General features: G+C 42.9%; 7 protein-coding genes across 19 annotated transcripts; 4 read left to right on the top strand and 3 right to left on the bottom strand.

Annotated features, from left to right (window-relative positions):
- Window positions 1-15,052: 15,052 nt before the first annotated feature.
- On the bottom strand, window positions 15,053-20,478 carry LOC144576506 (uncharacterized). Of its 3 annotated transcripts, XM_078362527.1 has the most exons (9): window positions 20,240-20,478; window positions 19,851-19,991; window positions 19,467-19,607; window positions 18,300-18,440; window positions 17,147-17,287; window positions 16,761-16,901; window positions 16,142-16,276; window positions 15,694-15,787; window positions 15,053-15,309 (listed from the first exon to the last, which is right to left on the bottom strand). In XM_078362527.1, the coding sequence occupies exons 1-9, from the start codon at window positions 20,343-20,345 to the stop codon at window positions 15,258-15,260; spliced, it is 1,092 nt and encodes a 363-aa protein (XP_078218653.1). In that variant the 5' UTR covers window positions 20,346-20,478; the 3' UTR covers window positions 15,053-15,257. The 3 variants fall into 3 exon arrangements, with proteins under 3 accessions (XP_078218653.1, XP_078218656.1, XP_078218655.1); XM_078362530.1 differs by lacking the exon at window positions 17,147-17,287; XM_078362529.1 differs by lacking the exon at window positions 18,300-18,440.
- Window positions 20,479-20,550: 72 nt separating this feature from the next.
- LOC128930690 (uncharacterized) lies at window positions 20,551-26,243 on the bottom strand. Of its 2 annotated transcripts, XM_078362525.1 has the most exons (10): window positions 26,018-26,243; window positions 25,628-25,768; window positions 24,862-24,996; window positions 24,467-24,607; window positions 24,076-24,216; window positions 23,695-23,829; window positions 21,757-21,891; window positions 21,361-21,501; window positions 20,972-21,112; window positions 20,551-20,728 (listed from the first exon to the last, which is right to left on the bottom strand). In XM_078362525.1, the coding sequence occupies exons 2-10, from the start codon at window positions 25,731-25,733 to the stop codon at window positions 20,571-20,573; spliced, it is 1,233 nt and encodes a 410-aa protein (XP_078218651.1). In that variant the 5' UTR covers window positions 25,734-25,768; window positions 26,018-26,243; the 3' UTR covers window positions 20,551-20,570. The 2 variants fall into 2 exon arrangements, with proteins under 2 accessions (XP_078218651.1, XP_078218652.1); XM_078362526.1 differs by lacking the exon at window positions 21,757-21,891.
- A 123-nt stretch (window positions 26,244-26,366) lies between these two features.
- LOC128930622 (uncharacterized) lies at window positions 26,367-43,374 on the bottom strand. Its single transcript, XM_078363042.1, has 20 exons — window positions 43,231-43,374; window positions 40,936-41,022; window positions 36,584-36,686; window positions 34,141-34,281; window positions 33,754-33,894; window positions 32,984-33,124; window positions 31,914-31,973; window positions 31,439-31,579; window positions 31,064-31,204; window positions 30,681-30,821; window positions 30,376-30,435; window positions 29,936-30,046; window positions 29,522-29,662; window positions 29,132-29,272; window positions 28,744-28,881; window positions 28,357-28,497; window positions 27,969-28,109; window positions 27,188-27,322; window positions 26,793-26,933; window positions 26,367-26,542 (listed from the first exon to the last, which is right to left on the bottom strand). Exons 2-20 carry the CDS (start codon window positions 41,020-41,022, stop codon window positions 26,367-26,369), a joined length of 2,421 nt encoding a protein of 806 aa, XP_078219168.1. The 5' UTR covers window positions 43,231-43,374.
- Window positions 43,375-43,490: 116 nt separating this feature from the next.
- On the top strand, window positions 43,491-58,156 carry LOC108587753 (uncharacterized). Of its 9 annotated transcripts, XM_078362514.1 has the most exons (19): window positions 43,491-43,746; window positions 44,782-44,876; window positions 48,964-49,066; window positions 51,369-51,509; window positions 51,756-51,896; window positions 52,534-52,674; window positions 53,295-53,435; window positions 53,677-53,736; window positions 54,071-54,211; window positions 54,446-54,586; window positions 54,829-54,969; window positions 55,202-55,261; window positions 55,591-55,701; window positions 55,975-56,112; window positions 56,364-56,504; window positions 56,755-56,895; window positions 57,142-57,282; window positions 57,534-57,674; window positions 57,924-58,156. In XM_078362514.1, the coding sequence occupies exons 3-19, from the start codon at window positions 48,967-48,969 to the stop codon at window positions 58,139-58,141; spliced, it is 2,238 nt and encodes a 745-aa protein (XP_078218640.1). In that variant the 5' UTR covers window positions 43,491-43,746; window positions 44,782-44,876; window positions 48,964-48,966; the 3' UTR covers window positions 58,142-58,156. The 9 variants fall into 9 exon arrangements, with proteins under 9 accessions (XP_078218640.1, XP_078218641.1, XP_078218639.1 ...); XM_078362515.1 differs by lacking the exon at window positions 44,782-44,876 and having other exon boundaries at window positions 51,756-51,848; XM_078362513.1 differs by lacking the exon at window positions 44,782-44,876.
- A 21-nt stretch (window positions 58,157-58,177) lies between these two features.
- Window positions 58,178-63,178, top strand: LOC144580996 (uncharacterized). Of its 2 annotated transcripts, none has more exons than XM_078362524.1 (11): window positions 58,178-58,839; window positions 59,088-59,228; window positions 59,477-59,617; window positions 59,864-60,004; window positions 60,254-60,394; window positions 60,645-60,785; window positions 61,033-61,167; window positions 61,842-61,976; window positions 62,232-62,372; window positions 62,623-62,763; window positions 63,006-63,178. In XM_078362524.1, the coding sequence occupies exons 2-11, from the start codon at window positions 59,123-59,125 to the stop codon at window positions 63,161-63,163; spliced, it is 1,380 nt and encodes a 459-aa protein (XP_078218650.1). In that variant the 5' UTR covers window positions 58,178-58,839; window positions 59,088-59,122; the 3' UTR covers window positions 63,164-63,178. The 2 variants fall into 2 exon arrangements, with proteins under 2 accessions (XP_078218650.1, XP_078218649.1); XM_078362523.1 differs by having other exon boundaries at window positions 58,180-58,833.
- Window positions 63,179-63,305: 127 nt separating this feature from the next.
- LOC144580998 (uncharacterized) lies at window positions 63,306-64,381 on the top strand. Its single transcript, XM_078362533.1, has 3 exons — window positions 63,306-63,536; window positions 63,785-63,925; window positions 64,169-64,381. The coding sequence occupies exons 1-3, from the start codon at window positions 63,518-63,520 to the stop codon at window positions 64,324-64,326; spliced, it is 318 nt and encodes a 105-aa protein (XP_078218659.1). The 5' UTR covers window positions 63,306-63,517; the 3' UTR covers window positions 64,327-64,381.
- Window positions 64,382-64,475: 94 nt separating this feature from the next.
- On the top strand, window positions 64,476-66,964 carry LOC144580997 (uncharacterized). The gene is made up of 4 exons (XM_078362531.1): window positions 64,476-64,699; window positions 64,948-65,088; window positions 65,332-65,472; window positions 65,722-66,964. Exons 1-4 carry the CDS (start codon window positions 64,681-64,683, stop codon window positions 65,784-65,786), a joined length of 366 nt encoding a protein of 121 aa, XP_078218657.1. The 5' UTR covers window positions 64,476-64,680; the 3' UTR covers window positions 65,787-66,964.
- Window positions 66,965-69,283: the final 2,319 nt, after the last annotated feature.

The raw sequence follows: 69,283 nt of genomic DNA, 5'->3' as shown, positions 1-69,283 counted from the left end.
GGAGAAAAGTTGTTAAATCGCTTTGATTCTTTATGTGAATATAAGTAGCGCTCTCCTTTTGGCTGCTACTTCTGTACTATTCGTAATTATACGAACCATGTGGGTTGCTCTCAATATTCAGGCCACTCTGCTGCTTAGCGTCACATATTTCTGGCCGCATTTCAGACTCAGGACGTTTGTTGTTGCTCTGCAAATACCTGACTGCCACTTAGTGGCTACCGTGATTTATTTTCTAATCTGGTTTTCTGTTTATAAAACGTTCTGTTTCTAGGGCCACGTTAAGAGTCCCTATCCCTCCAGGGTTTATGCATTTTCATACTCCTTCAGATTGTCCTTCAACAAACTTTCTATGCTGAAAAAGAGAGGTGCAGTCATGTAGATGCCTGGTTGCAGGGACTGTATCCAGGTATTCTATGTATTATATTCGGGCATCACAAATGGTAAACCAGTAAGGTAGGGAAATTCTTGTCCGTGAGACATCTGGTCCCCCAGCTGGCAGTGGGGGCCACCTCAGTTGAGCCTGGAGATGTCCAGTTCTGGGGAGACCTAGCATGATGCATGGCAAACACCTGTGACCTCCTAGGGCCTCAGTCACATGGGAATTCAAGCAACTGCCCTGTACCACTTTGTGGTCTAGATTGGCTCATGGGGACACCCACAACCTCCTGGACATTGGTACATGTGTCTGTCATTGAATGATTCTCTTGGTTCCCTGGGACCCATCTCCCCTACTTACACTAAAAATATCCCTGGGCTGTATGTTTTAAAAACCTGAATGCCATTTGGTTAGGTGAGCTAAGAAACAAAAAACAAACAAACAAAAAACTTACCTTGTTTTCTAACACTGTTTGGCCTGGATACAATTCAGCTAACAATGAAAAAGGGCCAGAGAATTGAAATGTGAACTTCAACACTATCCTACAGCTTGATCTTTTCTGTGCAAATCAGGAAAGTGGTCTGATGTTCCCTACGTGCAAGTCTTCATGGCCTCAGAACAGAACCCAGCTCTATGCAGCACCCGTGGACTTAAACCCAGTAAGACAGAAAACCACGCAGATGCACTAGGAGATCATCTTTTATTAAGGGAAAGGGACCCCAGGGCCCACGGTCCAACACCAGCTCCACATAGGGGCCCTCAGGGGCCCACACCTCCTTCTGAGTCCCCAGCACACCCATCCTATCCGAGTCTTGTGTAGAATGTAATACCATTTCAACCCCCGTCTTATGCTCCTCTTTATTCTCCGTTGCCTTGTACGGTAAGAACTAGCCCAGTTGGAATAACCTGCAGTGGGACTTCATACCATCCAGGGCCAGAGAAACTGCTCCCTTTACAGGAAGTCTAAATGAAGAAGGGACCATTAGAGTGCATGTTCCATTCTCAGTGAATGTTCTAATCCAGTGCAAGCAAAACCTCAGCCGGTTCTCGGAGGAACCCAGTGCATTGACCATCACATTCAAGGCTCTCATTTTGGCCTCTGACTTAACGTGGAAGGGTATACAAGTTGTCCTTTCCCTTGCCGCACTCCACAGAAACAGCAGAGAGTCTGATTAGCCAGTCGGAGATACATGAATAGCAGGGCAGGTGACCAGCCGGCTACCCATGAAGGGGCAGCTATTGCTGATCTCTCCCAGGACCCAGACTGGAATTACAACAGTTCTGGAGGAATAAAGAATAGGGACGGACTCCACGGTCCAGTGCCTCCTGGCAGGGTCAGACGATGTCTTACAAAACCTGTTAACAATGAGAAAGTCGAAGCACAGGGAAAATGTGAAAACCCTGCCCTCTTTGAGGGGTGCGTAGAGGAGGCCTCCCGAAAGTATGCTAACCTAGACCCTGACTCTGCTCAAGGCCAAGTGTTACCAAGATCCAACTTGATTAGCCAGTCTACCCCAGATCTCAGGAGAAAACCACAGAAATTATAATTAGGGCCACAAACGCCTATGTCTCAATTGATAGAAGTGGCTTTTTGAGTATTTCATAATAGGAATCTGGCTGAGGAGGAAGGCAGAGTCCGGTGCAAGAACAGGTGAGATGAGGCCCAGGCTAAAATGATAGCTCTTTCTGTCAGTAGTGACCTGCAACCTCCAAGTCATCCCCAGGAACCTCAAAGCTTGGAAACCGATCACCAACAGGGTAACAGCCATCAAGGAGCCTGCCTTCAATCCAAGCAATCAGAGCACCAGGACAGAAAGTGCACACAGCTGCCCCTGGGCCGTGCCCAGTCTGTAAACAAGACAGCCACTGGGGAACGGATTTCCCTTCGTCCCGAAGGGGAAAGTGGGCATCCTCCCTCGAGATGGCACTAAGTCAAGACTGAGGGGGCCCAGGGATCCAGACAGCCCCCACTGAAGGGAGCATTCCAGTCCCCAATCTGGAACCCTGGCTGACCCTTGATGTGGCAGGTAAGAACACAGATTTTTTAAATGATAATCCGGCCTCCTACTGTGTATTAACTTCTCATGCTGGGCCACTTACCTCCAAAGGTTGTACTATAACTGGGGTCAATAATCTACCCCGTTCTTACTATTTTAATGCCTTACTCACATGTCAGTATAGACATCAGTTGATGGCACACTCTTTCTTACTTACGCCTGAGTGTCCTGCCCTGCTCTTAGGCAGAGAATTATTAAATAACATAGAGGCCATCATACCACTCAAAGGCACCAGTTCCTCCCAAACGGTCCTCACTGTAGGGCCAACAGATCACCTCTCTATGTCTGTCAATCTCAGAGCGAGTAAACCCTGCATCTGGAACGAGAGGGTGCTCACAAGAGTCCTTTGGGCTCAACCTGTGGTCATTAAACTATAGGACCCCAATAGGTACCCCAACAAAAAGAAATATTCCCTAATGTTAGAAGCAAAGAAAGGATTGGAGCCCTAAATTTCTAGATTCTTACAGCATGGCTACAAGCGTCCTGACAATCTCCTTGTAATACTCCCATTCTACCAGTCACAAAACCAAATGGGGAATATTAACCGGCACAAAACTTGAGAATCATAAACGAGGCAGGAACCCTCTTCATCCCTTAGCAGAGAACTCTTATACCTTGTGAACCAAATTCCGGGACATTGCCAATGGTTTAGTGTACTAGACATTAAAGATGTCGTATTCTTTTTATCCCAGTGCACCTGTCCTTTCAGTTTCTATTTGCCTTTGAGTGGACAGATCCAAATACACGGAACACGCACAGTACACCCGGGCGTTATAGCTCCTGGGCTTTCAAGATAGCCCTCATCTGTTTGCACTAGCCCGAGGCAAAGATCTTTGAAAGTTACCGCTTAGGGAAGGCACTGTCCTACACTATGCAGATACCATCTTAATGTGTAGCCCTGCTGAGGAAACATCTGACAAGAATACCATCACAGTCTTAAATTTTCTTGGAACAAGCAGATATAAAGTTTCAAATAACAGGGCACAATTAACCAAACAAAGAGTAACTTACTGAGGGTATATTATAATCCCTGGGATAAGGCGGCTCTCAGGAAAAAGCAAACAGGCAACACTAGAGTTGCCCAGCTCCCAAACCAAGAGACAACGCAGAACTTTGCTTGCAATGTATGGTCCTGTAGAATCCTGATTCCTGGATTTGGACTAACGGCTCATCCTCGCTCTGAGATCACTAAAGGGCCCGACACCGATCTTACAACGGGAAGAAGAACGAACGAGGGCATTTCAAGACATGACCAAAGGCCCTTATTGAGGTTCCTGCCCTGGAAATTCCCGACTTGGAACATCCAGGCACCTTATATGGGGCAGAGAAACAGGACCTCCTCACCAAGAACTGGGAGAACCACCTGGTCCAGTTGGCTACGTTTCAAAGCACATGAACTTCATGGCCTGTGGATAGCCTGGTTGCCCTAGGACAATCGCAGCCACTGCCATTCTAGTGGAGGAAGCCCTAAAGCTGACTTTTAGACACACCTTAGAGGTCCTCATCCCCCATCAAGTGCAGCTAGTTTTAGAAACTCCTCGGTCACACTGGGCAATGGAAGGGCTGGCAGGGAAGTTAGGAGGTCAGCCACGGAAGCTGTAGCCCAGCTGGCCTTCTTCCTCTCTGCCCATTCCCTTTATTTCTTATTTTTTTATTTTTATTTTTTTTGAGATGGAGTCTTGCTCTGTGGCTTAGGCTGGAGTACAGTGGCGCACTCTTAGCTCACTGCAATCTGTACCTCTCTCGCTCAAGCAATTCTCCTGCCTCAGCCTCCGGAGTAGCTGGTATTACAGGCTCATGCCACCACACCTGTCTAATTTTTGTATTTTCAGTAAAGACGGGGTTTCGCCACATCGGCCAGGCTGGTCTTGGGCTCCTGACCACAAGTGATCGGCTGACCTTAGCCTCCCAAAGTGGTGAAATGTACAAATGCGAGTTACCAGGCTTGGCTCCATTCTTCTGATATAAATAGATCCTATACTACAGAAAACAAGCATGGGTTCAAGAAAATCAGAAGACCCTGAATCCTGAGGGTTGGAGGCTCATAGATTTGCAGCTCTTGCTAATGCCACCCATGAAAAATTGTTAGAAATGTACATAATTCCCTCCATGTGGGGCAGGACGCTATGACCACCTGGATGGACCATGTGCTTACACAATAAGAAGGTGACTCCGGCCTGTGAACTTTGCTCTCAAAATTGCCATGTGGGCAGACAAAACAGGTCCCCTCCTCTATTAACCTCAAAACAGGTCCCCTCCTCTATTAACCTCAGTCCAGTGGTGAGGAACCTATCCTGGTGAGGACTGGCAAATTCACTGCACCCAAAGGCCCTCCTTCCAGGTTTTAAAATACCTTTTAGTTTCTGTAGACGCCTTTACTGAATGGGTAGAAGCTTTCCCCACCAGAACAGAGAAAGCTACAGGAGTGGCCAAGGCACTGCCGAGAGTTCATAACAGGATTTGGCCTCCCCTGCTCCTTCCAGAGCGACGGAGGGCCCTGTTTTCTTGTAACTGTGACCCAAGAGACAGCACAAGCTTTGGAAATTAAACTTCATCTCCACTCCTCATGGAGGCCACACTCCTCACGCAAGGTTAATAGGACTAATCAAACTTTAAGGCAGACCCTGGCGAAACCGTGCCAGGGAACTTCTGGACCTCGGTACACTCTGTTGCCTATAGCCCTCATGAGAATACGAGTGGCACCCAAGGAAAAGAGAAAACTTGGTCCATTTGAAAAGACTTCTGGGAGACCCTTCCTGACCTTAGACCTGTTAACCAAACCAGAAACCCAGTCTAATACACAATATATTCAAAATCTAAGCCAGGGCTCAGGCGCGGTGATTCACAGCTGCACTCTCGTCACTTTGGGAGACCGAGGTGGGCAGATCACTGGAGGTCAGTGGTTCCGGACCAGCCTCGCCAACATGGCGAAACCCCCAAAATACAAAAATGACCCAGGCATGGAGGCGTGGGCCTTTAATCCCAGCTACTTGGGTGGCTGAGCCAGGAGAGTTGCTTGAACCCGAGAGGCGAAGGTTGCAGTGAGCCGAGACTGGACCACTGCACTCCCGCCTGGGCGACAGAATGACACTCTGCTGCCTAAAAACAAACAAACAAACAAACAAACAAACAAACAAACAAACAAACAAAACTGCTGTCTTAGGAAAAAAATCTAAGCCCTATACAGCAGGCTATCCAGGAATATAGCGATGCGGTGCTGCCCTCATGTGGACAAGTGGAAGGCATCCCCACGATCATACCTGGAGACGGGGTTCTATTGAAAACTTGGAAGGAAGGCTCCCAGGCAGATCAACTTTTCTTTGTTCGTTTGTTTGATTTTTACTTCTTTTAAAATGACAGGGGCCCTAGTAAGTACTACTAACCACCCCGATGGCGGTCAAGCTGCAAGGAATAGCCAATAGGGTTCACATGGCCAGAATTAAAGGTTGCAGTACACATTTACGGGAACCAGAGGAAGCTACTAATGACACCTGCCAGCCCATAGAGGCTCTAAAGCTTCTGTTCAAGAACACAATTCCAGATAAAGCCAATCTGGAAGACAAGCAACATCTCATCTTTGTTTTCTTAGCACTGCCTGCCATACTCTAATGGCTTTTAGAGATAGTGGCCTGTCTGCTGGGGAAGTAATTAACCACAGTGTTTGTCTATTAAACAACTCACCCCTGGGCGCAGCGGCTCGGCCCATAATCCCAGCACTTGGGGAGACTGAGGCAGGTGGATCACCGGAGGTCAGGAGTTTTGACACCAGCCTGACCAACATGGTGAAACGCCGTCTCGATTAAAAACACAAAATCAGCCAGGCGTGGTGGTGCATGCCTGTAATCCCAGCCACGTCAGAGGCTGAGGTACGAGAATCACTTGAACCCAGGAGGCAGAGGTTGCAGTGAGGCGAGATTATACCACTGCACTCCAGCCTTGGCAACAAGAGCAGAATTGCATGTCAAAAATAAAATTTTGAAAAAATACACTTAACCTTGTTGACTTTGGTTCACTACCAAAAGTTGGGGATATGCCAGACCTGGGCCCTTAGAAGACTGGCCTGGCATCCCAGCACATCTCCAGGGACAAACTCACTGGGCCAAAGAATGGGGATGTCACGCCCGACGGTCAATGCAAAGGGATTTTATTCGGTCAGGTCCTGAGTTCCTTATCAACAGCAGTTGAAATGTCCCAAACAGAAAAAAAAAAAAATGCTTTCTTACATAACTTTTATTCACAGCAATTCCCTTTCTGCCTTTACAATAATTATGCCAGTGCTGTCACTTTCATGGAATTCCAAGAGAGACAGTGTAGCTGATACTTTGTCGCTGGGTCACCTATCTGCGTCAATACCTCTGCAGGAACTAAACTAATAAGTGGACACCTCACCCAGGAAACCAGTTCTTTGCTCTATTTCCTATCAATAAAGCTACAACCTCTAGATTTCGCTGAGGCCATCCTCTCACAGAAACCCCTTATTCACCTGATCTCAATATATGTCCCAGGGACTGTCAACATATCCTATCGAAAGATAACTATGCCTTGTGGTCAAACCCTAAAGGAGGAGCTTTAATTAAAGAACTTATTAATGCCACTGCCCAACTCCAGCATTCATTTTTGGACCCAGTAACCACTACCAACTTGGCTGCACATAACCTTTCACTTACAGGCCACAAAACAGGAGACCCCTTTTATAGACCCTCCACTGCTTTCACCAGAGTAATGCAAAATATTTTGCAGCAGAAATTTCACCACCACAAGGAATGTTTGTGGTTTGTGGTACATCTGGGGTATATGAGATATTGTGATACAGACAACAATGTGTAAGAAACACATCAAGGTAAATGGGGCATCTATCACCTCAAGCATTTATCTTTTGTGTTACAGATAAACCAATTATACTCTTGCTATTTTTAATGTACAATTATATTATTACTGACTGTAGTCACCCTGTCATGCTATCAAATCGTTTTGTACGTATTAATCATCTGCACTTCCCCCCACCCCCACTAACCTTCCCAGCCTCTGGCAGTCATCCATTCCACTCTCTATCTCCAGTAGTTCAGTTGTTTAAAATTTCTGCTCCCACCAATAAGTGAGAACATGCGAAGTTTGTCTTTTTGTGCCTGGCTTATTCCACTTAACGTAAGGACCTTCAGTTCCATCCATGTTGTTGCACAAGACTGAATCTCATTCTTTTCTATGGCCGAACAGCACTCCTTTGTGTATATGTACCGCGTTTTCCTTACCCATTCAGCTGTTGGTGGACACTTAGGTTGCTTCCAAAGCATGGCTACTGTGGACGGGGCTGCAACCAACACGGGAGTGCAGATATCTCTGCGGTGTACTGACTTCCTTTCTCCTGGGAGTATACCCAGCAGTGGGATTACTGGATCATATGATTGCTCCATGTTCAGGTTTTCGAGGAACCTCCAAACTGTTCTTCATAGTTGTCATAGTAAATTATATTCTCAACAAGAGTGTATGAAGCTTCCCTTTTCTTCACACCCTCGCCAGCATTTGTTATTGCCTGGCTAGACTACCCCTTACCATGCAGGTGCATTTCTGTCTCCATGCTGACTGTTACTTCATCCTTCTATCTCCCACAGTGCTTCCTACAGCATAGGTTCTTTGGCTCTCTTTTGGTTAATGACACGTCTCTTTCTTTTCAGGTATATGAGAGGAGACTTAATTCCGCACCTTGAAAAGAGACTGGAAGAAATGACATCTGGCTACTTGTCCAAGAAGGAACATCAGACCCTAAATGCATAATCTCTTTAATGATTGAGGAGGAAAGAGGATCAAATTGCTCTTTCCTACAATCGAGCAGGATATGGCTGAGGCCTCCTAGTATGTGTTAGTGAATAAAATGGCCTCGCAGAGGCTAAGAAATTTCTGTCAGTAAACGTTGGTCTTTTTCCCTAAGCATTTCATTTGAAAGGATAACTTATTTGTTGGTTGGTTGATTTTCCCACCTGTGCTGGCAGACATGATTAACCCATCAGGTAAATACTATTACAGTCGTGGTTTCTGCAGCAGCCCACATTGTTGTAGCTGGTATTTATAACTGCCTTCTTTCACTCCCCATTTCTGATTCCCTTTGCCTTGAGATGCCATGTCAGCTGCTCATGGTGCTCAGTCTGGCAGGATGACTCAAACCTTCATTACGGAACAGTCTGAACCATTAGATGTCCTGCCTAGATGGCGTTGCTGTAATTTTTCATTGACTCTGATCATAAAACACAGGAGTACTAAGAAGCTCTCTAGATATGTCAGGCATAGTGTTCTTTAGCCCCTGGTCTAGTAGGAACCCAATATCCGTTTTTGTTTGTTTTGTTTTTGTTTTTTACTTTCCATCAGCCGAGCCAGTAGTGGATCCCCTCAAGCCAGTCTCTTAGTTCAGATGAATGAAGAGTTCAAAGTGGTCAGCTTGTAGACACAACTTCCATTTCAATGGAATCATTTTGGTTCCCCTGTTGAAAAAATTTCTCAATTCGTAACTAATACCTCTAGTCCAGCAGAGCCAAAAGTTTGCTTCTTGATATCAAAGTTTGGTTTTGGAGCACAAGAAGCAAAATTTTGCTACTAGATACCCAGGAGTAACAGTGAGAGAGGCCTGCATATTGCCTCCTTCATTCTTGAGGACATAGATGTAGCTATAGGAAAAATAGTTCCATATACTTGATGCTGCGATACAGCATTGCCACCTCCTAGACTGTCAGCCAAGCCCCCAAGGCACTGCCGGGAAGGCATTCCTACATCTCAGGTTTTAAAAGATCATTGCACTGTACTATTGAGCCAACCATTTCAGCATGGGGAAGAACATCAGGAGACTCGGGTAATGCATTAGTATGATCTCATTGCCATATTCATTTCCTGTAAAGTGAGTTGCATGTTTAAAACTGGTGCAGTATGGGATACCACGATAGTTGATACAGCCTTTCGTTACAGCCTTTCCTAATACCACAGTGTTGGTTTTCTTGAAGCGCCGTGGGTAGGAATGAAAATCCTCATGCAGAAGAAGAGTCTATTTGAGGAAGATCAAAGTGATGCCCCTTTACCTGTGGAAGCAGACCAAAGTAATCAGCGTGCCACCTGGAAGCTGACTGACCAGTCTGGGACATGGTGCAATACTGGGGAATCAGCATTGGTCTCTGCAGCTAGCAGGTGGAATAGTCAGCAGTTACTGTAGTGACGTGGACCTGGTAAATGAAAGTTAGTGTTGCCAAGCCCATGAACAACCTCTGTCTCAGCCACCATAGTCATGATGCACCATGACTGCTTAAAAGATAGCGGGGTGCACCTAAGGAGGTATGGATGTGGGTCAAGTAGCTTACTGTGGCCTCGGCGAAGACCACAAGTATATGGGTACCTCAGTTCTACAACTTTAAGAAGTTAGACCTGCCAGTAACCCAAATGAGCTTGAAAAGAGTTTCTCTCTGAGTCTTCAATTAGTCACCAGCCTAGTTGATACCTTAACTTTGATTTTGTGAGACCCTAATCAGAGAATCATATCCAGAGAGCCTGGATTTCTGATCTACAGAACTGCTTATATATTTGCATTGTTCTAAGCTGCTAAATGGGGGATGATTTCTTTTGCCGCAGTAACAAACTAATACATGTGGTGCCTGCATATTCGGAAGTAACAAATGAAAATCAGTTATGGAGCTACACATGAGACCACCGGTGTAGGATGAGAGAATTTCCTCTTTTTTCTGGGCCCAATCCATGCTAACAGGGTTTCAGTCACTTGTCAATGGGTCACGGTACTGAACAACATTGAGGAATGTGCTAAAACAAGCAACCATTACAAAAAAAAAACAAACCCAAAACTTAACCTTGTTGACTTTGCGTAACTACCAACACTGGGGATATGCCAGACCTGGATCCTTAGAAGACTGGCCTGGCATCCCAGCACATCTCCAGGGGCAAACTCACTGGACCAAAGAATGGGGATGTCAGGCCCAACAGTCAATACCAAGGAATTTTGTTGCATCAAGTCATGGGTTCCTTAAGTTCCTCCTCTTAATTATCGACAGTAGTTCAAATGTCCCAAAAGGAAAAAGTGCTTTCCTACATACCTTTTATCCAGAGCAGTTCCCCTTCTGCCTTTACAGTAATCATGCCAGTGCTGCCACTTTCGTAGAACTCCAGGACAGACAGTGTAGCTGAAACTTTGTCACCGGGTCACCTATCTGAGTCAATGCATCTGCAGGAACTAAACTAATAAGTGGACACCTCAGCCAGGAAACCAATTTTTTGCTCTATGATGTCCCTGGACTGGCACCACCTCTATTTCCTGTCAACAAAGCTACAACCTCTAGGTTTTGCTGAGGCCATCCTTGCATGAAAAGCCCTTGTTCGCCCCATCTCAACGTATCCCCCAGGGACTGTCAACATAGCCTGTCTAAAGATAACTCTGCCTGTGGTCCAACCCTAAAAGGGGAAGTCCATTGAAAGATCTTACTAATGCTGCCACCGAACTCTACCATTCATTAACGGGTCCAGTAACCACTGCCGACTTAGCGGCACAGAAACTTTCAATTATACGCCAGAAAACGGGAGACCCCTTTTATCGGCCCTCCACTGCTTTCACCACTTTAATGCAAAATACTTTTGCAGCAGAAATTTCAGCATCAAACAAATTTTGGGGTTTTGAGGATCTTCAGCATATCTACAATTACCCACTGTGGAAGGGGCGATGCTCTATCACTTACGTTTCCCTTATCTAACTTTCACATGGGCTAACACGTCTCTCCCTTTCCCCGTGTACCAGCGTAGCAAGATTCAGCTCCCAGCAAGACCCTGTATTCCCTTAAGTTTACTACTGCCCTCTCTATGGGGATTATCATGGTCAGCTACGGGAGGTAGAGCCTCAACATCCAGCATAACCCGTTTGAGGAGATGACGGTGGCCCTCCCACGAACGGCAGAGGGCCTCCCTACACTTCAACAGCAGCTGGACTCCCGAGCCATTATAGTCCGACAAAACCGAAAAGCCTTCAGTCTTCTCAAAGCTGGTCAAAGACACACGTTTGCATGTGAAAGATGAATGCTCTTTTTACATCAGTCTGGTTTAGCCCAAGAAAGTATCAGAAATGTCATCACCCAGGCAAACGAAATGAACACTTTAGGAACTTCCATGGGAACTGGAAGCATTAGCTATTGTCTGCTCTGCTCCCTTTAACATTGCCAGTCGTTAACATACTTTTAGCTTTGACTTTTAGTCCCAGTGTGTTTGAAATGCTGATTTCTTACTCTCTTGCTTACAGCTTCTCCAGGTCCATATGATGGTCTTGGAATGCTTTCAACCTTGGGTTGCTAATGAGCTATCTCATGTCTTGCCCACCAGTCCAGTGAAACATGTGGTTCCCACCCTGTAGGATCAGGCAGGAAGAGAAGTTAGGGCCCAGACTAGGCAGGGAGAATGCCCCACTCAGCAGGAAACAGCGTTAGAAGAACATTAAGTGGCCTAAAACAACACACGTGTATTATCCACAGTTCTGCAAGTCAAGACCAGGAAGGCTCAACCGGCCTCTCTGCTGAGTCTCTCCCAAGGACAACTCTAAATGGGCCGGCGGGGTGCTAATGTGGAGAATGTGGAATAATCCACTTCTGAGCTTATTCAGGTTATTGCTCATTTGGATCTAGTTCCTTAAGGTGGTAGGAGTGTGGTTCCCATGTTTTGGTTGGCTGTCATCCAGGGACTGCTTTAAACACTTAGAGCCACCCTATACCTTCTTGGGAGCACTGCTTTATCCTCAAAGAGGGCCTGCTGTGTCACATCCTTCTTGTGCTTTGACTCTCTTAGCTCTTCTTCTGCTCCTGTGTGATGAAAATGCTCTACTTTTGAAGGATTCCGCTGCCAGGTCTGGCCCAGCCACACCACACTCATGTCTCAAGGTTAACTGACTTGACACCTTAATTCTCCAGCAAAATCCCACCATAGCAGTATTAGGATTAGTGCTTGATTGAGTATCCGGGAGATGGGAATCTGGGGAATCAGACTACAGCTGTCTCAGTCAGCTCCAGCTATTATCACAGAATACCACAGACTGGGTGGCTTCATCACCAGGCATTTCTTTCTCATCGTTCTGGAGGTTAGAAGTCCAAGATCAGGATGCCAGCGTGCTCAAATTCTGGTGGGGGTCCTCTTCCTGGCTTGTAGTCAGCCACTTTGCTATATCCTTACATTTTGAAGAGGCATGGAAGAACAAATTCTCTTTTCTCTAATTAGAAGGGCGTTAATCTCATCATAGGGACCCAGCCATCATGACCACATCTAAACCTAATGACCTCCCAAACAGTCTACCTCCAAATATCATCCCATTGGGATTTAGGGTTTCATCGTATGAATTCTCAGAGGTCACACATATTCAGTCCGTTCATAATGCCTGTCAACCACGCAAGCCAGAAGTGGGCAGCCGCATTACGACAGGACCAACTGGGATAGCCCTGAAGGACAGTAGAGAAGGGAAATCCTCCCAGAGGAAAGAACTTTGAGCGGTGCTCCTGTGTGGAGGAGAGATGGCCAGACTTTTAAGTGTGTATCCTTGTACAGGCTGTGTCTCATTTATTGGCCGAATGATTAGGGACTTTGAGGACACATGATTGAAAATCTGTGACAAGGAGGTCCGGGGAAAAATATGTGGACAGACCTGTCCGAGTGGACTTTCAATGTGAAGATATTTGAGTCTCATGAGAGTTCTCACCAAAGGGTAACCTCAGCAGAGCAGAAGTTTAATAATCTGAAGGATAAGGTACCTATTATCTAGATATTAATCAGCCTCTCTCCCCAACACTTGTGTCACAGCCTCATGAGCTCACAAAGTGGCCAAAGTGACAGGGATAGAGATTATGATTCAGAGGCATGGACTTCCACTCACCAAGGCCAACCTGGCTACAGTCGATAGAGACATCAGACAGCCAAGGGTCCCTGGCTAAACTCCACTTTCAAGCCTAAAACGGCCTGAAGGTTGAAAAACCAGACTGCTGGTCCTGAATGAAACCCACAACCCAGAAAAAGAATTGTCACTGTTTGCTTGCCCTTTCCCAACTGAGTCTTTCTCATTAATGCTGCCGGGTACCCGGGGGAAGAGGGTAGAGCCATGGGAAAGTTGTGTCTCGTGCAGGAGTGGCAATGGGGAGCCTGGTCTCTTCGGTTTCTGTGTGATGGCACAGAAACAATCTGGGAGGTGGGGGCCTGTTAGCAGGATTCCCTCTCGCTTTGCTGAGAGTTCTTTCCTCCCTAATTTTCCTTTTCAACTGACACATTCCCCTCCTCACCCTGTAATGTGTGCGTGAACTTAATCTTTCCTGGTCATGTGACAAGAACTCAGTTTCAGCTGAACTAAGGAACAAAATTCTGTAACATAGTCATTGCTGAGTGTACAATCTGCCAGAAACAGACAGCAACACTGAGTCTCTTATATGGCACCTGTCTCCAGGGTGATCAGCTAGCCACCAGATGGCAGGTGCTTACATTGGACCACTTTCAATATAGAAGGGACAGGGCTGTCCATACTGACTATGGATTTTCATTTCCACCCACAGTAATTTGAGAAAATCAACATTTGTGCAGTTAGAAAAAATGCCTTATTTACCACCAGGGTATTCCACACAAGGCACTCACAGATAATAAAGTGTAGCGATGGGCCCACCCTCATAGGAATTCACTGGTCTTAATATTTATATTCCCTTATCCTCCATCAGCTTTTTTTTAAGGTGGTACTGTCTTACCCACATTGGCCTTGAACTCCAAATCAGGCTCCCGAACTGTCCCACATTATCTGAAGATGACTGGATCAACAGAACTGTGCAATGGACTTGTGGAACTCAGTTATAGTGCAAGCTAGGTGGCAATGTCTTGCAGATATGAGAAATCACTTAGGAAGCAGTGTTTGCTGTATATTTGCATCCAACACAGTTTGCTTTCTTTCCCATAGTCAGGATTCTTGGTCCTAGATTCAAGGGGTATAACTGGGGGTGTCTCTACTCATACTCTATACCCCAGTGACCCACTAGCAAAAACGTTTCCTATTCTCCTGACGTTAGGCTCTGCTGAACTAGAAGTCTTATTTCCAAAGGAAGAAATGCTTTCACCAAGGGACACAACAGTGATTCCATTGAAAAGACATTCATACTGCCAGCTGGCCATTTTGGTCTCTTCATCACTTTCCATCTAGAGGCAAAGGAGGGGGTCATTCACTGGCTTGGGATGATGAACCTGACGATCAAAGCGGGGGGATTAATTGCACTACACCAGGAGCTAAAAAGGAGTATGTCTGCTGTGTCTAGAGAGCTTCTTAGTCCTCCCATGTTTTCTGATTACACTTAATGGAAAAGTACAGCAACCCAATCCAGGCAGGTATCTAATGGTCCTTCAGACTGTTCAGTGATGAAGGTTTGAGTCATCCTGCCAGGTCAAGCACCATGACCAGATGACATACTATCTCAGGGCAAAGGGAATGAAAAATGGGTAGTGAACGAAGGCAGTTATAAATACCGGCTACAACTATGCAGAAACCATGACCGTAATACTAAATACATTGGTGATTTCTCAACTCGTATCCCTCCTCAGGTGGAAGAATAAACCAACAAACAAACCACAAAAGTCTAGCTTTTACTAACAGAAATTTATTAAATTTCAAAAGCTCCATCTTTTCTTAGCTTCAGGAAGGGAATTTTCTTCACTTCAAAATTACAGGAAGCTTCAGCAATGACCTACTCCACTTTACAGCACATGTCCTTGTTTCTCCTTGGTATTTGCATTAACACAATTATTTTTTCTCATGTGCTTAACTTTGCTGAGATGGCAGTTGGAATCTACTTTTTTAGCACCTTCTTGAGTTGCTGAATTAAGGCAAAATTTTTAAGCCTGAATTGAAAGAGGTATTCCATTAACCAGAGGATACCCACGGCATCTGTGATATGTAGGAGGTAGTAGTGGATACAAAACAGACTTTACAATGTACATGCAGATAGAAAATGCATGCTCATGGAAAATACAAACTAGAGAAAGACCAAGTGAGTCACCTGAGGGCCCACACCCACTCCCAGATTATGATAAATTTGGAAGGCTCCATGGCATTGGAAAAAGGGGTTAGAATAAGAAAATATCAACCTAAATGCTTGGGGAAATAGCATGAACTATGACTGAGGGCCAGGGATTAGGAAGAACAAGGCATGATTTGTTCCTGCTCCTGTCCCAAACTGGGCACAAGTGCTTAAAACAATAGAAGAGTTTCCTTTTGGCACCCACCTTGCTGCTTCCTTAATGGCAAATTTAACAAGTTGTTTCTTGACTTCCATAGATCCTTGTACTTCATCAAGCAAAATGAAAATTCTTTCATAATCTGAAGGTATTAAAAAGTTAGTATTTCTAAAATTATGAAAATGAAATATACTTCAATCTCATTGCATCCACTACTGCAGTATACATTTTTATGTGCACATACACAGTGTTTGTGTTTTGAATGCTTAAATCACATCAGTATATTACTAAGGAAACTATTGTGAAAACTAACAAGGAAAAACACCTAAGCAGATGTATTTGAAATTTTCAGTGAAATTAAATAGAAGCCCTGCTAAATTACAGACAGATCCGATTTAGCCAAACAATGAGCTCAAGGGGCAGCATAATTGAGTTCTAAATCATAGAATGGGAGACTTCTCAGGCTTTCATTGATAGACATTCTTGCACTACTTACTTCGCCCACACCTTCGAACTTCTTTCATCAATTGATGTTTTATATCATCATTAACTTTCTTTACCATAGCAGGAGATATTCGTGCTGTATTTGGCACAGTTTCCACCGGAGACCTTGCTGTGACTGGTGAATCACCTGCAGAGACACGGTAGTTTTGGGCTCCTACCACAAATTCGTTACTATCAGGTTTGTAAAGCAGCTTATCTTTGCTGAGACTAGTGCAGTTGTAAGACAAAGAATCTAACTTGTTGGGTTGCATACAATCTCCTGTCATATTTATAAGCTCTGGGGGAGCAGAATCTGACAGGAAGCCATCAGGTGGGGTCTGACCATTTTCTATCTCCTTCTGGATATCATGAATGACAGTAGCATCTGGAATCCAAATGGAAAAATTGAGCTGCGAGGTAAGTGCATTATGTCACTCCCACAGGTATATCCCTCGGAGGCTCAGTTTCGAGGAAGTTATGTCAGAAAGCAGGAGGATATACAAGGTGGCGATGCCAGACCCCTCGGACTGAGCTCAAAAAAGACAATACAACAAAACCACCTGCTTCCCTGCTGGACACTATGCATGCATACAGAAACCAAGTAGGACAGTACAACCAATACACAAACATACACAGATCCCTGCTACTCCTGGATGAAGCACCAGCTCCTGACAGATTACTACGCCATGGTGGAACCGCTGATGAGGAGTTATCAGGTGCTTGTTGGCCATTATTCGTCTTCTTCTCATGGACATTGTGAGAGATGGTGGCATCTGGAAAAAACATGTAGAGGCCGAGCTGTGAGGTTAAGTGCATAATGAGAGCCCCACAGGTATATCCCGCTCATGCTCAGTTTCTAGAAAATTATCCCATAAAGCATGAGTATATACCAGGTGGCAACCAGAGAACCCTGAAATTGAGGCAAGAAAAGATAATACAACAAAACCACCTTCTTCCCTTGATGACACTATGCCCGCATATGGAAATCAAGTAGGACACAACTTATAAGGAAACATACACAGATCCCTGGTACTCATGGCTAGGATGCTAGCCCCTGTCATATTAGGAAGTCCTGATGGAAGAGTTGACAAGAAGTTTTGAGTTGCTGGTTGGCCGTTTTTTATCTTCTCTTCATGAACATTGTGAGTGATGGAAGCATCTGGAAATCAAGTGAGGAGGAGGAGGTGTGAGGTACGTGCATTATGTGAAGCCCCAGGTATATTCCACTGAGGCTAAGTTTCAAGGAAATTATGCCATAAAGCAGGAGATGATGTGCCAGGTGACGATCTGAAAACCCTCAAACTAAGCTAACAAAAGATAATACAACAAAACCACCTTCTTCTCTTTATGACACTATGAATTCATATGGAAACCAAGTTGGAAGTACAACTAGTAAACAGATCCCTCGTAGTCTTGGCCATGATACCAGCTCCTGCCAAATTATTAAGCCCTGGTGTAACAGTGGGCAGGAAGTTATCAGGTGCTAGTTGGCTGTTTTTTATCTTCTTTTCACCGACATTGTGAGTGATGGTAGCATGTGGAAACCAAATGAAGAGGATGAGTTGTGAGAAAAATACATGATGTCAACCCTACGGGTATATTCCCGATGCTCAGTTTCTAGGAAATCATTGCATAAAGCAGGAGGACAGGCCAGGCGGTGTTCTGAAAACCCTAAATTCAGGTCACAAAAGATAATACAACAAAATTGCCTCCTCCCTTTCATGACACCATGCATGCATGTGGAAACCAAGGAGGACAATCCAACTTATAAGCTAACATATACAGATCATTGCTACTCATGGCTGGAATACCAGCTTTTGCCATGTTAATAAGCCCTGGTGGAACAGCTGACAAAATGTTATCAGGTGCTTGTTGGCCATTTTCCATCTTCTCTTCACGGACATTATGAGTGACAGTAGCAACTGGAAACCGAGAGAAGACGTCAAGCTGTGAGGTCAGTGCATTACAACAACCCTGCAGGTATATCCCTCTGATGCTCAGTTTTTAGAACATGATCTCATTAAGCAGAAGGATATACCAGGTGGCTATCTGAGACCTCCCAAAATGAGCTCACAAAAGATAATATAATAAAACGACCTTGTTTGATGTATGACCCTGCATGATTATGGAAACCAAGTAGGAAACCAAGCAGAAACAACCAGGAAACATACACTGAGCCCTGGTACTCATGGGTGGAGTACCAGCTCCTGATACATTAATAAGCCCTGGTGTAATGGATGACAAGAAGTTCTCAGGTGCTCTTTGACCATTGTTCATCTTCTCTCCATGGACATTGTGAGTGACTGCAGCATCTGGAAACCAAATGAAGAGGTTGAGCTGTAAGGTAAGTGTATTATGGTAACCCTACAGGTATATCCCTCTGACGCTCAGTTTCTAGGAAAATATTTCATGCAGCAGGAGAGGATATGCTGGGTGGCGATCTGAGAACACTCAAATTGAGCTCACGAAAGAAGGTACAACTGAACAACCTCCTTCCCTTGATGACACTATGCATACATATGAAAACCAAGTGAGACATTCCAACTTATAAACAAACATACACAGATCCTTGGTACTCATGGCTGGAATACCAGCTGCTGCCATGTTAATACACCCTGGTGGAAAAGTTAACAAGATGTTACTGAATTGCAGTTGGGCATTTTCCATCCTCTCCTCACGGATGTTGTGAGGCGTGGTAGCATCTGGAAGCAAAATGACCAGGTCAAGCTGTGAAATAAATGCCTTATTTAAACACACAGGTATACTCTTATGATGCAGAGCTTCTAATAAATTATTGCATGGAGCAGGAGGACACGACGGCAGTGTTCTGAGACCCCTCAAATTGCACATAAGGAAGAGAATACAACAAAACCACTTTCTCCCATTTATGACACTATGAGCATATACTGAAATCAAATAGGAAAATCCAACTAATAAGAGAAGATACACAGTTGAATGGTACTCGTGGCCAGAAGAGCAGCTCCTGCCATACTAGTAAGCCCTGAAGGAACATTTGACTATATGTTATGCGATTGCGGATTTGCCATTTTCCATCCTCTCCTCATGGACATTGAGAATGACTATAGCATCTGAAAACCAAATGAAGAGGTTGAGCTGTGAGGTAAGTGCATTATTTCAACCCCACAGGTACATCCCTCTGATGCTGACTTTCTAGGAAATTATCAAAGAGAGCAGGTGTGGATATGCCAAGTTGCCCTCTGATACCCTTCCTATTGAGGCTAGGAAAGTATATACAACAAAATTACCCTCTACCATCCATGAAATTATGCCTGCTTAGGGAAAGCGAGTAGGACAGCACAAGTAAGAAGCAGACATACACAGATCTCTGGTCCTCCTGGATGAAATTCCAGCTGCTGCCATATTACCAAGCCCTGGTGGAGCAGTTGACAAGACGTTATCAGGTACCGGTTGGCTGTTACTTCTCTTCTCTTCACGGACGCTGTGCGTGACTGCAGCATCTGGAAACCAAATGAAATGGTTGAGCTGTGAGTTACTTGCATTATGTAAACCACACAGACATAGCCATCAAATGCTCAGCATCTAGGAAATTATCACTTGGAGAAGGATATAGCAGGTAGCAATCTGAGAACCCTAAAATTCAGGCCAGGAAATTTAGTGCAACAACACTAGATTCTTTCCTCATGACACTGTGCATGCATATAGAAACCAAGTAGGACAGTATATCGAGTGAAGAAACATACACTGATCCCTGGTACTCATGGATGAAAAACCAGTTGCTCCCATATTAATAAGTGCTGGGGGAATAGTTGAGAAGATATTATTGGGTTCTGCTTCAGCATTTTTAATCATCTCCCCATGGACGTTGTGAGTGATGGTAGAATCTGGAAAGACAATGAAGACGTTAAGTTTTGATTTAAGCGCATTATGTCAGCCCACAGGTGTATCCCCCTGATGATCAGTTTCTAGGAAACTATTTCAAAAAGCCAGAGACAATATGCCAGATGGGCATCTGAGAACACTCAAATGTGCTCACGAAATATAATACAACAAAATCACCTTCTCCCTTTCAGGACACTAGTCATGCCTATGAAAACCAAGTAGGATCGTCCAAATGAATAAGCAAACATACACTGATCCCTGGTGCTCATGGCTGGGAGACCAGCTGTTGCCAAATAAGGAGGTCCTTGGAGAACAGTTGACAAGACGATATTAGGTGTTGGTTTCTTGTTTTCCATGTTCTCTTTGTGGACATTTTGAGTGATGGTAGCATCTGAAAATCAAATGAAGAGGTTGAGCTGTGATGAAAGTTTCTGGAAAACTATCAAAGAAATCAGGGTAGTATATGCCACGTGGCTATCTGATACCCCTGAAATTAATGCTACGAAAATATATACAACAAAAGTAACTTGTAGCATTCATCAAACTATGCCTCCTTAGGGAAATCAAGTAGGACAGTACAACTAAGAAGCAGATATACACAGACCTCTGGTCCTCCTGGATGAAATTCCAGCTGCTGCCGTATTACCAAGCCCTAGTGGAGCAGTTGACAAGACGTTATCAGGTACTGGTTGGCTGTTACTTCTCTTCTCTTCACGGACGCTGTGCGTGACTGCAGCATCTGGAAACCAAATGAAATGGTTGAGCTGTGAGTTACTTGCATTATGTAAACCACACAGGCATCGCCCTCAAATGCTCAGCGTCTAGGAAATTATCACCTGGAGAAGGATATACCAGGCAGCAATCTGAGAACCCTAAACTTGAGGCCAGGAAAGATAGTACAACAACACTAGATTCTTTCCTCATGACACTGTGCATGCATATAGAAACCAAGTAGGACAGTATATCGAGTGAACAAACATACACGGATCCCTGGTACTCATGGATGAAACACCAGCTGCTCCCATATTAATAAGTGCTGGGGGAATAGTTGAGAAGACATTATTGGGTTCTGCTTCAGCATTTTTAATCTTCTCCCCATGGACGTTGTGAGTGATGGTAGAATCTGGAAAGACAATGAAGACGTTAAGTTTTGAGTTAAGCGCATTATGTCAGCCCACAGGTGTATCCCCCTGATGATCAGTTTCTAGGAATCTATTTCAAAAAGCCAGAGACAATATGCCAGATGGGCATCTGAGAACACTCAAATGTACTCATGGAATATAATACAACAAATTCACTTTCTCCTATTCAGGACACTAGTCATGCCTATGAAAACCAAGTAGGATAGTCCAAATGAATACGCAAACATACACTGATCCCTGGTGCTCATGGCTGGGAGACCAGCTGTTGCCAAATAAGGAGGTCCTTGGAGAACAGTTGACAAGACGTTATTAGGTGTTGGTTGCTTGTTTTCCATGTTCTCTTTGTGGACATTTTGAGTGATGGTAGCATCTGAAAACCAAATGAAGAGGTTGAGCTGTGATGAAAGTGCATTATGTCAACCGCACAGGTATATCCCTCTGATCCTCAGTTTCTAGAAAACTATCAAAGAAATCAGGGTAGTATATGCCACGTGGCTATCTGATACCCCTCAAATTAATGCTAGGAAACTATATACAACAAAATTAACTTGTAGCATTCATCAAACTATGCCTCCTTAGGGAAATCAAGTAGGACAGTACAACTAAGAAGCAGATATACACAGACCTCCGGTCCTCCTGGATGAAATTCCAGCTACTGCCATATTACCAAGACCTGGTGGAGCAGCTGACCACACGTTGTCAGTTGCTAGTTGGATGTTATTTATCTTTACTTCATGGATATTGTGAGTGACTGCAGCATCTGGAAACCAACAGAAATGGCTGGGCTGTGAGGTAAGTGCATCCTGTGAACATCACAGGCATATCCCTCTGATGCTCAGTATCTAGGACATTATCTCATAAAGAAGAAGGACATACCAAGCAGCAGTCTGAGAAGCTTAGGATTGAGGCCACGAGGCAAAACTATCCAGGACATAGGAGTAGGCAAGGACTTTATGAACAAAACACCAAAGCATGGGCAACAAAATCCAAAATAGACAAATGGGACCTAATCAAACTCCACAGCTTCCGCACGGCAAAAGAAACAGTCACTAGAGTGGATCGGCAACCAACAGAATGGGAAAAAATTTTTGCAGTTTACCCATCTGACAAAGGGCTGATATCCAGAATTTACAAAGAACTCAAACGGATTTACAGGAAAAAAACAAACAAGCCCATTCAAAAGTGGGCAAAGGATATGAACAGACACTTTACGAAAGAAGACATATATGAGGCCAACAATCATATGAAAAAATGCTCATCGTCACTGGTCATCAGAGAGATGCAAATCAAAACCACATTGAGATACCATCTCACGACAGTTAGAATGGCGATCATTAAAAAATCTGGAGACAACAGATGCTGGAGAGGATGTGGAGAAAAAGGAACACTTTTACACTGTTGGTGGGAGTGTAAATTAGTTCAACCATTGTGGAAGACAGTGTGGCGATTCCTCAAGGCCTTAGAAATAGAAATTCCATTTGACCCAGCAATCCCATTACTGGGTATATATCCAAAAGACTATAAATTGTTCTACTATAAGGACACATGTACACGAGTGTTCATTGCAGCACTGTTTACAATAGCAAAGACCTGGAATCAACCAAAATGCCCATTGATAATAGACTGGATTGGAAAAATGTGGCACATATACACCATGGAATATTATGCAGCAAACAGAAATGATGAGTTTGTATCGTTTGTAGGTACATGGATGAATCTGGGGAACGTCATCCTCAGCAAACTGACACAAGAACAGAAAATGAAACACCGCATATTCTCACTCATAGGCGGGTGATGAAAAATGAGAACACATGGACACAGAAAGGGGAGTACTAAACACTGGGGTCTATTGGGAGGAAAAGGGGAGGGCCAGTGGGAGGGGGAGGTGGGGAGGGATAGCCTGGGGAGAAATGCCAAATATGGGTGAAGGGGAGAAGGAAAGAAAAGCACACTGCCATGTGTGTTCCTAGGCAACTGTCTTCCATGCTCTGCTCATGTACCCCAAAACCTAAAATTCAATAAAAAATTTAAAAAAAAAGAAAAGATAGTACAAGAAAACTACATTCTTCCCTCATGACACTATGCACGCACATGGAAACCTAGTAGAATTGTAAGCCAATTGCACAAAGGTACACTGATCCCTGGTGCTCATGGATGTCACAACAGCTGCTGCCATATTAATAAGTGCTGGGGGACTAGCTGGGAAGGTTTCATTGAGTGCTGCGTGGGCATTTTTAATCTTCCCTCACAAACATTGTGAGTGATCGCACTATATGGAAATGAAATGAAGGGGTTCAGTGTTGAGGTATGTGCATTATGTTAACCCCACAGGTATATCCTCCTGGTGTTCACGTTCTAGAAAACTATTTCATAAAGCCATAGAGGACATGAAAACTATTTCATAAAGCCAGCAGGGGTGAATATGCTAAATGTGCATAAGATGCCCCTAAAATTGAGGCTTGGAAAGTATATACAACAAAATTAATTTGTAGTATTCATCAAACTATGCCTGTTTAGGGAAACCAAGTAGGACAGGAAAACTAAGAAGCAGACATACACACACCTCTGGTCCTCGTGGATGAAATTCCAGCTGCTGCCCTATGACCAAGACCTGGTGGAGCAGTTGAAAAGATGTTGTAAAGTGCTCGTTGGCCGTTATTTATCATCGCTTCACGGACGTTGTGAGTGACCGCAGCATCTGGAAACCAAATGCAGTGGTTGAGCTGTGCGTTATGTGCATTAAGTCAACCGCACAGGCATGCCCCTCGGATGCTCAGAATCGAGGAAATTATCTCATAAAGAAGAAGGACATACGAAGTAGCAGTCTGAGAACCGTAAATTTGAGGCCAGTAAAGATAGTACAACAACACTGTATTCTTCCCTCATGACACTACACATGCATATAGAAATCAAGTAGGACAGTACGCCAAGTGAACAAACTTACACTGATCCCTGGTACTCATGGATGAAACACCCGCTGCTGCCATATTAATATGTGCTGGTGGAATAGTTGAGAAAACATTCTTGGGTGCCGTTTGGGCATTTTTAATCATCTCCTCATGGACATTGTGAGTGGTGGTAGAATCTGGAAATGAAATCAGGAGGTTCAGTCTTGCGTTATGTGTACTATGTCAACTCTACAGGTATATCCTCCTGATACTCAGTTTCTAGAAAACGATTTCAAAAAGCTGAAGAGGATATGCCAGATGGCGATCTGAGAGCACTCAAATGCAGCTCACTGAAGATAATACAATAAAACCACCTTCTCCCGTTCAGGACACTAGGCATGCCTATGAAAACCAAGTAGGATAGTCCAAATGAATAAGCAAACATACACTGATCCCTGGTGCTCATGGCTGGGAGACCAGCTGTTGCCAAATAAGGAAGTCCTTGGAGAACAGTTGACAAGACGTTATTAAGTGTTGGTTGGTTATTTTCCATCTTCTCTTTGCGGACATTTTGAGTGACGGTAGCATCTGAAAACCAAAGATGAGGTTGAGCTGTGAGGTAAGTACATTATGTCAACCACAGAGATATGTCCGTCTGATCCTCAGTTTCTAGGAAATTATCAAAGACAGCAGGGTTGCATATGCCATGTGGCTATCTGATACCCCTCAAATTGACGCTAGGAACGTGTATATGACAAAATTAACCTGTAGCATACATCGATCTATGCCTCCTTAGGGAAATCAAGTCGGACAGTACAACTAAGAAGCAGATCTACACAGACCTGTGGTTCTCGTGGATGACACTCCAGCCGCTGCCACATTACCAAGACCTAGTGGAGCAGCTGACAAGACGTTGTCAGGTAGTAGTTGGCCGTTATTTATCTTCGCTTCACGGACATTGTGAGTGACTGCAGCATCTGAAAACCAACAGAAATGGCTGGGCTGTGAGGTAAGTGCATTATGTCAACCACAGCATACCCCTCTGATGCTCAGTATCCAGAAAATTATCTCATAAAGAAGGACATACCAAGTAGCAGTCTGAGAACCTTAAGATTAAGGCCAGGAAAGATAGTACAACAAAATTACATTCTTCCCTCATGACACTATGCACGCATAATGAAACCTAGTAGGATAGTAAACCAATTGCATACGGGTACACTGATCCCTGTTGCTCATGGATGACACAACAGCTGCTGGCATATTAATAAGTGCTGGGGGACTAGCTGGGAAGATTTTATCAGGTACTGCTTGGGCATTTTTAATCTTCTTCTCACAGACATTGTGAGTGATCGTAGCATTTGGAAATGAAAAGAAGGGGTTCAGTGTTGAGGTATGTGCATTATGTTAACCCCACAGGTATATCCTCCTAATGCTCACTTCCTAGAAAACTATTTCATAAAGCCAGAGAGGATATGCCAGACGGCAATCTGAGAACACTCAAATGCAGCTCACGAAAGACAATACAACAAAATCACCTTCTCCCATTCAGGACACTAAGCATGCCTATGAAAACCAAGTAGGATAGTCCAAATGAATAAGCAAACATACACTGATCCCTGGTGCTCATGGCTGGGAGACCAGCTGTTGCCAAATAAGGAAGTCCTTGGAGAACAGATGACAAGACTTTATTAAGTGTTGGTTGGTTATTTTCCATCTTCTCTTTGCGGACATTTTGAGTGATGGTAGCATCTGAAAACCAAATGAAGAGGTTGAGCTGTAAGGTAAGTACATTATTTCAACCCCAGAGTTATATCCCTCTGATCCTCACTTTCTAGGAAATTATCAAAGAAACCAGGGTAGGATATGCCACGTGGCTCTCTGATAACCCTCAAATTGATGCTAGGAAACTATATCCAACAAAATTAACTTGTAGCATTCATCAAACAATGCCTCCTTAGGGAATCCCAGTAGGACGGTCCAACTAAGAAGCAGACATACATAGATCTCTGGTCTTCGTGGATGAAATTCCAGCTGCTGCCAAATTACCAAGCCCTGGTGGAGCAGTTGACAATATGCTATCAGGTGCTAGTTGGATATTATTTATCTTTGCTTCATAGACGTTGTGAGTGATCGCAGCATCTGGAAACCAAATGAAGTGGTTGAGCTGTGTGTTTCATGCATTATGTCAACCGCACAGGCATACGCCTCTGATATTCAGTATCGAGGAAATTAACTCATAAAGAAGGACATACCAAGGAACAGTCTGAGAACCGTAAAGTTGAGGCCAGTAAAGATAGTACAAAAACACTGTATTCTTCCCTCATGACACTGCACATGCATATAGAAATCAAGTAGGACAGTACGCCAAGTGAGCTAACTTACAATGATCCCTGGTACTCATGGACGAAACACCCGCTGCTGCCATATTAATATGTGCTGGTGGAATAGCTGAGAAAACATTATTGGGTGGTGTTTGTGCATTTTTAATCTTCTCCTCATGGACATTGTGAGTGATGGTAGAATCTGGAAATGAAATCAGGAGTTTTGGTTTTGAGTTATGTGTACTAGGTCAACTCTACAGTCATATCCCCCTGATACTCAGTTTGTAGAAAACGATTTCATAAAGCTGAAGAGGATATGCCAGATGGCTATCTGAGAACATTCAAATGCAGCTCACAGAATATAATACAACAAAATCACCTTCTCCCGTTCAGGACACTAGGCATCCCTATGAAAACCAAGTAGGATAGTCCAAATGAATAAGCAAACATACACTGATCCCTGGTGCTCATGGCTGGGAGACCAGCTGTTGCCAAATAAGGAAGACCTTGGAGAACAGTTGACAAGACGTTATTAGGTGTTGGTTGGTTATTTTCCATCTTCTCTTTGCGGACATTTTGAGTGATGGTAGCATCTGAAAACCAAATGAAGAGGTTGAGCTGTAAGGTAAGTATATTATGTCAACCCCAGAGGTATATCCGTCTGATCCTCAGTTTCTAGGAAATTATCAAAGACAGCAGGGTTGGATATGCCCTGTGACTATCTGATACCCCTCAAATTGATGCTAGGAAAGTGTATACAATAAAATTAACTTGTAGCATTCATGGATCTATGCCTCCTTAGGGAAATCAAGTAGGACGGTAAGACAAACAGCAGACCTACACAGACCTGTGTTCCACGTGGATGAAATTCCAGCTGCTGCCATATTACCAAGACCTGGTGGAGCAGCTGACAAGACGTTGTCAGGTGCTAGTTGGCTGTTATTTATCTTCGCTTCACGGACATTGTGAGTGACTGCAGCATCTGGAAACCAACAAAAAAGGCTGGGCTGTGAGGTAAGTGCATTATGTCAACCACAGCATACCCCTCTGATGCTCAGTATCCAGGAAATTATCTCATAAAGAAGTGGGACATACCAAGTAGCACTCTGAGAAACTTAAGATTCAGGCCAGGAAAGATAGTACAACAAAACTACATTCTTCCCTCATGACACTATGCACGCATATGGAAACCTAGTAGGATACTAAACCAATTGCTCAAAGGTACACTGATCCCTGTTGCTCAAGGATGACACAACAGTTGCTGCCATATTAATAAGTGCTGGGGAACTAGCTGGGAAGCTAGCTGGGAAGCTTTTATCGGGTACTGCTTGGGCATTTTTAATCTTCTTCTCACAAACATTGTGAAAGATCATACCATCTGGAAATTAAATAAAGGGGTTCAGTTTTGAGTTATGTGCATTATGTTAACCCCACAGGTATATTTTCCTGATGCTCACTTTCTAGAAAACTATTTCAGGAAGCCAGAGAGGATATGCCAGGTGGCGATCTGAGAACACTCAAATGCAGCTCACGAAAGACAATACAACAAAATCACCCTCTCCCATTCAGGACACTAGGCATGCCTATGAAAACCAGGTAGGATAGTCCAAATGAATAAGCAAACATACACTGATCCCTGGTGCTCATGGCTGGGAGACCAGCTGTTGCCAAATAAGGAAGTCCTTGGAGAACAGTTGACAAGGCGTTATTAAGTGTTGGTTGGTTATTTTCCATCTTCTCTTTGCAGACATTTTGAATGATGGTAGCATCTGAAAACCAAATACAGAGGCTGAGCTGTGACGGAAGTGCAGTGTGTCAACCCCAGAGGTATATCCCTCTGATCCTCACTTTCTAGGAAATTATAAAAGAATCCAGGGGTTGATATGTCACGTAGCCGTGATACCCCTCAAATTGATGCTAGGAAACTATATCCAAGAAAATTAACTTGTAGCATTCATCAAACAATGCCTCCTTAGGGAAACCAAGTAGGACAGTACAACTAAGAAGCAGACATACACAGATCTCCGGTCCTCGTAGATGAAAGTCCAGCTGCTGCCATATTAGCAAGACCTGGTGGAGCAGTTGACAAGAGGTTATCAGGTGCTGATTGGCCGTTATTTATCTTCTCTTCAAGGATTGCATGAGTGACTGCAGCATCTGGAAACCAAATGAAGTGGTTGAGCTGTGTGTTTCATGCATTATGTCAACCGCACAGGCATACCGCTCGGATGCTCGGTATCGAGGAAATTATCTCATAAAGAAAAAAGACATACCAAGTAGCAGTCTGAGAACCGTAAAGTTGAGGCCAGTAAAGATAGTACAACAACACTGTATTCTTCCCTCATGGCACTACGCATGCATATAGAAACCAAGTAGGACAGTACGCCAAGTGAGCTAACTTACACTGATTCCTGGTACTCATAGAAGAAACACCCGCTGCTGCCATATTAACACGTGCTGGTGGAATACCTGAGAAGACATTATTGGGTGCCGTTTGGGCATTTTTAATCTCCTCATGGACATTGTGAGTGATGGTAGAATCTGGAAATGAAATCAGGAGGTTTAGTTTTGAGTTATGTGTACTATGTCAACTCTACAGGCATATCCTCCTGATACTCAGTTTCTAGAAAACTATTTCATAAAGCTGAAGAGGATATGCTAGATGGTGATCTGAGAACATTCAAATGCAGCTCATGAATGAGAACACAACAAAATCACCTTCTCCCATTCAGGACACTAGGCATGCCTATGAAAACGAAGTAGGATAGTATAAATTAATAAGCAAACATACACTGACCCCTGGTGCTCATGGCTGGGAGACCAGCTGTTGCCAAATAAAGATGTTCTGGTAGAACAGTTGATAAGACGTTATTAGGTGTTGGTTGTGTATTTCTCATCTTCTCTTTGTGGACATTTTGAGTGACAGTAGCACCTGAAAACCAAATGAAGAGTTTGAGCTGTGAGGTAAGTACATTATTCAACCCCAGAGGTATATCCCTCTGATCCTCACTTTCTAGGAAATTATCAAAGAATCCAGGGGTGAATATGCCAAGTGAAACATCTGATACCCCTCAAATTGAGGCTAGGAAAGTACATACAACAAAATTAACTTGTAGCATTCATCAAACTATGCCTCCTTAGGGAAACCAAGTAGGACAGTACAACTAAGAAGCAGACATACACAGACCTGTGGTCCTCGTGGATGAAATTCCAGCTGCCGCCATATTACCAAGACCTGCTGGAGCAGCTGACGAGACGTTGTGAGGTGCTAGTTGGCCATTATTTACCTTTGCTTCAGGGATATTGTGAGTGACTGCAGCATCTGGAAACCGAATGAAGTGGTTGAGCTGTGAGGTAAGTGCTTATCTCACTGCCACATGTATGTTTTTCTGACAAAGAGATTTAAGCAATTGTTCCATCACACAAGAGGCTGTATCAGGTGGCGATCTGAGACCCTTCAAATTTAGGTCGGAAAAGATAATACAACCAAAGCACCTTTTTTCCTGCATGATACTGCATGTTTATGGAAACCAAGTAGGACAACGTAGTTAGTAAATGAACATGCAGAGATCCCTGGTACTCAGGGGTTGAATACCTGCTTCTGTGAAGTTCCTAAGCCCTGCTGTAATAGTTGACAAGAATTCATGAGGTGTTGATTTGTCACTTTTTATCTTTTCTTCACAGACATTTTGAGCAATGGTAAAACCTGCAAACCACATGAAGAGTTTCAGCTGTGAGCTAAGTGCATTATATCAGCCCTATAGGTCTATCTCTCTGACGCTCAGTTTCTAGGAAATTATCTAATAAAGCAGGGGAGGATATGCCAGGTGGCCCTGTGAGAACCCTCCAATTGATCCCAAGAAAGTATATGCTATAAAACCACCTTCTACCTTTCATGAAATATGCAATCATATGGAAACCAGTGATGACACTACAACTAATTAAGAGACATACACAGATCCCTGGTACTCATGCATGGAAGAGCAGCTGCGACCATAAGACCAAGCAGTGGTGGAACAGGTGACATGAGATTACCAGTTTGGGATGGGCCATTTTCCATCTTCTCTTCATGTACATTGTGAGAGATGGTACCATCTGGAAACCAAAGGAAGATTTTGAGCTTGAAGTAAGTGAATTACGTCAATGCCACCGGTATATCCCACTGATGATCAGTTTCTAGGAAATTATCCCATAAAGCAAAAGAACACATCAAATGATGATCTGCGGCTCCTCAAATTGAGGCCAAGGAAGACAATTCACAAAACAACCTTCTTCCCTTCATGGCACTATGCCTGCATATGGAAACCAAGGAGGACAGTACAAGTAAAAAATGAACATACACAGATCCCTGGTGCTCATTGCTGGAATACCAGCTCCTGCCATATTATTAAACCATGCTAGAATATTTGGCCAGACGTTATCCTGTTGTGGTTGGTCATTTTCCATCCTCTGTTCATGGACATTGTGACTGACGGTGGCATCTGGAAAACAAATGAAGAGGTCAAGATAGGAGTAGGTGCATTATGCCGCCCCCACAGGTATATCCCTCTGATGTTCAGCTCCTGAGAAATTTTTGCACAAATCAAGATGACAAGAGTGGCATCTGGGACCCCTCAAACTGATATCAAGAAAGATAATACAACAAGATCTCCATCTCCGCTTCCTGACAATATACATGCATATGGAAACAAAGTAGGAAAATCCAACTAAAAAGTGAACATACACAGACCATCAGTACTCGTGGCTGGAATAGCAGCTCCTGCCACATTAGTAAGTCCTATTGGAGCAGTTGATGAGATGTTGCCATGTTGGGGTTCGCCCTTTTCCATCTTCTCCTTAAGGACATTATAAATTTCGGTAGCATCTGGAAACCAAATGAAGAGCTGTGAGTAAGTGTATTATGGTAACTCCACAGGTATATCTGTGCTCAGTTTCTAGGAAATTATCTCATAAACCAGAGGATATACCAGGTTGCCATCTGAGACCCCTGAAATGGAGGCCTGGAAACATAGTATAACACAACCACCTCCTACCTGTTTTGACACTATACATGCATATGGAAACCAAGTAGGACAGTAACACTAACAAACAAACTTACCCAAATCCCTGGTACTCATGGATGAAATACCAGCGCCTGCCATATTAATAAGTCCTGGCTGAAGTGTCAACAACACGTTGTCAGGTGCTGGTAGGACATATTCCATCTTCTGTTCATGGACGCTGTGAGTGATGGTAGCGTCTGGAAATCAAAGGAAGAGGTTGAGCTGTGAGGTAAGTGCATTAGGCCAAACCATAAGTATATCCCTCTGATGCTCACTTTCCATGAAATTATTTCATAAAGCAGGAGGATATATAAGGTGGTGTATATATCTGGGGCCCCTCAGATTTAGTTCAGAAAATATAATACAACAAAACCACCTGCTTCCCTTCAGAAGGCACTACGCATGCATATGAAAAGCAAGTAGGACAGTACAACTTATAAGCGGACATATAGCGATCTCTGGGACTCATGGCCGGAATAGCAGTTGCTACCATATTACAAAGCCCTGTGGAATCAGTTGACAATACGTTACCAGGTTGGGGCTGGCCATTTTTCCTTCTCTCTTCATTGATATTGTGAGTGACGGTAGCATCTGGAAACCAAATGAAGAGTTCAAGCTCTGAGGAAAGTGCATTATGTCAACCCCACAGGTATATCCCTCTGGTGGTCAGTTTCTATGAAATTAACCCATAAAGCAGGACATATCAGGTGGAAAATGAGACGCCAGAAATTCAGACCAGAAACAATAATAATACAAAACGACTGTCTTCCCTGCATGTCACTGCATGCATACGGAAACCCAGTAGGACAGTATAACTAGTAAACAAACATATGCTGATCCCCAGTACTCAGGGGTGGAATACCAGCCCCTGTGAAATTTATAAGCCCTTCTATAACGGTTGACAGGGATCTATCAGGTGCCATTTGTTCCTTTTTTATCTTCTCTTCATAGACATTCTGAGTAACAGTTGAATCTGGAAACCAAAGGAAAAGGTTGAGCTGTGATGTAAATGCATTATGTCAGTCCCACAGGTGTATCCCTCTGATGCTCAGTTTCTACGAAATTATCTAAGAAACAGGGTAGGATATGGCTGGGCACGGTGGCTCACGTCTGTAATCCCAGCACTTTGGAAGGCTGAGGCGGGTGGATCTCGAGGTCAGAGACCAAGACCATCCTGGCCGACACGGTGAAACCCTGTCTCTACTAAAAATACAAATATTAGCTGGGCGTGGTGGTGCATGCCTGTTATCCCAGCTACTCAGGAGGCTGAGGCAGGAGAATCACTTGAACCCGGGAGGTGGAGATTGCAGCGACCGAGATAGCATCACTGCGCTCCAGCCTGGGTGAGAAAGTGAGAATCAGTTTTGAAAGAAAAAAGAAAAAAGAGAGAGAGAGAGAAAGAAAAAAAGAGAGATAAAGGGAGGAAGGAAGGAAGGGAGGGACTGAGGGAGGAAGGACGGATGGAAGGATGATATGCGGCCATCTGAGACCCCTCAAATTGAGAGTAGGAAAGAAAATACAACAAAACCGACTTCTACCATTCATGAACATATGCATGTTAGGGAAACCAACTATTCAGTACTACTAATTAAAAGACATACACAGATCCCTGATACTCATGGATGGAATACCAGCTGCAGTCATATGACCAAGGCATAGTGGAACAGTTGACAAGACTTTATCAGTTTGGGGTTGGCCATTTTCCATCTTCTGTTCATGGACATTTTGAGTGACAGTAGCATCTGAAAACCAAACAAAGAGGTTGAGCTGTGAGGTAAGTGCATTATGACAACCTCACTGGTATATCCCTCTGATCTTTCTAGGAAATTATCTGATAAAGCAGGAGCAGACATCATATGATTCGAGTTCCATCAAATTGAGGTCGGGAAAGATAATTCCCCAAAACCACCTTCTTCTCTTCATCATATTGCGCATGCATATGGAATCGTAGTAGGATACTACATCTAATAAACAAACATACACACATCTCTGGTACTCATCACTAGAATACCAGCTCCTGTCATATAAATCTGCTGTGACCGAGCATTTGACAAGACACTATCTGGTTGCAGTTGACCATTTTCCATCCTTTCTTCACGGATATTGTGATTGACGGTAGTATGTGGAAACCAAGTGAAGAGGTTGAGCTCTGAAGTAAGTGCATTATGTCAACCCCACAGGAATATCCCTCTGATGCTCAGTTTCTAGAAAATTATCTAAAAAATCAGGAGAGAATATGCCAGGTGGCCATGTGATATCCCCCAAATGGAGGCTAGGAAAGAATATGAAACAAAACCACCTTCTACCGTTCATGAAAATATGCCTGCTTATGGAAATCAGGTAGGATCGTACAATAAAGAAGCAGAGATACACAGATCTCTGGTCCTCGTGGATGAAATTCTAGGGGCTGCCAAATTACCAAGACCTGGTGGAGCAGTTGAAAAGACGGTATGAGGTGCTGGTTGGCCGTTATTCATCTTCTCTTCATGGATGTTGTGAGTCACCGCAGCATCTGGAAACCAAATGAAGTGGTTGAGCTGTGTGTTATGTGCATTACGTCAACTGCACAGGCATACCCCTCGGATGCTCAGTATCTAGGAAATTATCTCATAAAGGAGGAGGACATACCAGTTAGCAATTTCAGAACCCTAAAATTGAGGCCAGAAAAGATAATACAACCAAATTACCATCTTCCCTCATGACGCCATGAATGTATACGGAAACCAAATAGGACAGTACAACAAGTGAACAAACTTACACTGATCACCGAAACCCAGGGATGAAATACCAGCTGCTGTAATATTAATAAGCGCTGATGGAACAGTTGGAAAGACATTATCGGGTGTTGGTTGGCCATTTTTAACCTTTTCTTCACAGACATTGTGAGTGATGCTAGCATCTGGAAACCAAATGAAGAGGCTCAGTTGCAAGATAGGTGTGTTTTGTCCCATCATCCCGGTGAGACAGCTATGTATCAATCAGTTTCTATGGAATTATTCATTTCACGAAACAGAAGGACTTACCACATTGAAACACATATCAGGTCAGATTACACAATAAAACTACGTATGTATCTCTTGGCATAACGATGGTATGTAGTAAGTACGACAGTAGAATAAACATTCACAGATTTCTTGCACTCATCATTTTGCATCATCTTGCTGCCCTTTGCAATTCTCATTTGATATCGCTTTTATAGTTCACCTATACATGCCATGCTGTGCGCAGCAGGAAAGCCAGACTAAGTGAGGCCTTGTTGACTTGCCTCCTTTCTACATCATATAATCTGAGAAAATAGAGGTGGCTATTGGAGTTGAACACTCTTATCTCCACTCCATTGTCACACATCCCTAGTTTTTACGTGATTCTACAGATCCTCCCCTTTTGTCTGGAAAAGTAACATTCTTTTTACTCCAGGTCTGTCACCTCTTTCATTTATTCATTGTCTGTGGCAGGCGGCATGCCAGGAGCTGGGGATCAGCAGTAAAGAGGACGGAGAGCAACGGTCCCTGCCTTTGTGGGACTCATATCCCCATGGGGCAGTCGGACAGGACATACACAATGAGCAAATGAAACAAGTAGCATTGGGCTGGTGTCGGGGAAGTAGTCCACATGCCTGAGGGAGACAGCAGCAGAGGGAGCCTCAGGGGCTCTGGCTCCTTGGGCAGAGCAATCTGAAGAAGTGCCATTGGACAGGGCTTGGAGGAAAAAGCAGAGCCTTCTGTGCAGAGGCAGAGGGAGAGTTCCAGACTGCGGTGAGGCCAAGGGTAGGGGCTGGAGTGGGAATGGACTGGGCACTACAGGGTGTTAGACAGAGGCAAAGAGAGCCAGGAGAAAATGGATGGGTCCCTTGTTAGGAGAGGGACAGTTGAGGATGGGATTTTAGGAGGGAAATGGCATGCTGACCTAATTTTCTAGCCACAGGGTTAGAGAGTATGCTACAGATGAGGGAAGATTAGAAAGAGATTTAAGAAGATGTTGTACTACCTTGGTCAGCGATCACGGCAGTGTGCACTGGAGTGATAGCGGGAAATGGTGGGATGCAGAGTTTATACTGGGCATTGACTGCTGAACTTGATAAGAGATTGGAAATGAGAGAATAATAAAAGAATCATAAGAGAAATCATAAGTGACTTTAAGTATTTTGGGGTGCCCTACTAAGTAAAAGTATACCAGGGATGTGCAGGAGGGGTTAGGCAACCGACTATGGGAGCGGAATGCTGCCAACTCTTCCTGATTCTGGTTCAGTGACCTTATGTCGACAGCTTGAACTAGGCCATGGTGGGATTATTTGTACCGTGGACAGCTGAAAACTCTAAAACCAGGACTTCTGAAACCCCCATACCTGTGAACAGCTGCTTGTTACACCTTTGTGGATGTTTCACCTAATGGACAGTGTCTTTAACTGAAACAGTGAAGGCTGTGAGTAAAGTATTTTTGGAGAGAGGGAGGTCAGAAATTTGAACTTGCAGAGCTGGTTGAAATGTAGATGCCTATTAGACACCCTATAGAGATACTACACGTGTAGTTGTTTATGAGTTTGGATTTCAGGAGCAAGTCGTAGCCTAGAAGTTTAATGGTGACAGTTCTTGTAGTGTGAATCATTTAAAATTCTAAGACAGCATGACATCACATATGGAGATAGGATATTGAAGAGAAGAGAGGCTAGGATCAAGTTTTGGTGCCCTGAAATATTTAGAGGTAGGAAGCAAGAGGAGAAAAACAAAAAAGGAGAAGGAAAACGAGCCCTTAGTAACAGAGTAAGAAATCCAGGTGTCTGGGGACCCAAGAAGTTTTCCGTGCAGGAGGGCGTAAACAACTGTGTCACATGCTGCTGAGGAATTGATGTCAAAGTGCAGCAAACATGGCGACCTTGATGGCACTATTTTCATTGGAGTAGACTAAGAAGAAGCCATACTGCACTGGGTTAGAGAGGAGTGTGTGGTCAGGCGGAAAGTGAGCAGACCTGTCCTCTTGTTGTGCCCACCACCTCCTTCTGCCTCAGGAACCTGCTTTATTCATCTCACGATTGCAGCAACTGCAAATTGTTGCACCTAATTAGAACCTTGCACTTCCACTTCCAAATGTGCTCATATCTGTTCATCCTTCAAGGACAAGGCCACAAATGTCCTTTGACACGATTGAAGCCCAAAGATTGGATTCCCCCTCAGCTTCCTGTTGGTGTAACCACCGGGACGTACCCTGCCTTGTCGTAGAATAATAGCGTCTCTTGGATTTTCTGGAACGTCTCCTTTTCCTTCGATGCCTTCTTGCAGCCTGATTTACTTTGTCCCTCCTCATTTGCTGAAAAACATCAGTGAACATATTCCATTAAAGACAAATACAACCATTGCAAAGTCACAGTCTTCATATGCATACACAGCCATGCATTTATATCATTAAGTTTTAGCCAAAGGTCAAAGATTCATCATCACACACGATGCTCGCAGAAAAGGCAAGCCAACTCTAATGTAGTTTCAGTGAAACAAGCGAAGGCAAAATACAAGGTGTTATGCAAAGTCAAACATGGTACGGTCATGATTAATCAGAGTGCTTGGGGAATGAGTGGCTTTCATCAACCAAGACAAGAAACATGCTTATCTCTCTAATGTAGTACACATAATTGTCTCTCAGCCCTTGTTAGGGGACAAAAAAAAGCAAATACCGTTTTTATTTTTTAGTTGTTGAAAGTTACTTATTAACAAATGCTGATTAATACTATATTAGATAATATATGTAGACAGTGAAAGGTAGCATCGATTGAAAAGGTAAATTTTCCCACCTCCAACCTTATGGAGACTCAAATATGTTCATTTTGGAGCCAGGTAGGGGCAGGAGGTGCTTTGAAATATTGGTGGTAAATAAAACATGAAATTGAAGGATATACTAGGTTAACTAAAAGGTCCTGCCATCAAAAGATAACCCGAGAATATGGTCCTGCCTACTTAAAAAGTACTATTTGGCACTATTTCTACTGAAACTATATAAAAAAATTGAAAAGGAGGGACTCCTACTACATTTTAGGAGACCAGCATCATCCGGATACCAAAATCTGGCAGCGATACAGCAACAACAAACACTTCAGGCTGGTGTTCCTGATGAGCAATGACGCAAATATCCTTAATAAAATACTGGCCAACTGAATCGAGCAGCACATCAAAAAACTTATCTACCATGAACAAGTTGGCTTCATTGCCAGGACTCAAGGTCAGTTCAGAATAGGTAAATCAATAAATGTAATTCATCACATAAATAGAACTAAAGGCAAAAACCACATGATTATCTCAATGGATGCAGAAAAGGCCTTTGATAAAATTCAACATCCCATTATATTAAAAGCTCTCGGGCCGGGCGCGGTGGCTCAAGCCTGTAATCCCAGCACTTTGTGAGGCCGAGGCGGGTGGATCACGAGGTTAAGAGATCGAGACCATCCTGCTCAACATGGTGAAACCCCGTCTCTACTAAAAATACAAAAAATTAGCTGGGCATGGTGGCGCGTGCCTGTAATCCCAGCTACTCGGGAGGCTGAGGCAGGAGAATTGCCTGAACCCAGGAGGCGGAGGTTGCGGTGAGCCGAGATTGCGCCATTGCACTCCAACCTGGGTACCAAGAGTGAAACTCCGTCTCAAAAAAAAAAATAGCTCCCAAGAAACCAGGTATTGAATGCACACATCTCCAAACAGTAAGACCCATATATGACAAACTTACAGCCAATATCATATCGAATGGGAAAAAGCTGGAAGCATTCCTCTTGAAACTTGCACAAGACAAGGATGCCCTCCCTCACCAGTCCTGTCCAACATAGTATCAGACGTTCTGGCCAGGGCAATCAGGCAAGACAAAGAAAGAAAGGGTATTCAAATAGGGAAAGAGGACATGAAGTTATCTTTCTTTGCAGATGACATGGCCCCATATATAGAAAATACTATCATCTCAGTCCAAAAGTTTCTGAAGATGATAAGCAACTTCAGCAAACTCTCATGATATAAAATCCATGCGCAAAAATTGCTAGCATCCCTATATACCAAAAACAGGCAAGCAGAGAGCCAAATCATGAATGAACTCCCATTCACAATTGCTACAAAAAGAATAAAATACTTATGAATACAGCTAACAAGGGAAGTGAAGGACTTCCTCAGAGAGAACTTCAAACCACTGCTCAAAGAAATCCAAGAGGACACAAACAAATGGAAAAACACTCCATACTCACGAATAGGAAGAATGAATATCATGAAAATGGCCATACTGCCCAAAGTAATTGAGAGATTCAGTGCTATTCCCATTAAACTATCATGGACATTCTTCACAGAAGTAGAAGAAACTCTTTTAAATTTCATATGGATCCCCCCAAAAAAGCCACAATCGCCAAGACAATCCTAAGCAAAAGGGAGAAAGCTGGAGGCATCATGCTACCTAACTTCAAACTATACCGTGGGGCAACTGTAACCAAGACGACATGATACTGGTAGAGAAACAGATACATGGACCAATGGAGCAGATTAGAGAACTTGGAAGTAAGATCACACAATGATAAACATCTGATCTTGACAAACCTGACAAAAATAAGCAATGGAGACAGGATTCCCTATTTAATTAATGATACTGGGAGAATTGGCTAGCCATATACAAAAATTGAAACTGGGCCCCTTCCTTACAACTTATACAAAAATTAACGGAAGATGGATTAAATACTTAAATGTAACATCCAAAACTATAAAAACCCTATAAGAAAATCAAGGCAATATTATTCAGGACATAAGTTCGGCCAAAGATTTCATGACAAAAATGCCAAAAGCCATGGCAACAAAATAAAAATCTGACAAATGGGATCTAATGAAACTAAAAGCCTTCTGCAGAGCAAAATGAACAATGATCAGAGTGAACAGACAACCTACAGAATGGGAGAAAACTTCTGCAATCTGTCTATCTGACAAAGGTCTAATATCCAGAGTCTACAAGAAACTTAAACACATTTACAAAAGAAAACTAAACAACCCCATTAAAAAGTAGGCAAAGGACGTGAACAGACACTTCTCAAAAGAAGATATTCATGCGGCCAACAAACATATGAAGAAAAGCTCAACATCACTGATCATTAGAGAAATGCAAATCAAAGCCATAATAAGATACCATCGCACAGTAGTCAGAATGGCGATTATTAAAACGTCAAAAACTACAGATGCTGGCAAGGTTGCGGAGAAAAAGGAACACTTTTACACTGTTGGTGGGAATGTAAATTACTTCAACCATGTGGAAGACAGTGTGGTGATTCCCAAAAGATCTAGAGGCAGAAATATAACTTGATTCACCAATCAAGTTATACTGGGTATACACCCAAGGAAATAGAAATCATTCCATTATAAAGATATATGCACACGTATATTCATTGCAGCACTATTTACAATAGCAAAGACGTGGAATCAACCCAAATGGCAATCAATGATAGACTGGATCAAGAAAATGTAGTACACATATACCAGGGAACACTATGCAGCCATAAAAAGGAATGAGATCATGTCCTTTGCGGAAACATTGACGGAGCTGGAAGCCATTATCCTCAACAAACTAATGCAGAGAAAGAAAACCAAACAGTGCGTGTTCTCACTTTTAAGTGGGAGCTGAATGATGAGAACACACAGACACATCAGGTAGGGCAACACATGCTGGGTCTTTCTGGGGGAGGGCTGGGGGGAGAGAGTACATCAGGAAGAATAGCTAATGGATGCTGGGCTTAATACCAAGGTGATTGATTGACAGGTGCAGCAAACCACCGTGCCACACATTTACCTATGTAAGAAACCTCCGTATACTGCACATGTACCCCAGAACTTAAAATAATAGGTGAAGTAATAACGAATATGCTCCCGCATTAAATAGGAAAGAGTATCAGCATATATTTCAAGAAATACATATTATATATATATACCATGTAATATATAGAACGTATATAATATATAATTTTGATTTTAAAATTTTCCAAAGCATTCTCACATCCTATAAAAGAGGAGCTGAGAATGTGTGAAGACATTTTTACTGAACATTTACTACCCTCCAGGTACTTTTCTAAATGCTTTGCATGTATTAACTCAATCCTTGGCCAATCCCTATGAGTGAGGTGTGATTCTTATCTCTTTCCTTAAGAAAGCGAAAATAAAGGCACGGAAAATTAGGGAAGAGTCTAATTAATTGAGGAGTGGGAAAGAATACAGACTATGCATTCGAACCCTGGCTCTATGTCCTACCATGTGTCATGTAGGGCAAGCCATTTGACCGCTGTCAGCCTTCATTTCTCATTAAAGGCGAGATAGTAATACACATCTGCAGAACAATTATGAGCATTAAATGTGATAATTAAAAACATCAGCTCCTAGTCCAATGAATCTACTCTTGGACCAAAAAGTTCCCATTTTATGTTCACATGAGAATTCCTGTGTCATATTCTTAGCTTTTAAATCAAGAGAATTAACACATATAGTTTATATTCATCTTTCCACTGAGAAAATACTTATACTAAGAATGTCACAATTAGGGCAGAAATAGAAAGTTATCTTACCTGGCCATCATTTGTAAGCACAGAGCCAACAGTGTGACGTTTTCCAGGTGGAGTTGGCTGACTCGTTTGAAGTGGAGAAACCGGCATCTGCAGATATGTCTGATAATTATCTCTGTGTGTTACTAGAACACTTTCATTTATACCTGGAACATAACTGGCACATAAATTGGCACTATACAGCTGAAATATATGATCCTCCTGAGAGCACATGATCACAGACTGTTTTAGCAATGGGTGCCTTGGTAGCAAACAGAGTTTAGAATCTCATATCTAGAATCTATATCATGTTCTGTGATCTATAAATCTAACTTTATCTAAGTGATGACTCACGCTACCATCACGACTTCCTGTAGGTTCACACCACTAGGTTAAACAAATCCCTTATGCCTCCAGCTTAGTTTGAGAGCAGACTGACTTTCCTTATGCCACCATCCCGACTAAAAGATCTATAATTCTAAATAGTAATACTTAAATATTTAGAATGCCAATTTTTGTAATTCCACAAGTTCATCTTTTCAGGCTTAAAGGAGAAGTATGTATTAATGAGCACATACACTTTCCTAGTTGTCCTACCTGCCCATCATTTGTAAAGTCATAGCCAACTGTATGAAGTTCTTCAGGTGGAGAAGGGTGTAGGCTACATGGCATTCTCTTACCTTCCAGGGAACGCTGAGTAGCGGGCCTAACCCTCTTTGGAAAATTTGATGAAATCTACAGATATTTTCCCCTGGAGAAGTACCCTTACACACAAAGTTGGTGTGCAAATTCAGAAGTGTGACGAGCCTAAGATCCGATTAGATTAGTGGACAGGTGACCGCACACAAAATCACCAAATTAGCGGTAAAGAGGGTTTATAAACTGCTGCCAATTATCCTGGATATTATCAGTTTTGTGATTTCCATATAAACAAGGAATTCTCTACCAAACTCACAGCAGTAAGCAGTGTGATATAGTATTTGTGTGTGCAATCTCTGGAATCTGACATACCTAGATTTTGTCACTTTTCCAACTGGTTAAACCTGAAAGAGCTACTTAAATGTGCACCCTAAGATTCTATTTCCGTAAAATGGGCATAAAACAGTACCTAACTCATGGTGCTCTTATAAGGATTATCAGAGATAAAGCACAAAGAAGATAGTGAATGTGCTGGTTGATACATACTTTGAAGCTTAAAAAAAATAAATTTGTGGGATTCAGTGAAAATGAGAAGTCTAAATATTAAAAAAAACAAACTACTCATGCAATAAACACCTTCTTACAAACTAGATTTATATTTTCAAAATTAATAAAACCTGGTACAAAAAACTTGTCTGGTTTCAGCATACCAAATTTCCTTCTGGTTAACTGGTCGAAAATGACTACTACTTGGCAATATCATAAGCATTTCTATATGTTTAAGGTTTCAAATCCTCCTTTATGAAAAAAACATTTGTTATTCCTGAAGTTTTAAACTGATGTATTTCATACTAGCAAGCAGAAAGAGGGGAATGATGAAAATTAAAGAAAATCAGTGAAATAAAAATCAATGAAATAAAAAATTGGTTCACAGAATAGTTGAGAAAAAAAACCTAACTTATCTTTTAGCTTGACTGACCAAGAATAAAAGAAAGGACTACACAGATTACCAAAATCAAGAATGAAAAGGGTGTTATGAATACTGACCTTACAGAAATTAAAAGGGGCCAGGCGCGGTGGCTCACTCCCGTAATCCCAGCACTTTGGGGAGCCGAGACCAGCGGATCACCTGAGGTCAGGAGTTTGAGACCAGCCTGGACAACATGGTGAAACCCTGACTCTACTAAAACACAAAAAATTAGCCGGGCGATATGATGCCACCTGTAACCCCAGCTACCCAGGAGACCGAGACAGAAGAAGTGCTTGAACCAGAAAGGCAGAAGTAGTTATGAGCCCAGATCGCGCCACCACCCTCCATCTTCAGCAAAAGAGTGAGACACCGTCTCACATGCACACACACACAAAGAAAGTGAGAAATTTAAAGACATACATTATGAACACCTTTATGCCAACAAATTAAACAACGCAGGTGAAACAGAGAAATTTCTAGAGAACAAATTACTGACTCAAAAGAAATAGAAATTTGCAATAGGACTATAGCATGGAAAGGTATTTAATTAGTAATTTTAAATCTCCCCACAAATGGAAGGCAAGCCGAGGTGGTTTCGCATGTAAATTCTATCAAACATTTAAGGAAGAAGTAATACCAATACTTAGCAAAGGATTTCAAAAGAATAAAAGAGGAAGGAACACTACTTCATTCTATGAGGCCAATATTACCCTGATATCAAAGCCAGACAAACATATTATAAGATGTTTTTGCCCGTCAGCTCCAAATTCACCCTTTGATTCCGCTGTGTGAGGTTCCGCGTTCCTCTGCCTATGTCCGCCGTACTGCCGATACCGAAGGCTGCGCGTAAAGAGGGTTAGAGTTAGCGAAGGGCGGGGACGCCACGCTTCCCGGTTCTTCCGGTTGGCGCCGGCGGTCTCGCAGTGCACGAGGCTTCACTTCGGGACTCTGGCCCCCCCAACAGGCTCCCAGTGTTCGGCTGGGGCGGGGCCCGCGGTGGCCGGCAGCTTCCCTGCCTTCTGCCTCCCTTGAGCCTTACCAGATTGGTGCTTCTGGTGGGACGCCTCCCAATGAGCATCACTCACAGGCATCCGGGGCACACTTCCCATAACTCCCAGAGAGCAAGTTTCTAGAAAGTTCCAGCAGTGGGGAGGCGCCACAACTTCTCTGCCATTTTGGGAAGTGCAGCCGCAGCTCCTCCGGCAAGGTCAAGACTTCACGACCACGTAAGTGGGCAGTTTTTCCCTGGATGCTTTAATTTCTCCCCAGAAGGTGTCCTTTTTCCTAGGAAAGCTTCTTTTCTGGGGTGTTCTTTGTCCGGTGAGTGGTACGGCTTCGCTGTGTGGACACTACCATGGGCGCGTGTGTCAGCTGTCGGGGAGCCTTTTCCTTGGACACCCCGTCTCGGTTATGTTGTGGGGCTGGGGAGCTTTTCTTGGGGACTCCCTCTTAGTGATGCGACGAACTTTTCCTGCTGCAATGACTGAACCCAAGGGTGGGGACCCTACATTGGTCGCCTGTGTCACCTTCGGGTGCGGCGGTGTTTCTTCCCCGCTTGGCCACGACACTGCGGGGAGACTCTGCCTTAGGGACTCTGTCTGTGTTCGGGGCTGGGGTGAGGGTGGCTGTCCTGCGGACACATGATCACTGCCCTGTGGGTTCACTCTCTGTCGCGGGGTTTATCTCAGCCCGCGAGAGACTCTTCGCTGGCTGCTGATGTCAGCCGTGGGGCACATTTGGCCTTGGATGTTGCTCACTCTCAGCTAGGATGTGTTGGCTTTTCTTTGGATCTGTTTATCCCCGATTGGGACGCCTATCGGATGCTTTCTCTTGGTGCTGGGTTTTTAAATTATTATCTGTGGGTGCTGTCTCCCAGTGCTGCGAGGGAGTGGGGTGCTGTTTCTTGGATTCTCTAAGCCTATGGTGGGACTCTCAGAGCTCTGTGTCAGCCATGAGGGAGGCCACCTGACCTTGGGAGCTCTATCTTGCCCCGGGTTGGGGTGCTTTTCCTCCGTTGGTTCTCAGTCGTGAAGGAGCTCTTTCCCCGGGAACTATCTCACCTTTCAGCCGTACCCATCGGGTGTCTGTGTAGGAAACATTTCTGTCCAGAAATGTTTGAAGGTTCCAGATGCACACCCTGGGTGTGCAATTAGTCTTTCATTTCAGCCACTCTGATGAGTGTGCAGTGATCTCTCCTTATGTCTGCATTTGCAGTTTTGGGCATGCCGCCAAGTCTGGCTAATCGTTGTATTTTTTGGTAGAGACGGCGTTTCGCCAAGTTGCCCAGGCTGGTCTCGAACCCTTGGGCTCAAGTGGCCTCTGCCTGCATCAGCCTCCCAAGGTGCTGGGATTACAGGTATGAGCCACTGTGCCCACCTATTTATTATTTTTAGAGCACTTTTTAAATGTGTTTATTCGCCATTTAAATATGTCTTTTACGAAGTCCCTTTTCAGCACTTTTCCTCCAAATTTTATTGAGATATTTGTATTTTAAAAATGGATTCGTGGTTTACATATAAGTTCTGGGTTTCAGTTAGACACATACACACAGGCATATATGTACATGTATTAAAATACACACACAATTTTAGTATCTTCTACAAATCTGTTTTGCTCTTACACTATCTCAATATTGTGTTTTAGATGAACAGATTCTCTTAATTTTATTAATCAGTTTCTTGTTTAGGGCTGGTGCTTCCTATTATTTTAAGAATAATCTTTGCCTCGCCCAATGCCATGATGATAATATTCTAAGCTGTCTTTTAGATCTCCCATTCATCTCAAATAAATTTTCATGGATTGGAGTAAAGTCATAGTCTGGGTATATTTTATGTGATGATTAAAGTCATATTTGAGTATGACTCTTATGAATGAGTACTCAGCTGTTTCCCGCACGTTTTATTGCAATGTTTATTTTTTAAAATTGATTTGTAGTTCTGGTTATATTCTGGATTCCACTCATTTTTTTGTCAGATATATACATATATATGATTAATGTATATTTTTATATATAACCTATACTATATATTATATAATATGTAATCTACAGATATGCTTTGCTTTTTCACTCCTAAGACTGTCTTTTGAGGAATACAAGTTTTACATTTAATTATGTCTAATTAAACAATGTATTCTTTATCGTTAGTGCCTTTTTATCCTAATCAAAAATACCTTGGCCTATTCTAAAGCTGTAACACTAATATCTTATGTTTTGTACTGGATTTACTATCCATCTTTAGTAACTTTTTCTGGAGTGGGATGGGGTAAGAGTCCAAGTTAGTATTTTCCCTGCATTTATGAAGTGCATTTTTTAAAAGCACTAGTCTTTCCACTCTTCTGTGGTAAATCTAGCTGTTTTCCATTTCTAGATCCTTTCTGGCCTCCATGTCCTCTACCTTTAGTGTATTTGTCTGTCATTGCTCCAATACCATACTGTTTCAATTACTCTACCTTTATAGTAAATCTCGTGTTTAGTAGTGTATGTCTACAAACTTAGTTCTTTTTCTTAAATATTGTCTTAGCTTTTCCAAATATATATATGTTCCTTTTTCTCCGCAACCTTGCCAGCATCTCTAGTTTTTTGACGTTTTAATAATCGCCATTCTGACTAGTGTGCGATGGTATCTTATTATGGTTTTGATTTGCATTTCTCTAATGATCAGTGATGTTGAGCTTTTCTTCATATGTTTGTTGGCCGCATGAATATCTTCTTTTGAGAAGTGTCTGTTCACGTCCTTTGCATACTTTTTAATGGGGTTGTTTAGTTTTCTTTTGTAAATGTGTTTAAGTTTCTTGTAGACTCTGGATATTAGACCTTTGTCAGATAGACAGATTGCAGAAGTTTTCTCCCATTCTGTAGGTTGTCTGTTCACTCTGATTATTGTTCATTTTGCTCTGCAGAAGGCTTTTAGTTTCATTAGATACCATTTGTCAGATTTTATTTTGTTGCCATGGCTTTTGGCATTTTTGTCATGAAATCTTTGGCCGAACTTATGTCCTGAATAATATTGCCTTGATTTTCTTATAGGGTTTTTATAGTTTTGGATGTTACATTTAAGTATTTAATCCATCTTCCGTTAATTTTTGTATAAGTTGTAAGGAAGGGGCCCAGTTTCAATTTTTGTATATGGCTAGCCAATTCTCCCAGTATCATTAATTAAATAGGGAATCCTGTCTCCATTGCTTATTTTTGTCAGGTTTGTCAAGATCAGATGTTTATCATTGTGTGATCTTACTTCCAAGTTCTCTAATCTGGTCCATTGGTCCATGTATCTGTTTCTCTACCAGTACCATGCCGTCTTGGTTACTGTTGCCCCACGGTATAGTTTGAAGTTAGGTAGCATGATGCCTCCAGCTTTCTCCCTTTTGCTTAGGATTGTCTTGGCGATTGTGGCTTTTTTGCGGGGGATCCATATGAAATTTAAAAGAGTTTCTTCTACTTCTGTGAAGAATGTCCATGGTAGTTTAATGGGAATAGCATTGAATCTCTCAATTACTTTGGGCAGTATGGCCATTTTCACGATATTCATTCTTCCTATCCGTGAGCATGGAGTGTTTTTCCATTTGATTTCTTTGAGCAGTGGTTTGAAGTTCCCTCTGAGGAAGTCCTTCACTTCCCTTGTTAGCTGTAATCATAAGTATTTTATTCTTTTTGTAGCAATTGTGAATGGGAGTTCATTCATGATTTGGCTCTCTGCTTGCCTTTTTTTGGTATACAGGGATGCTAGCAATTTTTGCGCATGGATTTTATATCATGAGAGTTTGCTGAAGTTGCTTATCCTCTTCAGAAACTTTTGGACTGAGATGATGGTATTTTCTATATATGGGGCCATGTCATCTGCAAACAAAGATAACTTCATGTCCTCTTTCCCTATTTGAATAGCCTTTCTTTCTTTGTCTTGCCTGATTGCCCTGGCCAGAACGTCTGATACTATGTTGGAGAGGACTGGTGAGGGAGGGCATCCTTGTCTTGTGCAAGTTTCAAGAGGAATGCTTCCAGCTTTTTCCCATTCGATATGATATTGGCTGTGAGTTTGTCATATATGACTCTTACTGTCTTGAGATGTATTCATTCAATACCTGGTTTCTTTAGAGCTTTTTTTTTTTTTTTTTTTTTTTTTGAGACGGAGTTTCGCTCTTGTTACCCAGGTTGGAGTGCAATGGCACAATCTCGGCTCACCACAACCTCCACCTCCTGGGTTCAGGCAATTCTCCTCCCTCAGCCTCCCGAGTACCTGGGATTACAGGCACGTGCTACCATGCCCAGCTAATTTTTTGTATTTTAATTAGAGACGGGGTTTCACCATGTTGACCAGGGTGGTCTCGATCTCTTAACCTCGTGATCCCCCCGCCTCGGCCTCCCAAAGTGCTGGGATTACAGGCTTGAGCCACCGCGCCCGGCCCGAGAGCTTTTAATATAATGGGATGTTGAATTTTATCAAAGGCCTTTTCTGCATCCATTGAGATAATCATGTGGTTTTCGCCTTTAGTTCTATTTATGTGATGAATTACATTTATTGATTTACCTATTCTGAACTGACCTTGAGTCCTGGCAATGAAGCCAACTTCATCATGGTAGATAAGTTTTTTGATGTGCTGCTCGATTCAGTTGGCCAGGATTTTATTAAGGATTTTTGTGTCATTGTTCATCAGGAACACCAGCCTGAAGTGTTTGTTGTTGCTGTATCGCTGCCAGATTTTGGTATCCGGATGATGCTGGTCTCCTAAAATGTAGTAGGAGTCCCTCCTTTTCAATTTTTTTATATACTTTCAGTAGAAATAGTGCCAAATTGTACTTTTTTAGTAGGCAGGAGCATATGCTCGGGTTATCTTTTGATGGCAGGACCTTTTAGTTAACCTAGTATATCCTTCAATTTCATGTCTTATTTACCACCAATATTTCAAAGCACCTCCTGCCCCTGCCTGGCTCCAAAATGAACATATTTGAGTCACCATAAGCTTGGAGGTGGGAAAATTTACCTTTTCAATCGATGCTACCTTTCACTGTCTACGTATATTATCTAATAATGTATTAATCAGTATTTGTTAATAAGTAACTTTCAACAACTAAAAAATAAAAACGGTATTTGCTTTTTTTTGTCCCCTAACAAGGGCTGAGAGACAATTATGTGTACTACATTAGAGAGATAAGCATGTTTCTTGCCTTGGTTGATGAAAGCCACTCATTCCTCAAGCACTCCGATTAATCGTGACTGTACCATTTTTGACTTTGGATAACACCTTGTATTTTGCCTTCGCTTGTTTCACTGAAACTACATTATAGTTGGCTTGCCTCTTCTGTGAGCATCGTGTGTGATGATGAATCTTTGACCTTTGGCTAAAACTTAATGATATAAATGCATGGCTGTGTATGCATATGAAGACTGTGACTTTGCAATGGTTGTATTTGTCTTTAATGCAATATGTTCACTGATGTTTTTCAGCAAATGAGGAGTGACAAAGTAAATCAGGCTGCAAGAAGGCATCGAAGGAAAAGGAGTCGTTCCAGAAAATCCAAGAGACGCTATTATTCTACGACAAGGCAGGGTACGTCCCTGTGGTTACACCAACAGGAAGCTGAGGGGGAATCCAATCTTTGGGCTTCAATCCTGTCAAAGGACATTTGTGGTCTTGTCCTTGAAGGATGAACAGATATGAGCACATTTGCAAGTGGAAGGGCAAGGTTCTAATTAGGTGCAACAATTTGCAGTTGCTGCAAGCGTGAGATGAATAAAGCAGGTTCCTGAGGCAGAAGGAGGTGGTGGGCACAACAAGGGGACAGGTCTGCTCACTTTCCGCCTGTCCACACACTCCTCTCTAACCCAGTGCAGTATGGCTTCTTCTTAGTCTACTCCAATGAAAATAGTGCCATCGAGGTCGCCATGTTTGCTGCACTTTGACATCAATTCCTCAGCAGCATGTGACACAGTTGTTTACGCCCTCCTGCACGGAAAACTTCTTGGGTCCCCAGACACCTGGATTTCTTACTCTGTTACTAAGGGCTCATTTTCCTTCTCCTTTTTTGTTTTTCTCCTCTTCCTTCCCACCTCTAAATATTTCAGGGCGCCAAAACTTGATCTTATCCTCTCTTCTCTTCAATATCCTATCTCCTTAGGTGATGTCGTGCTGTCTTAGAATTTTAAATGATTCACACTACAAGAACTGTCACCATTAAACTTCTAGGCTACGACTTGCTCCTGAAATCCAAACTCATAAACAACTACACGTGTTGTATCTCTATAGGGTGTCTAACAGGCATCTACATTTCAACCAGCTCTCCAAGTTCAAATTTCTGACCTCCCTCTCTCCAAAAATACTTTACTGGCAGCCTTCACTGTTTCAGTTAAAGACACTGTCCATTAGGTGAAACATCCACAAAGGTGTAACAAGCAGCTGTTCACAGGTATGGGGGATTCAGAAGTCCTGATTTTAGAGTTTTCAGCTGTCCACGGTACAAATAATCCCACCATGGCCTAGTTCAAGCTGTCGACATAAGGTCACTGAACCAGAATCAGGAAGAGTTGGCAGCATTCCGCTCCCGTAGTCGGTTGCCTAACCCCTCCTGCACATGCCTGGTATACTTTTACTTAGTAGGTCACCCCAAAATACTTAAAGTCACTTATGATTTCTCTTATGATTCTTTTATTATAATCTCATTTCCAATCTCTTATCAAGTTCAGCAGTCAATGCCCAGTATAAACTCTGCATCCCACCATTTCCCTCTATCCCTCCAGTGCACACTGCCGTGATCGCTGACCAAGGTAGTACAACATCTTCTTAGCTCTGTTTCTAATCTTCCCTCATCTGTAGCATACTCTCTAACCCTGTGGCTAGAAAATTATGTCAGCATGCCATTTCCCTCCTAAAACCCCATCCTCAACTCTCCCTCTCCTAACAAGGGTCCCATCCATTTCCTCCTGGCTCTGTTTGCCTCTGTCTAACACCCTGTAGTGCCCAGTCCATTCCCACTCCAGCCCCTACCCTTGGCCTCACCGCAGTCTGGAACTCTCCCTCTGCCTCTCCACAGAAGGCTCTGCTTTTTCCTCCAAGCCCTGTCCAATGGCACTTCTTCAGATGGCTCTGCACAAGGAGCCAGAGCCCCTGAGGCTCCCTCTGCTGCTGTCTCCCTCAGGCCTGTGGACTACTTCCCCGACACCAGCCCAATGCTACTTGTTTCATTTGCTCATTGTGTATGTCCTGTGTGACTGCCCCATGGGGATATGAGTCCCACAAAGGCAGGGACCGTTGCTCTCCGTCCTCTTTACTGCTGATCCCCAGCTCCTGGCATGCCGCCTGCCACAGACAATGAATAAATGAAAGAGGTGACAGACCTGGAGTAAAAAGAATGTTACTTTTCCAGACAAAAGGGGAGGATCTGTAGAATCACGTAAAAACTAGAGATGTGTGACGATGGAGTGGAGATAAGAGTGTTCAACTCCAATAGCCACCTCTATTTTCTCAGATTATATGAGGTAGATAGGAGGCAAGTTAACAAGGCCTCACTTAGTCTGGCTTTCCTGCTGCGCACAGCATGGCATGTATAGGTGAACTATAAAAGCGATATCAAGTGAGAATTGTAAAGGGCAGCAAGATGATACAAAATGATGAGTGCAATAAATCTGTGAATGTTTATTCTACTGTCGTACTTACTACATACCATCGTTATGCCAAGAGATACATACGTAGTTTTATTGTGTAATCTGACCTGATATATGTTTCCATGTGGTAAGTCCTTCTGTTTCGTGAAATGAATAATTCCATAGAAACTGATTCATACATAGCTGTCTCACCGGGATGATGGGACAAAACACACCTATCTTGCACCTGAGCCTCTTCATTTGGATTCCAGATGCTAGCGTCACTAACAATGTCTGTGAAGAAAAGGTTAAAAATGGCCAACCAACACCCGATAATGTCTTTCCAACTGTTCCATCAGCGCTTATTAATATGGTAGCAGCTGGTATTTCATCCCTGGGTTTCGGCGATCAGTGTAAGTTTGTTCACTTGTTGTACTGTCCTATTTGGTTTCCGTATACATTCATGGCGTCATGAGGGAAGATGGTAATTTTGTTTTATTGTCTTTTCTGGCCTCAATTTTAGGGTTCTGAGATTGCTAACTGGTATGTCCTCCTCCTTTATGAGATAATTTCCTAGATACTGAGCATCCGAGGGGTATGCCTGTGCAGTTGACGTAATGCACATAACACACAGCTCAACCACTTCATTTGGTTTCCAGATGCTGCAGTGACTCACAACATCCATGAAGAGAAGATGAATAACGGCCAACCAGCACCTCATACTGTCTTTTCAACTGCTCCACCAGGTCTTGGTAATTTGGCAGCCCCTAGAATTTCATCCACGAGGACCAGAGATCTGTGTATCTCTGCTTCTTTATTGTACTATCCTACCTGATTTCCATAAGCAGGCATATTTTCATGAACGGTAGAAGGTGGTTTTGTTGCATATTCTTTCCTAGACTCCATTTGGGGGATATCACATGGCCACCTGGCATATTCTCTCCTGATTTTTTAGATAATTTTCTAGAAACTGAACATCAGAGGGATATTCCTGTGGGGTTGACATAATGCACTTACTTCAGAGCTCAACCTCTTCACTTGGTTTCCACATACTACCGTCAATCACAATATCCGTGAAGAAAGGATGGAAAATGGTCAACTGCAACCAGATAGTGTCTTGTGAAATGTTCGGCCACAGCTGATTTATATGACAGGAGCTGGTATTCTAGTGATGAGTACCAGAGATGTGTGTATGTTTGTTTATTAGATGTAGTATCCTACTAGGATTCCATATTCATGCGTAATGTCATGAAGAGGAGAATGTGGTTTTGGTGAATTATCTTTCCCAACCTCAATTTGATGGAACTCGAATCATTATATGATGTCTGCTCCTGCTTTATCAGATAATTTCCTAGAAAGTGAAGATCAGAGGGATATACCAGTGAGGTTGTCATAATGCACTTACCTCACAGCTCAACCTCTTTGTTTGGTTTTCAGATGCTACTGTCACTCAAAATGTCCATGAACAGAAGATGGAAAATGGCCAACCCCAAACTGATAAAGTCTTGTCAACTGTTCCACTATGCCTTGGTCATATGACTGCAGCTGGTATTCCATCCATGAGTATCAGGGATCTGTGTATGTCTTTTAATTAGTAGTACTGAATAGTTGGTTTCCCTAACATGCATATGTTCATGAATGGTAGAAGTCGGTTTTGTTGTATTTTCTTTCCTACTCTCAATTTGAGGGGTCTCAGATGGCCGCATATCATCCGTATATCCGTCCGTCCTTCCTTCCTTCCTTCCTCTTTTATCTCCCTTTTTTTCTTTCTCTCTCTCTCTCTGTTTTTTCTTTTTTTTCTTTCAAAACTGATTCTCACTCTCTCGCCCAGGCTGGAGCGCAGTGATGCTATCTCGGTCGCTGCAATCTCCACCTCCCGGGTTCAAGTGATTCTCCGGCCTCAGCCTCCTGAGTAGCTGGGATAACAGGCATGCACCACCACGCCCAGCTAATATTTGTATTTTTAGTAGAGACAGCGTTTCACCGTGTCGGCCAGGATGGTCTTGATCTCTTGACCTCGAGATTCACCCGCCTCAGCCTTCCAAAGTGCTGGGATTACAGACGTGAGCCACCGTGCCCAGCCATATCCTACCCTGTTTCTTAGATAATTTCGTAGAAACTGAGCATCAGAGGGATACACCTGTGGGACTGACATAATGCATTTACATCACAGCTCAACCTTTTCCTTTGGTTTCCAGATTCTACTGTTCCTCAGAATGTCTGTGAAGAGAAGATAGAAAATGAACAAATGGCACCTGATAGATTCTTGTCAAGTGTTATAGAAGGGCTTATAAATTTCGCAGGGGCTGGTATTCCACCCCTGAGTACTGGGGATCAGCGTATGTTTGTTTACTAGTTATAATGTCCTACTGGGTTTCCGTATGCGTGCAATGACATGCAGGGAAAATGGTGGTTTTCTTTTATTATTGTTTCTGTTCTGAATTTCTGGGGTCTCATTTTCCACCTGATATGTCCTGCTTTATGGGTTAATGTCATAGAAACTGACCACCAGAGGGATATACCTGTGGGGTTGACATAATGCACTTTCCTCAGAGCTTGAACTCTTCATTTGGTTTCCAGATGCTACCGTCACTCACAATATCAATGAAGAGAGAATGAAAAATGGCCAGCCCCAACATGGTAACGTCTTGTCAACTGATTTTACAGGGCTTTGTAATATGATAGCAACTGCTATTCCGGCCATGAGTCCCAGAGATCGCTATATGTCCGCTTATAAGTTGTACTGTCCTACTTGCTTTTCACAAGCATGCGTAGTGCCTTCTGAAGGGAAGCAGGTGGCTTTCTTGTATTATATTTTCTGAACTAAATCTGAGTGGTCCCAGATATATACACCACCTTATATATCCTCCTGCTTTATGAAATAATTTTATGGATAGTGAGCATCAGAGGGATATAATTATGGTTTGGCCTAATGCACTTACCTCACAGCTCAACCTCTTTCTTTGATTTCCAGACGCTACAATCACTCACAGCGTCCATGAACAGAAGATGGGATATGTCCAACCAGCACCTGACAACGTGTTGTTGACTCTTCAGCCAGGACTTATTAATATGGCAGCCACTGGTATTTCATCCATGAGTACCAGGGATCTGGGTAAGTTTGTTTGTTAGTATTATTGTCCCACTTGGTTTCCATATGCATGTATAGTGTCAAAAAAGGTAGGAGGTGGTTGTGTTATACTATGTTTCCAGGCCTCAATTTCAGGGGTCTCAGATGGCAACCTGGTATATCCTCTGGTTTATGAGATAATTTCCTAGAAACTGAGCACAGATATACCTGTGGGGTTACCATAATACACTTACTCACAGCTCTTCATTTGGTTTCCAGATGCTACCAAAACTTATAATGTCCTTAAGGAGAAGATGGAAAAGGGCGAACCCCAACATGGCAACATCTCATCAACTGCTCCAATAGGACTTACTAATGTGGCAGGAGCTGCTATTCCAGCCATGAGTACCGATGGTCTGTGTATGTTCACTTTTTAGTTGGATTTTCCTACTTTGTTTCCATATGCATTTATATTGTCAGGAAGCGGAGATGGAGATCTTGTTGTATTATCTTTCTTGATATGAGTTTGAGGGGTCCCAGATGCCGCTCATGTCATCTTGATTTGTGCAAAAATTTCTCAGGAGCTGAGCATCAGAGGGATATACCTGTGGGGGCGGCATAATGCACCTACTCCTATCTTGACCTCTTCATTTGTTTTCCAGATGCCACCGTCAGTCACAATGTCCATGAACAGAGGATGGAAAATGACCAACCACAACAGGATAACGTCTGGCTAAATATTCTAGCATGGTTTATTAATATGGCAGGAGCTGGTATTCCAGCAATGAGTACCAGGGATCTGTGTATGTTCATTTTTTACTTGTACTGTCCTCCTTGGTTTCCATATGCAGGCATAGTGCCATGAAGGGAAGAAGCTTGTTTTGTGAATTGTCTTCCTTGGCCTCAATTTGAGGAGCCGCAGATCATCATTTGATGTGTTCTTTTGCTTTATGGGATAATTTCCTAGGAACTGATCGTCAGTGGCATTGACGTAATTCACTTAATTCAAGCTCAAAATCTTCCTTTGGTTTCCAGATGGTACCATCTCTCACAATGTACATGAAGAGAAGATGGAAAATGGCCCATCCCAAACTGGTAATATCATGTCCCCTGTTCCACCACTGCTTGGTCTTATGGTAGCAGCTGCTCTTCCATGCATGAGTACCAGGGATCTGTGTATGTCTCTTAATTAGTTGCAGTGTCATCACTGGTTTCCATATGATTGCATATTTCATGAAAGGTAGAAGGTGGTTTTATAGCATATACTTTCCTGGGATCAATTGGAGGGTTCTCACAGGGCCACCTGGCATATCCTCCCCTGCTTTATTAGATAATTTCCTAGAAACTGAGCGTCAGAGAGATAGACCTATAGGGCTGATATAATGCACTTAGCTCACAGCTGAAACTCTTCATGTGGTTTGCAGGTTTTACCATTGCTCAAAATGTCTGTGAAGAAAAGATAAAAAGTGACAAAACAACACCTCATGAATTCTTGTCAACTATTACAGCAGGGCTTAGGAATTTCACAGAAGCAGGTATTCAACCCCCGAATACCAGGGATCTCTGCATGTTTATTTACTAACTACGTTGTGCTACTTGGTTTCCATAAACATGCAGTATCATGCAGGGAAAAAGGTGCTTTGGTTGTATTATCTTTTCCGACCTAAACTTGAAGGGTCTCAGATCGCCACCTGATACAGCCTCTTGTGTGATGCAACAATTTCTTAAATCTCATTGTCAGAAAAACATACATGTGGCAGTGACATAAGCACTTACCTCACAGCTCAACCACTTCCTTTGATTTCCAGATGCTGCATTCACTCACAACGTCCGTGAAGAGAAGATAAATCACCGCCAATCAGCACCTGATAACCTCTTATCAGTTGCTCCACCAGGGCTTGGTAATTTGGCAGCTGGAATTTCATCCACGAGGACCAGAGATCTGTGTATGTCTGCTTCTTAGTTGTACTGTCCTACTTGGTTTCCCTAAGGGGCATTGTTTGATGAATGCTACAAGTCAATTTTGTTCTATATACGTTCCTCACCTCAAATCAAGGGGTATCTGATGTGCACTTGGCATATTCACCCATGCTTTCTTTGATAATTTCCTTGAAAGTGAGCATCAGAGGGATATTATACCAGTGGGGTTGACATAATGCACTTACCTCACAGCTCAACCTCTTCATTTGGTTTTCAGGTGCTACTGTCACTCAAAATGTCCACAAAGAGAAGATGAGAAATATGCAACCAACACCTAATAACGTCTTGTCAACTGTTCTACCAGAACATCCTTATTTGGCAACAGCAGGTCTCCCAGCCATGAGCACCAGGGATCGGTGTATGTTTGCTTATTCATTTATACTATCCTACTTCGTTTTCATAGGCATGCCTAGTGTCCTGAATGGGAGAAGCTGATTTTGTTGTATTCTCATTCATGAGCTGCATTTGAATGTTCTCAGATCGCCATCTGGCATATCCTCTTCAGCTTTATGAAATAGTTTTCTAGAAACTGAGTATCAGGAGGATATGCCTGTAGAGTTGACATAGTACACATGACTCAAAACTGAGCTTCCTGATTTCATTTCCAGATTCTACCATCACTCACAATGTCCGTGAGGAGAAGATTAAAAATGCCCAAACGGCACCCAATAATGTCTTCTCAGCTATTCCACCAGCACGTATTAATATGGCAGCAGCTGGTGTTTCATCCATGAGTACCAGGGATCAGTGTACGTTTGCTCACTTGGCGTACTGTCCTACCTGGTTTCTATATGCATGCGTAGTGCCATGAGAAAAGAATACACTGTTGTTGTACTATCTTTACTGGCCTCAACTTTACGGTTTTCAGACTGCTACTTGGTATGTCCTTCTTCTTTATGAGATCATTTCCTCGATACTGAGCATCCGAGCGGTATGACTGTGTGGTTGACATAATGCATGAAACACACAGCTAAACCACTTCATTTGGGTTCCAGATGCTGCGGTCACTCGCAACGTCTGTGAAGAGAAGATAAATAACCGCCTACCAGCACCTGATAACGTCTTGTCAACGGCTCTACCAGGACTTGGTAATTTGGCAGCAGCTGGAGTTTCATCCACGGGGACCAGAGATCTGTGTATGTCTGCTTCTTAGTTGTACCGTCCTACTTGGTTTCTTTAAGGGGCATTGTTTGATGAATGCTACAAGTCAATTTTGTTCTATATACGTTCCTCACCTCAATTCGAGGGGTATCTGATGTGCACTTGGCATATTCACCCATGCTTTCTGTGATAATTTCCTTGAAATTGAGCATCAGAGGGATATCATACCAGTGGGGTTGACATAATGCACTTACCTCACAGCTCAACCACTTCACTTGGTTTTCAGATGCTGCAGTCACTCATAAAATCCTTGAAGAGACGATAAATAACGGCCAATCAGCACCTGATAACCTCTTGTCAACTGCTCCACCAGGTCTTGGTAATATGACAGCAACTGGACTTTCATCTACGAGGACCAGAGATCTGTGTACGTCTGCGTCTTAATTGTACTGTCCTACTTGGTTTCCCTAAGGAGGCATTGTTTGATGAATGCTACAAGTTAATTTTGTTGGATATAGTTTACTAGCATCAATTTGAGGGGTATCAGATGGCCACGTGGCATATCAACCCTTGGATCCTTTGATAATTTCCTAGAAAGTGAGGATCAGAGGGATATACCTCTGGGGTTGACACACTGCACTTCCATCAAAGCTCAACCTCTTCATTTGGTTTTCAGATGCTACCATCACTCAAAATGTCTGCAAAGAGAAGATGGAAAATAACCAACCAACACCTAATAAGGTCTTGTCAACTGTTCTCCAAGGACTTCCTTATTTGGAAACAGCTGGTCTCCCAGCCATGAGCACCAGGAATCAGTGTATGTTTGCTTATTCATTTGGACTATCCTACCTGGTTTTCATAGGCATGCTTAGTGTCCTGAATGGGAGAAGGTGATTTTGTTGTATTGTCTTTCGTGAGCTGCATTTGAGTGTTCTCAGATCGCCACCTGGCATATCCTCTCTGGATTTCTGGAATAATTTTCTAGAAAGTGAGCATCAGGAGGATATACCAGTGGGTTTAACATAATGCACGTAACTCAAAACTGAACCCCTTCATTTCATTTCCAGATGGTATGATCTCTCACAATGTCTGTGAGAAGAAGATTAAAAATGCCCAAGCAGTACCCGATAAAACCTTTCCAGCTAGTCCCCCAGCACTTATTAATATGGCAGCAGCTGTTGTGTCATCCATGAGCACCAGGGATCAGTGTACCTTTGTGCAATTGGTTTACTATCCTACTAGGTTTCCTTATGCGTGCATAGTGTCATGAGGGAAGAATGTAGTTTTGCTGTACTATCTTTCCTGGCCTTAATCTTAAGGTTCTCAGAGTGCTACTTGGTATGTCTTTCTTCTTTATGAGATAATTTCCTGGATACTGAGCATCAGAGGGGTATGCTGTGGTTGACATAATGCACTTCCCTCACAGCCCAGTCATTTCTCTTGGTTTCCAGATGCTGCAGTCACTCACAATGTCCGTGAAGCCAAGATAAATAACGGCCAACTAGCACCTGACAATGTCTTGTCAGCTGCTCCACCAGGTCTTGGTAATACGGCAACAGCTGGAATTTCATCCACAAGGAACACAGGTTTGTGTAGGTCTGCTTCTTTGTCATACCGTCTGACTTGATTTCTCTAAGGAAGCCTAGATCAATGAAAGCTACAAGTTCATTTTGTTGTATACATGTTCCTAGCGTCAATTTGAGGGGTATCAGATAGCCACATGGCATATGCAACTTTGCTATCTTTGATAATTTTCTAGAAACTGAGGATCAGACAGAAATACCTCTGGGGTTGACATAATGGACTTACTTCACAGCTCAACCTCTTCATTTGTTTTCAGATGCTAACATCACTCAAAATGTCCGCAAAGAGAAGATGGAAAACAACCAACCAACACCTAATAACGTCTTGTCAACTGTTCTGCAAGGACTTCCATATTTGGCAACAGCTGGTCTCCCAGCCATAAGCACCAGGGATCAGTGTATGTTTGCTTATTCATTTGGACTATCCTACTTGGTTTTAATAGGCATGCCTAGTGTCCTGAATGGGAGAAGGTGATTTTGTTGTATTATCTTCTGTGAGATGCATTTGAGTGTTCTCAGATCGCCATCTGGCACATCCTCTTCAGCTTTATGAAATAGTTTTCTAGAAACTGAGTATCAGGAGGATATACATGTAGAGTTGACAGTACACATAACTCAAATCTGAACCTCCTGATTTCATTTCCAGATTCTACCATCACTCACAATGTCCATGAGGAGAAGATTAAAAATGCCCAAACGGCACCCAATAATGTCTTCTCAGCTATTCCACCAGCACGTATTAATATGGCAGCAGCGGGTGTTTCATCCATGAGTACCAGGGATCAGTGTACGTTTGTTCACTTGGCGTGCTGTCCTACTTGATTTCTATATGCATGCGTAGTGTCATGAGGGAAGAATACAGTGTTGTTGTACTATCTTTACTGGCCTCAAATTTACAGTTCTCAGACTGCTAGTTGGTATGTCCTTCTTCTTTATGAGATCATTTCCTCGATACTGAGTATAAGAGCGGTATGCCTGTGCGGTTGACATAATGCATGAAACACACAGCTCAACCACTTCATTTGGTTTCCAGATGCTGCGGTCACTCACAACGTCCGTGAAGCGAAGATAAATAATGGTCAACTAGCACCTGATAACGTCTTGTCAACTGCTCCACCAGGGCTTGGTAATTTGGCAGCAGCTGGAATTTCATCCACGAGGACCAGAGATCTATGTATGTCTGCTTCTTAGTTGGACCGTCGTACTTGGATTCCCTAAGGAGGCATTGTTTGATGAATGCTACAAGTTAATCTTGTTGTATATAGTTTCCTAGCATCAATTTGAGGGGGATCAGATAGCCACGTGGCATATCCTAAACTGGTTTCTTTCATAATTTCCAGAAAACTGAGGATCAGACGGATGTACCTCTGGGGTTGACATAATGTACTTACCTCACAGATCAACCTCTTCATTTGGTTTTCAGATGCTACCGTCACTCAAAATGTCTGCAAAGAGAAGATGGAAAATAACGAATCAACACCTAATAACGTCTTGTCAACTGTTCTGCAAGGACTTCCATATTTGGCAACAGCTGGTCTCCCAGCCATGAGCACCAGGGATCAGTGTATGTTTGATTATTCATTCGGACTATCCTACTTGGTTTTCATAGGCATGCCTAGTGTCCTGAACGGGAGAAGGTGATTTTGCTGTATTGTGTTCTGTGAGCTGCATTTGAGTGTTCTCAGATCGCCATCTGGCATATCCTCTTCAGCTTTATGAAATAGTTTTCTAGAAACTGAGTATCAGGAGGATATGCCTGTAGAGTTGACATAGCACACATAACTCAAAACTGAACCTCCTGATTTCATTTCCAGATTCTGCCATCACTCACAATGTCCGTGAGGAGAAGATTAAAAATGCACAAACAGCACCCAATAATGTTTTCTCAGTTATTCCACCAGCACGTATTAATATGGCAGCAGCAGGTGTTTCATCCATGAGTACCAGGGATCAGTGTAAGTTTGCTCACTTGGCGTACTGTCCTACTTGTTTTCTATATGCATGTGTAGTGTCATGAGGGAAGAATACAGTGTTGTTGTACTATCCTTACTAGCCTCAACTTTACGGTTCTCAGATTGCTACTTGGTATGTCCTTCTTTTTTTTTGAGATAATTTCCTCCTTACTGAACATCAGAGGGGTATGCCTGTGCGGTTGCCATAATGCACATAACGCACAGCTCAACCACTTCATTTGGTTTCCAGATGCTGCAGTTACTCACAATGTCCATGAAGCGAAGATAAATAACGTCCAACGAGCACTTGACACCATCCTGTCAACTGCTCCACCAGGGCTTGGTAATATGGCAGCAGCTGGAATTTCATCCACGAGGACCAGAGGTGTGTGTTTGTCTACTTCTTAGTTGTACTGTCCTACTTGGTGTCCCTAACCAGGCATAGTTTGATGAATGCTACAAATTAATTTTGTTGTCTATAATTTCCAAGCCTCAATTTGAGGAGCATCATATGTACATTTAGCATATTCACCCCTGCTGGCTTTATGAAATAGTTTTCCTATCCTCTCTGGCTTTATGAAATAGTTTTCTAGAAAGTGACCACCAGGAGGATATACCTGTGGTGTTAATATAATGCCCATACCTGAACACTGAACCCCTTCATTTCATTTCCATATGCTGCGATCACTCACAGTTTTTGTGAGGGAAGATTAAAAATGCCCAAGCAGCACTCAATGAAACCTTCCCAGCTAGTCCCCCAGCACTTATTAATATGGCAGCAGCTGTTGTGACATCCATGAGCACCAGGTATCAGTGTACCTTTGTGCAATTGGTTTACAATCCTACTAGGTTTCCATATGCGTACATAGTGTCATGAGGGGAGAATGTAGTTTTTGTACTATCTTTCCTGGCCTCAATCTTAAGCTTCTCAGACTGCTACTTGGTATGTCCTTCTTCTTTATGAGATAATTTCCTAGATACTGAGCATCAGAGGGATATGTCTGTGCCATTCACAAAATGGACTTACCTCACAGCCCAGCCATTTCTGTTGGTTTCCAGATGCTGCAGTCACTCACAATATCCGTGAAGCAAAGATAAATAACATCCAACTAGCACATGACAATGTGTTGTCAGCTGCTCCACCAGGTCTTGGTAATATGGTAGCAGCCGGAAATTCATCCATGAAAACCACAGGTCTGTGTAGGTCCGCTTCTTAGTTGTACTGTCCTACTTGGTTTCCCTAAGGAGGCATAGTTTTATGAATGCTACAAGTTAATTTTGTTGTATGTACTTTCCTAGCCTCACTTTGAGGGGTATGAGATAGCCACGTGGCATATCCTACCCTGGTTTCTTTGATTATTTTCTGGAAAGTGAGTATCATAGGGATATACCTCTGGGGTTGACATAATGTACTTACCTCACAGCTCAACCTCTTCCTTTGGTTTTCAGGTGCAACCGTCACTCAAAATGTCTGCAAAGAAAAGACGGAAAATAAGCAACCAACACCTAGTAACGTCTTGTCAACTGTTCTCCAAGGACTTCCTTATTTGGCAACAGCTGGTCTCCCAGCCATGAGCGCCAGGGATCAGTGTATGTTTGCTTATTCATTTGGACTATCCTACTTGGTTTTCATAGGCATGCCTAGTGTCCTGAATGGGAGAAGGTGATTTTGTTGTATTATCTTTCATGAGCTGCATTTGAGTGTTCTCAGATGGCCTTCTGGCATATCATCTCTGATTTTATGAAATAGTTTTCTAGAAACTGAGCATCAGGGTGATATACGTGTGGGGTTGAGGTAATGCACTTAATTCAAATCTAAACCTTTTCATTTTGTTTCCAGATGCTACCATCACTCACAGTGTCCATGAGGCAAAAATAAAAAATGCTGAAGGAGCACCCAATAAAGTCTTCCCAACTGTTTCACCTACACATATTAATATGGCAGCAGCGAGTGTTTCATCCATGAGTACCAGGGATCAGTGTTTGTTCACTCGGTGCACTGTCCTACTTGGTTTCCACATGCTTGCATCGTGTAAGCAGGGAAGAATGTAGTGTTGTTTTCCTGTCTTTCCTGGCCTCAATTTTAGGGTTCTCAGATTACTAGCTGGTATATCTTTCTTCTGTATGAGATAATTTCCTAGATACTACCCATCAGCGTGGTAAACCTATGTAGTTGACATAATGCACTTACCTCACAGCAAAACCACTTTGTTTGGTTTCCAGATGCTGCAGTCACTCACAATGTCCGTAAAGAGAAGATAAATAATGGCCAACCAGCAACTGATAACATCTTGTCAACTGCTCCACCAGGTCTTGGTAATATGGCAGCAGCTGGAATTTCATCCACGAGGACCAGAGATCTGTGTATGTCTGCTTCTTAGTTGTGCTGTCCTACTTGGTTTCCCTAAGCAGGCAGAATTTCATGAATGGTAGAGGGTAACTCTGTTGTAAATACCTTAGTAGCCTCAATTTGAGGGGTATCAGATGTCCACTTGGCATATTCATCCCTGCTTTTTTTGATGATTACCTAGAAACTGATCATCAGAGGGATATACCTGTGCAGTTCACATAATGTATTTACTTCACAGCTCAACCTCTTCATTTGGTTTTCAGATGCTACCGTCACTCAAAATGTCCGTGAAGAGGAGCTGGAAAATAAGCAACCAACATCTAATAACGACTTGTTGACTGTTCTACAAACACTTACATTTTTGGCCACAGCTGGTCTCCTAGCCATGAGCACCAGGGATCAGTGTATGTTTGCTTATTCATTTGTACTATCCCACCTGGTTTTCATAGGCATGACTAGTGTCCTGAATAGGAGAAAGTGATTTTGTTGTATTATATTTCGTGAGCACATTTGAGTGTTCTCAGATGCCCATCTGGCATATCCTCTCTGGCTTTTTGAAATAGTTTTCTAGAAACTGATCATCAGGGGGATATACCTGTGGGCTGACATAATGCCCTTAACTCAAAACTTAACGTCTTCATTGTCTTTCCAGATTCTAACATCACTCACAACGTCCATGGGGAGAAGATTAAAAACGCTGAAGCAGAACCCAATAATGTCTTCTCAACTATTCCCCCAGCACTTATTAATATAGGAGCAGCTGGTGTTTCATCCATGAGTACCAGGGATCAGTGTATGTTTGTTCACTCGATATACTGTCCTACTTGGTTTCTATATGCATGCAGAGTGTCATGAGGAAAGAATCTAGTGTTGTTGTACTATCTTTCCTGGCCTCAATTTTAGGGTTCTCAGAGTGCTACCTGGTATATTCTTCTCCAAGTGATAATTTCCTAGCTGCTGAGCATCTGAGGGCTATGCCTGTGTGGTTTACATAATGCAAATTACTCACAGCTCAACCATTTCATTTGGTTTCCAGATGCTGCAGTCACGCACAGCGTCCGTGAAGAGAAGAGAAGTAACAGCCAACCGGTACCTGATAACGTCTTGTCAACTGCTCCACCAGGGCTTGGTAATATGGCAGCAGCTGGAATTTCATCCAGGAGGACCAGAGATCTGTGTATGTCTGCTTCTTAGTTGTGCTGTCCTACTCGGTTTCCCTAAGCAGGCATAATTTCATGAATGGTAGAGGGTAACTCTGTTGTAAATACCTTAGTAGCCTCAATTTGAGGGTTATCAGATGTCCACTTGGCATATGCACCCCTGCATTTTTTTATGATTACCTAGAAACTGATCATCAGAGGGATATACCTGTGCAGTTCACATGATGTATTTACTTCACAGCTCAACCTCTTCATTTGGTTTTCAGATGCTACCGTCACTCAAAATGTCCGTGAAGAGGAGCTGGAAAATAAGCAACCAACATCTAATAACGACTTGTTGACTGTTCTACAAACACTTACATTTTTGGCCACAGCTGGTCTCCCAGCCATGATCACCAGGGATCAGTGTATGTTTGCTTATTCATTTGTACTATCCTACCTGGTTTTCATAGGCATGACTAGTGTCCTGAATAGGAGAAAGTGATTTTGTTGTATTATATTTCGTGAGCACATTTGAGTGTTCTCAGATGCCCATCTGGCATATCCTCTCTGGCTTTTTGAAATAGTTTTCTAGAAACTGATCATCAGGGGGATATACCTGTGGGCTGACATAATGCCCTTAACTCAAAACTTAACGTCTTCATTGTCTTTCCAGATTCTACCATCACTCACAACGTCCATGAGGAGAAGATTAAAAATGCTGAAGCAGAACCCAATAATGTCTTCTCAACTATTCCCCCAGCACTTATTAATATGGGAGCAGCTGGTGTTTCATCCATGGGTACCAGGGATCAGTGTATGTTTGTTCACTCAATATACTGTCCTACTTGGTTTCTATATGCATGCATAGTGTCATGAGGACAGAATCTAGTGTTGTTGTACTATATTTCCTGGCCTCAATTTTAGGGTTCTCAGATTGCTACCTGGTATATTCTTCTCCAAGTGATAATTTCCTAGCTGCTGAGCATCTGAGGGCTATGCCTGTGTGGTTTACATAATGCAAATTACTCACAGCTCAACCATTTCATTTGGTTTCCAGATGCTGCAGTCACGCACAGCGTCCGTGAAGAGAAGAGAAGTAACAGCCAACCGGTACCTGATAACGTCTTGTCAACTGCTCCACCAGGGCTTGGTAATATGGCAGCAGCTGGAATTTCATCCAGGAGGACCAGAGATCTGTGTATGTCTGCTTCTTAGTTGTGCTGTTCTACTCGCTTTCCCTAAGCAGGCATAATTTCTTCGATGATAGAGGGTAATTTTGTGGTATATACTTTCCTAGCCTCAATATGAAGGGTATCAGAGGGCAACTTGTCATATCGACCCCTGCTCTCTTTGATAATTTCCTAGAAAGTCAGCATCAGAGGGATGTACCTGTGGGGTTGAAATAATGCACGTACCTCACAGCTCAACCTCTTCATTTGGTTTTCAGATGCTGTAGTCAATCTCAATGTCCATGAGGAGAGGATGGAAAATGGCAAATCTGCAACCGCATAACATATAGTCAAATGTTCCTTCACGGCTTACTAATATGGCAGGAGCTGGTCTTCTGGCCACGAGTACCATATAACTGTGTATCTTCTCTTATTAGTTGGATTTTCCTACTTGTTTTCCATATCCGCTCATAGTGTCATAAAGGGGAGAAAGTGGTTTTGTTTTATTCTCTTCCTTAAGTGCAATTTGAGGGGTCTCAGAACACTGCCGTCATGTCCTCCTGCTCCATGCAATAATTTATTAGAAGCTCTGCATCATAAGAGTATACCTGTGTGTTTAAATAAGGCATTTATTTCACAGCTTGACCTGGTCATTTTGCTTCCAGATGCTACCACGACTCACAACATCCGTGAGGAGAGGATGGAAAATGCCCAACTGCAATTTAGTAACATCTTGTTAACTTTTCCACCAGGGTGTATTAACATGGCAGCAGCTGGTATTCCAGCCATGAGTACCAAGGATCTGTGTATTTTTCTGTATAAGTTGGAATGTCTCACTTGGTTTTCATATGTATGCATAGTGTCATCAAGGGAAGGAGGTTGTTCAGTTGTACCTTCTTTCGTGAGCTCAATTTGAGGGGTTTCAGATGGCCACCTGGCATATCCTCCAGTTTCATGGGACGATTTCCTAGAAATTGAGCATCAGTGGGATATACATGTGTGGTTGTCACAATGTACTTACCTCACAGCTCAACCTCTTCCTTTGACAGAGGATGGAAACCCGCTAACCCCAAAATGATAACATCTTAACTGGTCCACCATGGCTTGGTGATATGGCAGCAGCTGGAATTTCATCCACGAGGACCAGGATCTGTGTATGTCTGCTTCTTAGTTGTTCCGTCCTACTTGGTTTCCAAATAAACAGGCATATTTTCATGAAGGGTAGAAGGTTGGTTTGTTGTATATTTTTTCCTAGCCTCAATTTGAGGGGTATCCAATGGCTGCCTGGCATATGCTCTCCTGCATTCTTAGGTAATTTTACAGAAACTGACCATCAGAAGGATATGCCTGTGGGATTGACATAATGCACTTAACTCACAGTTCAACCTCTTCATTTGGTTTCCACATTCTATCATGAATCACAATGTCCGTGAAGAGCAGAGGAAGAATGGCCAAACACAAATGGAGAACGTCTCGTGAAATGTTCTATCAGGGCTTATGAGTATGGCAGGAGCTGGCATTCCAGCGATGATGACCAGGCATCTGTGTGTGTTTTTTCATTAGTTGCAGTGTCCTCCTTGGTTTCCATATGCATGTGTAGTATCATGAAGGGAATAAGGTGGTTTTGTTGAATTATCTTTCCTGGTCCCAATTTGAGGGGATTTAGATCATTATATGGTGTATTCTCCTGCTTTATGGGATAATTTCCTAGAAACTGAGTATCAGTGAGATATACAAGTGGGGTTGACATAAAATGCACTTACCTCACAGCTCAACCTCTTCCTTTGGTTTCCAGATGCTATCATCAATCACCTCCAGACTTCCTTAGGTGCACCCTTCCATCTTATAAAGAGTAACGGTGCATCATGATTATGGTCGTTGAGATAGAGGTTATCCATGGTCTTGGTAATATCAACTTTCATTTACCAGGTCTATGTCAGTACAACCACTGCTCACTATTCAATCTGCCAGCAGCAGAGACCAACACTGAGTACCCAACATGAAACCATGTCCGAGAGTGGTCTGTCCGCTTCCAGATAGCACTGTGATTACTTGAATCTGCTTCCACAATTGAAGTGGCATCACTTTGATTTGCTCAAATGGTCACTTATTCTGGATATGGATTTTCATTCTCACCTATGGTACTTCAAGAAAACAAACATTGTGGTATTAGGAAATGCTGTGTCCACCATCGTGGTATCCCACACTGTACTAGTTTTAAACAGGAATCTCACTTTACAGGAAATGAAGTATGGCAATAGGCCTATGGTAGCCAATTAGACTAGTCTCGTGATGTACTTCACCATCCTGAAGTGGCTGGCTCAATTGAACCGTGGAATGATCTTCTAAAGCCTGACTTGTAGTTCCAGCTTTGTGGTAGTGCCTTAAGGGTCTTGGCTAACAGTCTAGGAGGTGGCAATGCTGTATCCCAGCATCAAGTATATGGAGCTATTTTTCTATAGCCACATCTATGTCTTCAAGAATGAAAGAGGAAAGATGAGGGCCTCCTCTCACTATTACTTCTGGGTATCTAGTAGTAAAATTTTGCTTTTTGCAAACATTTGGCTCTGCTGGACTAGAGATCTTAGTTACAAATTGAGAGATTTTTTTTTCAATAGCGGATCCAAAAATCATTCCATTGAAATGAAAGTTGTGTCAGCAAGCTGATCCCTTTGGAAAGTTCATTCTCAAACAAGAGACAAAGAAGGGGGTCCGCTACTGGCTGGGGTGACGGAAAATGACAATCAAAGGGAGATGGAGTTCCTACTACACCAGAGGCTAAGAAAGAGCATGTCTTATATGTCTAGAGAGCTTCTTAGTCCTCCTGTGTTTTGCGATTAGAGTTAATGGAAATTACAGCAAATGAAAGTTGTGGCTGCAAGCTGACCGCTTTGAACTCTTCATTCCTCTCAACCAAGAGACAAAGTAGGGGGCCTGCTACTGGTTTGGGTGATGGAAAGAAAAATGAATATTGGGCTCCTACTACACCAGGGGCTAAGGAACAGTATGTCCGATATGTCTAGAGAGCTTCTTAGTACTGCCATGTTTTATGATTAGAGTTAATGAAAACTTACAGCAACCCCATCTAGGCAGGACATCTAATGGTTCAGACTGTTCAGTAATGAAGGTTTGAGTCATTCTGCCAGGCCAAGCACCATGAGCAGCTGACATGCTTTCGCCAGGGCAACGGGAAAGAGAAATGGGTAGTGAAAGAAGGCAGTTATAAATACCAGTTACAGCAATGTGGGCTGCTGCAGAAAACACCGCTGTAATAGTATTTACTTGATGGGTCAATAATGTCTGCCAGCACAGGTGGGAAAATCAACAAACCAACAAATAAGTTATCCTTTCAAATGAAATGCTTAGGGAAAAAGACCAATGTTTACTGACAGAAATTTCTTAGCCTCTGGGAGGCCATTTTATTCACTAACACATGCTAGGAGGCTTCAGCCATATCCTACTCTATTGTAAAAAACAGCAATTTGATTCTCTTTTCTCCTCAATCATTAAAGAGATTATGCATTTAGGGTCTGATGTTCCTTCTTGGACAAGTAGTCAGATGTCATTTCTTCCAGTTTCTTCTCAAGGTGCGGAATTAAGTCTCCTCGCACATACCTGAAAAGAAAGAGACGCGTCATTAAACAAAAGAGAGCCAAAGAACCTGTGCTGTAGGAAGCACTGTGGGAGATAGAAGGATGAAGTAACAGTCAGCATGGAGACAGAAATGCACCTGCATGGTAAGGGGTAGTCTAGCCAGGCAATAACAAATGCTGGCGAGGGTGTGAAGAAAAGGGAAGCTTCATACACTCTTGTTGAGAATATAATTTACTATGACAACTA

This window comes from Callithrix jacchus, chromosome X (genome assembly GCF_049354715.1).
Source record: "Callithrix jacchus isolate 240 chromosome X, calJac240_pri, whole genome shotgun sequence".
NCBI lineage: Eukaryota > Metazoa > Chordata > Mammalia > Primates > Cebidae > Callithrix > Callithrix jacchus.
Note: the sequence above shows the minus strand (reverse complement) of the source record. Positions and strands in the feature narration are given on the sequence as shown.

Coding starts and splice junctions, on each gene's coding strand:
- LOC144576506 (XM_078362527.1), bottom strand. CDS start 20,345: ATGGAAAACAAGAAACCAACACCTAATATCGTCTTGTCAACTGTTCTC. Junction 16,277..16,760: donor CAGGAGTAGCAGGGATCTGT/GTATGTTTGTGT, acceptor GTGTCTCTGCAG/GTGATTCACCAGTCACAGCA. Junction 15,310..15,693: donor GCCATTAAGGAAGCAGCAAG/GTGGGTGCCAAA, acceptor CTTTCAATTCAG/GCTTAAAAATTTTGCCTTAA.
- LOC128930690 (XM_078362525.1), bottom strand. CDS start 25,733: ATGGAAAATAACCAACCAACACTTAATAAAGTCTTGTCATCTGTTCTC. Junction 24,608..24,861: donor GTCATCCACGAGAACCACAG/GTCTGTGTAGAT, acceptor TTTGGTTTTCAG/ATGCTACCGTCACTCAAAAT. Junction 24,217..24,466: donor CATGAGCACCAGGGATCAGT/GTATGTTTGCTT, acceptor TTTCATTTCCAG/ATTCTACCACCACTCACAAT.
- LOC128930622 (XM_078363042.1), bottom strand. CDS start 41,022: ATGCCGGTTTCTCCACTTCAAACGAGTCAGCCAACTCCACCTGGAAAA. Junction 33,125..33,753: donor CACGAGGACCAGAGATCTGT/GTATCTCTGCTT, acceptor TTTGGTTTTCAG/ATGCTACTGTCACTCAAAAT. Junction 26,934..27,187: donor TTCATCCACGTGGAACACAG/GTCTGTGTAGGT, acceptor TTTGGTTTTCAG/ATGCTACCATCACTCAAAAT.
- LOC108587753 (XM_078362513.1), top strand. CDS start 48,967: ATGAGGAGTGACAAAGTAAATCAGGCTGCAAGAAGGCATCGAAGGAAA. Junction 51,897..52,533: donor CACGAGGACCAGAGATCTGT/GTATCTCTGCTT, acceptor TTTGGTTTTCAG/ATGCTACTGTCACTCAAAAT. Junction 55,702..55,974: donor TAGGAATTTCACAGAAGCAG/GTATTCAACCCC, acceptor TTTGATTTCCAG/ATGCTGCATTCACTCACAAC.
- LOC144580996 (XM_078362524.1), top strand. CDS start 59,123: ATGGAAAACAACCAACCAACACCTAATAACGTCTTGTCAACTGTTCTG. Junction 60,786..61,032: donor CATGAGTACCAGGGATCAGT/GTAAGTTTGCTC, acceptor TTTGGTTTCCAG/ATGCTGCAGTTACTCACAAT. Junction 62,373..62,622: donor CATGAGCGCCAGGGATCAGT/GTATGTTTGCTT, acceptor TTTTGTTTCCAG/ATGCTACCATCACTCACAGT.
- LOC144580998 (XM_078362533.1), top strand. Junction 63,926..64,168: donor CATGAGTACCAGGGATCAGT/GTATGTTTGTTC, acceptor TTTGGTTTCCAG/ATGCTGCAGTCACGCACAGC.
- LOC144580997 (XM_078362531.1), top strand. Junction 65,089..65,331: donor CATGGGTACCAGGGATCAGT/GTATGTTTGTTC, acceptor TTTGGTTTCCAG/ATGCTGCAGTCACGCACAGC. Junction 65,473..65,721: donor CAGGAGGACCAGAGATCTGT/GTATGTCTGCTT, acceptor TTTGGTTTTCAG/ATGCTGTAGTCAATCTCAAT.